The sequence below is a fragment of the Ammospiza nelsoni genome, chromosome 13 (assembly GCF_027579445.1).
Source record: "Ammospiza nelsoni isolate bAmmNel1 chromosome 13, bAmmNel1.pri, whole genome shotgun sequence".
NCBI lineage: Eukaryota > Metazoa > Chordata > Aves > Passeriformes > Passerellidae > Ammospiza > Ammospiza nelsoni.
The window spans coordinates 8,986,292-9,057,689 of record NC_080645.1 but is presented as its reverse complement, the minus strand read 5'-3'; the positions used below and the strand labels follow the sequence as shown (position 1 = coordinate 9,057,689).

General features: G+C 42.1%; 2 protein-coding genes across 6 annotated transcripts; one reads left to right on the top strand and one right to left on the bottom strand.

The window, feature by feature from the left end:
- The first annotated feature begins 12,159 nt into the window (after nucleotides 1–12,159).
- On the top strand, nucleotides 12,160–30,859 carry SIAH1 (siah E3 ubiquitin protein ligase 1). Of its 4 annotated transcripts, none has more exons than XM_059481504.1 (2): nucleotides 12,160–12,351; nucleotides 28,937–30,859. In XM_059481504.1, the coding sequence occupies exon 2, from the start codon at nucleotides 28,939–28,941 to the stop codon at nucleotides 29,785–29,787; it is 849 nt and encodes a 282-aa protein (XP_059337487.1). In that variant the 5' UTR covers nucleotides 12,160–12,351; nucleotides 28,937–28,938; the 3' UTR covers nucleotides 29,788–30,859. The 4 variants fall into 4 exon arrangements, with proteins under 4 accessions (XP_059337487.1, XP_059337485.1, XP_059337484.1 ...); XM_059481502.1 differs by lacking the exon at nucleotides 12,160–12,351 and adding an exon at nucleotides 12,931–13,050; XM_059481501.1 differs by lacking the exon at nucleotides 12,160–12,351 and adding an exon at nucleotides 25,697–25,885.
- A 2,613-nt stretch (nucleotides 30,860–33,472) lies between these two features.
- On the bottom strand, nucleotides 33,473–70,540 carry LONP2 (lon peptidase 2, peroxisomal). Of its 2 annotated transcripts, none has more exons than XM_059481400.1 (15): nucleotides 70,256–70,540; nucleotides 69,171–69,405; nucleotides 68,357–68,488; nucleotides 66,924–67,046; nucleotides 66,042–66,202; nucleotides 65,745–65,839; nucleotides 64,245–64,503; nucleotides 58,545–58,686; nucleotides 52,623–52,773; nucleotides 51,929–52,055; nucleotides 50,778–50,911; nucleotides 42,797–42,939; nucleotides 37,843–38,050; nucleotides 36,607–36,797; nucleotides 33,473–34,962 (listed from the first exon to the last, which is right to left on the bottom strand). In XM_059481400.1, the coding sequence occupies exons 1-15, from the start codon at nucleotides 70,486–70,488 to the stop codon at nucleotides 34,741–34,743; spliced, it is 2,556 nt and encodes an 851-aa protein (XP_059337383.1). In that variant the 5' UTR covers nucleotides 70,489–70,540; the 3' UTR covers nucleotides 33,473–34,740. The 2 variants fall into 2 exon arrangements, with proteins under 2 accessions (XP_059337383.1, XP_059337385.1); XM_059481402.1 differs by lacking the exon at nucleotides 70,256–70,540 and adding an exon at nucleotides 69,951–70,146.
- Nucleotides 70,541–71,398: the final 858 nt, after the last annotated feature.

The following is a 71,398-nucleotide window of genomic DNA, read 5'->3' as shown; positions in this document are numbered from 1 at the left end:
CATTCCTGTAGAGAATTAAGAGTATGTGCACAGTGAATCAATTAAATTACAGGTAGCAATCTCTTTCCAGCTGAGAAATTCGAAGGCTTGAGCAATTAGTCTGCCTGTTAGGCTCAAATCACTCAAGCTAGGGAGACACTAACACAGGCTTTGCTAGAAATTCTCCTGCTAATGGAAAAGGTTTGAAGCAGTCACCTTGCCCATGTTTCTGAAGGAATACAATACAATTCAATTTTTCCTGAAGACTGTCAACAAGTACCAGGGGAGTTCCTTGAAGATCTGAGGCCTGGCAAATTGCACCTGTGTTGATGGAGGACAAACAGGGTCAGTGCCCAAAACTACTGAGGAAAATTGTAAAATAGCTTACCACTTTCAGCCCTCCTCTAGCAACTATTGAAACCTATGGGAGATTTTTCATTAATTATAGCTCAGAATGCTGGCAGATATGTGCAAAATAATTATGGCAGCATTTTCCACTCCCTCCATGAAACTATAAATAGGATGCAGAATATCCATGCAGTTTTTTCTCTACCAATGTACTACCATGGGAGGGACAAAACTATTAAATTTAAATGCATTGTATGCATTAGCCTGGGAGATCCAGCTAGCTATAGCTCAGCTCTTCATGCTCAGTCCCCAAATCTTTCTGCTTATGTGGTGTGTAGACAGTAAAGAGCTGTGCTCCCCCAGCACAAACAGGGTACAAATCTTTCCTGCCATTCACATAATTCTGATAGCATGGGGATTTGGGGCCTGTTATAAGTTTTATAAGCTTTTATAAGTTATATACATTCTTCATGCATTTAACTCTGTTTATAGAGAAGCATGAGGCACATGAAGTTCTGTTTCTTTGGAAGATGGAACTTGGCCTAAGACACTCAGGGAACGGACAAGGCCTCACAGTTTCTCCATGAGACCAGAGATACACCAGAAGAAATGTCCTAATCTTTTCCCAAACCAGACAGAGATCTTCCTGATAAAACAGGCCTTTCTTAAGGAAGATCTTTCAGACATCAAGCATGAAAATTACTCCTTTTCAGCAAAGGAATACAGCAAAGGCAGCAGATACTCTTCTGTGCCTCTGGATAGAAAGTAACAGAGAGGAAGTGGTAGAACCCAGAGGAAACAGAAGCTTTATCTTAGTAAAAAACAGTGAATAAGATCCAGTAGGGTTTCTCTGTAAGAGATGTAATATGGCTGATGTGGGCACCTCATGAAAAATGGAGAGTTTGTAAGTGAATCTGTGTGTAAGCCAGTGGTGATGCCAAGGGATTCTTCTGTTTGAACTTGTAGCTGTCAAATGTGAAATGGTTTCCAAAACCACACTGAGGATTGATTCTTAGTACTGTAATTAGTGCAGACTTCTCAACAAATACACAAAGGAAGAAAAAGAGAAAAAAAAATAAAAGCTGTATTTCTAAGATTCTATATCTATGCTTGATAGTAAATGAACATGTATGCACAGAGTAAATGTTCATATATATAAACATTCTGATACTTCCCTCTGCTGATGCCTGTCTTGCTAAAATTGGGATTTTCTCCCTAGACAGTGACTTGGAGAACATGATCCCTTTCTGAGATCATCTGCTTCTGTTCTGCACAATAAACCATGCTCCTTCTCAGATCCATTCACAGCCCCTCTGCCAATGTCTGTCAACTCTCAATGGTCCTGAATGGTTAAATCTTTTACCCAATAACCTCAACACAGTATGATCAATGCCTTTTAGTTACTTAATTCAAATGTTCATGTTTTTCTTATGCCTCTCCTCATGCTTTGAATGAGTTTTTGCAAATCCAAAAATCTGTTGTTTTCATTCAAACACCAGCAAACATTTTGTCCCTCGTAATTTTTAGTCATACCTACAAACAAAAGATAAATATCAGGATGTCACATACTGTGCTACTTCCTATATTGCTTGCTTTTGTGGTCCTGCCACTTTCTTTTGTCTGTATTCTCTTTTCACTCTCCCATTTTATACAAAAGTATGTGTGGGACAGGAGTGTCCTCCTAACTTTATATTCATTGAACAACTGGCACTGAAGCCCTGGCTTGTGATTAGGATTCATAGGCATGGTACATGTAAAAAAAAAAAAAAAAAACAAAATAAATTTAAAAATATAAAAACCTATATAATTTAGGCTGGTGTGAAACTGGAATTGATACTGTTAAGGCTCTGTAAAGAGATCTATGACTAAAGACATCTGAATATCCAATTGCATATTTTACCTAAAACATTTTTTTGTCTTGTAATTTGAAGAAGTGCCCAGTTGCAGTCTGGATAGTTGAAAGAATAAAATTGAGTCTTTCATCACAAAAACTGAAGGTGGTGTGGGCTTAGCATGTACATCTTAGTCAGGGGGTTTGCTTGTAAGGAACTTCTGTGACATCAGAAGGGTAAGTGTCCATCAGCATTCTAATGTCCTGGTTGTTCAAAAGGGTTACTCCATAAATTATGGTCATGAGGACTTGGATTTTTCATAGTCCTTTTGTAGGAAATGCAAGGAGTGCACATCAAACAAACCAGTCTCTTTTTTTTATGCACACATGAAGGCAAAAATTGCAATTGGGAAGTGCAGTGGCTGTTCCAACATCCCCCAGGCCAACACAGAATCTGCTGATGGAAACAGAGGCACAGGATTTCATGTCCTATTTTGCTTTTCTTGTTAACTGTCTGAATTTGGGCTATCCTAGAATATGGAAGACTGGTAATGTTTTATTAAATATGTGCAAAAGGAGATGTATCAGAGCATTCACAGATTATGTTTGTCTAGGTGAAACTTGGTTTTTCAGACTGCTAAAACAGTGTAATGCATACATTACTCATAGTTTATGTTGTAGATAACATAATCCTTTTGATGTAGGAAATAACATCTGTCAGATCTCCAAAACAGACAATGATATTTTTTTAGATTAGCCTTGTAACTTCTCTGTATGAGTAATAATGTGTATTTCAGCACTTGGTCTAAGCTAGTCTCTGCTGGTGAACCAAAAAAACCCCATCACTCAGGAACTCATTTCAAAGGCACAGAAACAGCATTTCTTTGCCTACTGGCTGAAATTAGTTAGTTGTTTAGTGTTTTAACTGTGTTAAGACAGAACACATCTTTACATCTTGATGTCACTGCAATGGCAGTTCAAAAGTCAAGGCAAAAACGTGAAAAACTGGGAATGGCTTAGCAAAGGGTCTCAGACCAAGAATTGGTTACTTTTTTCTCCATCAGCACAAGAGATGCAATTGATAACCTCTGTCCTTAATTTGTATTGATAACGTGCAGACATTTATCTCCTTCCTAGGATCAGTCCTGCCACCATCCTCTTTGGGGTAAGTGGCTTTTGGGGCAGTATTTTAAATATGGTTATGGGCTTGACACACAAGCTTAGGCTGCTGGGACCATGTATTTAGTGGTACTGACATAAAAAGGTACCTCCCTACCACCCTGTCCCTATTTGTGCTGGTTTTAGTTTATATTGTATAAAATCATGTTGGAAAAGGTTTTGCATAGTAAGAAGGGTTTTGTTATGGTTTCATTAAGCACCATGTTATAACAAAATTACAGAACTAGAAAGCTACAGAGATAAATGAAATTTAAAATACTTTGTGAGGATTTATGTGAGCATGTACACAGTTCAGAAGGCCTCTGGCACTAATAAACCCCAGTGCCTATCCTCTAACTAGATTAAATTCATTTCCATTAGAATTCAGCAGATGCAGCAGCCAGGGGTTGTTTTTCATTCCCAGGGGGTACCTTCTCCTTGATGGAAACTCCCTTTTGCTTTTCAGTGTCTAATTGGTAGACAGCAATCAGGGAGGTGACAATAAAACTGAGCTTATAGTAAACACCAGTTAAAAAAGGAGGAAAGAGTTGAAGTGGACATGGCTTAAAGTAGTTTCTTAATGGACTGCACAACTAAAATGAAAAAGGAAGATTTGAAACTGTGAAAAACACAATGGCCAATTCAAAAATTTGAACCTGGATAGTGGAATAAAACAATTGCAGAGAGAGCAGCCATTGTAAAAGATACTAAATTGTCAAAATGAAATCAGAAAGGAGAGGTGGCAGATTAAGGAGTTGTAATCAAGAAGTTCATTCCTGTTTTCCAGGAATATGCTGAAATTTATCTCTGCCTCAAAAAAAATTTCACAACAAAACCCCAAAACTTTGAATGCAGCTCTGTAGGAACTCTACAGTCAACAATGACAAGAAATTTGATAGGGTAAAATAGTTGGATTTTCTGAATGAACTCTAACTCCTTGCTAAAAGCAGTTTTACAGCTGCTTTGATGTGCAGCTGGAGAAGATTCTGCTGTGGTTAGTTACCAGGATAGGTCACATTCCAGACCTTCCCATTGTAATACTCTTCTAAGGACCATTTATTGGAAGCCCATGGATGAAATTTATTGATTGTGAAAATTATTGTCTGTAATGTGATGACTGAAGGGACATGTTTGCTGAAACTATTGGAGTCACTTTGTTTGAGATTTGTCCCTGAATAGTGTAGTTTAGAATACATACAGAGAGAATGATTTTATTGCCATTTATTTTATGGCAGTAGATTTCCCTACCACACATCCAAACTTTCTGAATGTGTAGGATGGCTAACAGTAAGAACAGCTCTGCAGCAAGAAATTCCCATGTCCTGGAGCTTAAGCTCTTCTAAACAAATCAGGGATTTTTGCATTAGCACTCTATACAGAATTTTTAAGGTAGCATGTGTTACAATAATAAATTAAGAAATGGAAAGATTGAGACTGTGCAAATCTCTGCTTGATATGATACAGCTCCAGTGGCATATTATTCAAAATAAGGAGATGGTGTTACTGCAGGTTCCCAGGTGCTGTGCATCAGGCTGAGCAGGCAGCCAGGGCTGTAGTATTTTATCATGTCTCCAAGTGCCTCCCTGGGGTGGGCCTGCTGGAATGCAATCCTGTCTGCAGGATCCCCGTGGTAACAAATGCACTGAGCAATGCTTCTCCTTATCCCCACTGGGCCAGCCAGCACAGAGTTTGCTCCATAATTATGAAAAAGGATGTGTGTTTCACTGTGCAGATGTTCAAATGATGTACTTGCTTTCTTCCATTTAGAGAGAAAGAAACTTTTTAGCAGTATCACAGTGAGCACAGGCACAGCTTGCAAAGGATTTCTGTTTAATATCTTATTGAATGTTGTTACCATGTCACCCAAAAATACTTTGGAAGATGATATCTTTCTGCAGCTGACAAGCTATAAATTTTCTCTCAGGCAGCTCTGCAAATGTGTGATCTTCCCAAGAGCTTTTCATTTTAAGCAAATGTGCAAAATAATCAAAAGAAGTATGGATTTATTTATAACTACCTAAGAGATTTTACATTCAATTTTGGGCTTACTTTGGTGTAAATGCCTAATTTTAAATGATCAAGTCTAATAATTTTACAAAAGCCTTTCACTTCGGCCAGGGAGCTGTCCTCTCCATAGAACTGAGAGAAAAAACCCACCCTCAAAATCCAAACCAAAAAGCAGTAACAGGAATTAAAAACCCAACATTTAGTAGGGAAGACATTATTGATGGTTAGTGTCACCATTCTAATTAGGATGGTGAACCTTTTCTTGTCATATGACATTTTTTTAATCATTCTGTTGCAAACCAGACTGTTTTAATTATTTTTTCCCTTTTTCTTACAACACTGTTAAAACAGCCCTGTTGAATAAAAAGAAGCCTGTGCCTCAAAATCTTTCATGTGCAGCACCAGCAATCCATGGGGAGGCTGGAAACAGAGGTGCCACAGTGGTAAATGATATGACAGTAGGCAGGAAAAAAGATGTGTGCAGTATGAATTAGGCATTTATATCAAAGAACATTATAACGCCTCGAGCTTCCTCTGTACTCAGGTGTGAAAAACAGAATGTTATCTCTTGTAATTTTCCCCCTTCTCTGGTAAATCAGAAGTGTCAGGGATAATGCATGTAATCAGATTTCTTTGAGGCTGACAGCTTCCTCAGTGCTTCACCCACACTGATTTTATAATCCTCATTACACTCTGTGGTGTCTGCTTGAACTATCTCCCAATAAAATTAACAGGAATGTTGAATGACAAAGGATACCTGGCAATAAATATCCTTACATTGCACTGTTCCCAAATCACCTCATGTAAAGTGTTATATTTATAACACTTATAAATTATAATTTGCTGGTGTATTTCTGGTGATAAGTCTTCATTGACATTGATAATGTTTTTAAAACCTATTTTAAACAGAAATGGGAATGGGAATAAAGTTGACCCTTACTGCACTGTATAATCTTGCTGCATTTGCACCTTGGTGACCATGAGAACTCTGCTGAAAAATTACTAACAAGAGGAAAATTCAGAACTCTCCAGTCACCCATCAATGAAAGCTGAAAGCAAACCTTTCTTCTTTGTCCAGGCTTCCCATGGTAGTGCTCCCATTCTTACTGATTCATGCAGAAAATGAAAACCAGGAGACTTTTTGTTCCTGTCTGTATGGACAGAGGAAGAAAAGAGGGAAAAAGAGTGGAAGCATGACCATTTTCTTTGGAGGTGTTCTGAAAATGCTCCTTTTCTGGCAAATGTTTGTGCCTGTGCTCAGTCACGGGCCTGAGTGCAGTCAATGAGTAAAGGCAGAACAGGAGAACAATGAAACATTTATGTGCACTGAGGGAGCTGGAACCAGCAGGAGCTGGTAGACGTGGCAGGATCTCAGCAAGGTGTTAATCATGTGCCTTGGGAGACTCCTTGCAAGTACAGAAATGGGGATTAGTGCCTGTTTTCTCATCAGCAAACTTGAAGAGAAGCCATTGGCCTCTGTCAGAGGCATTTCACAAAAGCAAAAATGGGATTTGCAAGCAAGGAAAGTGATGCCACTTTCTTTTTCTCTAACATGTTCATTGCATATTTCATAAATAGGCTTATGACAAAGACATACCTAAATCCTATACAGGTCTCTCATTTTAGGAAGGCTCAAAATGTTGGCTTTTTGCCTGAGCAATGAGCAACAGTATAATGAAACAACCTTTATGAATTTAGAGAAAAAGTACCTTTAATGTGCTTGGTATGGGACCATACCTCAGCAAATTAACTTATTTATGCCAGCTACAGGTGTTTCCATACACTATTTGTTGTTTGCTTCTGTATTAAACTAAAGATATGTTGAGTCTGGTGGAGGACTTTTTAAAATATAATGTTTAGCTTTAGCTGGCACCTGATTATTTGCATATAGAGATCATCTGTCAAAGTAATTTACATCTGGTAATAGTCCCAGATTTAAAACAAAACAACAAAAAATATCCACCAAAAAAACAACCTGTTTAATGGATGACATTACTTTCTATTGTTTCTAATTACATATGACTAGCCACTATTGTTGTTCTTCATGTCATGGTGCAATACTAATTTCTTCCATCCAGCCATAACCTCCTAAGAAGCTTACCAAAAGAAAATCCTCAAAAAGCCCTTGTTCAGTCTTACAGACATGGAAATTTCAAAAGTGGAAAAGTTATTATATATGTTTTTCATTATTTTAAAATAAATTTTTTATCCTATAGTTGGCTTAATGAATTGGCCTGTAGTTATGAACCAATTTCTACATAGGATCATGTGACCACAATTTCTCCAATGCTATTTAATGCTTTATAATTACACATCTCATTTTTCACTCAGAAGAATTTAAATGAAGCCTGCATATTTACATAGTACGACCTGCATGATTCAGGAGATTTTAATTGGTTTTAAAGGCTTTTAAATTTAATTATTTGGAATGTAAAATAGGTCAGGGCTGATTGGAATTTTATTTTTTCTAATGACTAGTTATAGATTTTTGCAAAATAACTTGATGGTCCTCAGCCTCTCCTTGGATTCATACTGATCCTCAGGAGGGCTGGCTCTTTGTGTGGCTGAGAGTGTACTCCTGCTGCCTTGAAAATCAGAGCTTGTTTAAAAACATTATTTAGATTAATTATACAGGCACTCAGTCACTTGCTTCCCTCCTAAAACTGGAAGGTAATAATTGCCTAGAAATGAGCTGATCACAGATATTTCTGTGGAGCTCGATGACCTCAGCTGGTACATCAGGACCATCAAATCCAACAGTCTAACATAACATGAGCTTCCAAATGAAACATTTAAGATACTAAGAGTGGGATTCGATTTGCCTTCTGAAACTTTAGGTCTTCTCAAAGTTTCGTTTGTTCCCTTATTTTAGGGGAATCCAAATTTGAGGGAATTGCTTGCATACTGCAAATATTAGAGGCAGCCTTACAGGAAAAAATCCCCAAGACTTCTGTCACATGAGTATTTACCAATAAAATTAATGCATGCCCAAGGCTGTGCAGGTCAAGAGTGGGATATCACTACCTTCTTACAAACTAGGTATTCAATGTATACAAAATTGCTTTTTTGTAGAGTTCTTCTTAGCTCAGAATTTTATTGCTATGCAAAATGTGCAGTTCAAGGACACATATGAAACAGCTATTGATGTCTCTCTGTAAAAATAAGTTTCTTTTTTAATTAGCTGCTTTAAGTAGTCATACCATTCTTTCACTTTCTTGCTGCCAGAAGGTCCTTAAATAAAGTGTTTGGGAATACTGATGTTTAGCAGGCAGGGCAGTGAAGAAAATAAATTAACACTCCCAAACTCATCCCACTGCAGAATGAAGAGATCAGTAGAGATCTTAGATGTCCTTTTGTAATATGTGTAATCACTAATTTTTAATTAGTGTACTGTTGCCTTTGGGTACTTCAATTTGGCAAGCCTCAAAAATAAGTGTGTTTTGTTGGACACTCTGTACTCGGTTGTCTTAATGGCCCAATATTCTCAATTTGATATATAATAAAAAAATACTTAGGATAGGACACTGGGTAAAAATGAATTCATTACTTTTAGAGACTTTGATAAGCTGTCAGTAGAAAATCACTTAAGCATGTGTATATTTCCTTGCTTCAGTGTTGTTACAGACAGGCTTAGAAATGAGTTTATGTTTGGGTGCTTTGTTCAGGGTGGAGGCATTTAGCTCCCAGAACTGTGTTACTCTGACTGATCAGAAACAGTCTTTCTGCCTAAGAAATCAAATCCAGACAAGCATTTGAGTAGCCAGTTTATCCTCTGATAATCATGTTTCATCTCAAGAGAAAGATGCTATATGTTGCTCTTACTTTCTTCATTTGTGAAGCAAAAATGGGTTTTAAAGAAACATAAAGTAATCACCAATGACTTTTCACATAAAAATTCATATATCCTATAATAATTTGTGAACTTAGTAAAATGCTACAGTAACTCATATTAGCAGTGTGAACAAGTTTATCCCTTTTACTCAATGGATGTGAAGTAACAGGGCTTTTCAGAATGAGGACACTATCCAAAGTTTAAAGGAGAGAAAGTGTATTTTATTATATAAAATGAAATTAAGAATTACAGACATTATTGTCAAATAAGAAGACACAGTAAGGCCATTCAACTATGGGACAGCATACCCCTAGAACTTCAAGGACAGTGGTATTATACACTTCCACACTGACAGCAGCTACGTTTCTAGTAAATAATGCACACAAAAGTAATGTCAATAAATTAGTAAAATTTGATGTTAAAACTACTGACTTCAGTTTGAAATTATTGTACTAACAGAAATTATTATATTAACTGCTAATTTAATGGCTTCCCCATAGAGTCAGCCTTTATTACTCAGCATTTAGAAGGGCCTCAGATGGAGTGTCCAGTTGCCAGAACTATGGTCAAAAATAATGAAGGAAGCAGCTACAGAGTATGCAGAGAGCAAAACCAAGAATGATCAGAGGCCTTGCAGTGGTCATCTACAGATGGAAAGGAATTGATGTAATGTACTGGAGAGGAAAGTATTCAAAAACAGGAAAGTGAAAAAAAAGCTTCAGTGTTCACTGAAGTGTTTCAAGAATGAGCTGAAATTATAATGGGAGATTTAGATTATATATCACAGGGAGAACCAAGTAATGGTAAGGACAGGCAAACATCAGAAGAGGTTTAAACATTTCTGCTGTGGGAGGACTTTTATGAGCTGCTTAAACAAACACCTGGTAGGAACAACAAAGGCATGGCTGATCCTACCTGGCAGCAGCAGCACGGAGTGGATGATGCATCTTTGAGCCCTCATTTCCTACAGTGATGAAGGCTGTGCCACCTCGCCATGGGGTCTGTTCCAGCCTTCCCTCACTACTCACTCTGACCCTGTGGGCAACGGCGGCCCAGTTGCAGGGAGGAATGAGTCCCAAACACTCTGAAGTTCCTGTAGCTTCCTCGCTAAATGTGGAGGGAAAGCTGAGCTAAGTGGTGGTGCTGCTGCTGCCTCTGGTGTGCTGGAAGGGCTGGCAGTGAGGGCTGGGTGAGGGAGCAGTGCTGGGACACAGCAGCTGCCTTGGCTGTCCCTCTGAGGCACCTGCAGCCACAGGCACCTGAGCCCCAGTGCCACCTGGGTTAGGGTAGGGGGGCAAGCTGGTAGCACTGCAGGAACATGGGAATGAATTGGGCAAGAAAAGAGAAGAAAATCCCATTAGAAACGGGGTTAATTACTTTCACTGCTCAAGAAACGAGTTTCGCTCAGGGAAAAGCAAGTGTTTGTTTGGATGCTATTGTTTCATAGTGACCAACCAGCAACGCATCGATCTGGTACAGGACTTGTCTTTTTTTAGCAAAAGTGTGTGTTTCCAGGATCGGAGTGTTAACCACAGAGATACTTTGTACAAACCACACAGATTACCGGAACTGATAAGCATTGTGGTTGTCATCTCTAAAAATACCAATTGCTACTATAATAGCTGCTTTTTACCTTGCTCTCTGTAGGATGGTACCTTTTTTAGAAGCTTCCACTGGTGAATAGACCTCCATATGTTTAAAAATACATCAAATGATTAGCCCTACTCTGTACTGAAATTGAAGGTGGGGAAAAAAACTTTGATATTGAAAATATGTTGCTTCAGGATTGTATCCTTTCTATTCAGGACAAAAATAATATTTTACTTCATCATATCTCTTTAAGTATTCAATAAGTCAGCCCAACTATGAGTTGGCAGTCATTGCCATGTGTATCACCCCTCATGAATACTTAAAGCAAAAGGCTTAATAACCACTGCATAGCTACAAGGTGTGCAGGGAGAAATTATGTGCAAAGAAGTTAAACTCTTGTAGTTGGCCATCCTTTGACAATAAAAAATTGATATTATCTATACTTGTGAGGATTCTTAAAGAGTGCATCTGGTACGTACTGCACTGCATCGCTACAGTGATGTATTTCTGAGAATCTGCCTTAAAATTAATCACAAAATTATCTGAATAGGAGCAGACTTGGCAGATTCAACACGGGAATGTTATACAAAAAGAAGTGCTTTACTGGTCATCAAAAGGAATGAGGATGATAGTGAGAACCATCTGGATAATCAATTAAACTGGCCAAGAAAATGCTTCAGTCATTCAGAAAATGGAAATAAGACAGCAAATACATATTTTTAAATATTTTACTGAAAATAAAACAAACAGTGTCTCTCCTCTGGCAAACCTCTGAATAGCTTCAGTAAATGAGCATGGTCCTAATCCAACAAAGCATATGCAAGCACAATGGTAACTACATTTATTTCATCCACCTTACGTGTTGAAAGTTACATTTGTATTTAGGGCACTGCTGCATGGGGACCTAACCTGAATTATGCAGTCTTTGAACAGAGACTGAAGGAGGGGTTTGTTTTTAGCAGTGCATTAAAAGCACCAGAATGCCCCCGTGCCGGACGTTCCCGGCCTCTCTGCGAGAGGCCCCTCTGCGGGCTCTTTCATTTTCTACCACACAATCCCGAGCCCTTGTGACAGTCCCCGCGTGGTCCCGGCGGCGCGGAGCCCGCGGTGCCCGACCCTCGCTGCCCAGGCACGGCGGGGCCGCCACGACCGCGGGGCCGCGGCAGCGCCCGGGGCCCGTGGGGGCTGAGGGGGGCCCGAGCGGCCCCGGGGCGGCGCAGGTGAGGGGCGGCGGTGCCGGGCCGGGGCGGGCGGCGGTGCCGGGGGCGCGGAGGGCAGCGCGGCCTTTGTTCCCGGCCGGGCGCGGGGCAGAGCGCGGCCCGCGCGTGCGCGGGAGGGGGGGCGCCGGCGGGAGCGCGCCCGTGGTGCGCGCGCGCGCGGAGGCGGCGGCGGCAGGATCGCTCGGGCGCAGCCGGCGCGTGCCCGCGGCGCAGGGAGCGAGCGAGCGAGCGAGCGAGGCAGGGAGGGAGGCGGGGAGCGCGCGGTGGGCTCGGGCCGCGCACGGAGCGTCTCGGCCGGAGCGGCGCAGCGCAGTCGGCCCGCACGGAGCCGCCATCGGGGGAGCCAAGGCCGCCTCAGCGGGTCCCGCCCTGCCCGGCGCCCACAGGTGAGCGGCGTGGGGAGAGCGAGGGGCAGCGGGAGCGGCCGGCCCCGCGCGGCCCTCAGCCCCCGCCCGGGCCCCGCCGCCGCCCGCGGGAGGCCCCGGCGCGGCCGCGGGGCTGCCTCGGGACGAGGCCCCTGCGCGGCCTAAGCGCGGCCCGGGCGGGCGGTGCTGTGTGGCGGCCGCGGCTCGGGGGAGCGGGGCGCGGCGGGGCCTGCCGGAGCGGCGGCCCCGAGCCCTTCCGCCGGGCCATTGTGTGCAGGCGGAGGCGGCGGGCCGGGCCGGGCCTGCGCCGCCCGGGCCGGGGCTGCCCCTTTGTGGGCTCGGCCTCGGCCCCGCCGCGCTTTGTGCTCGGGGAGCGCCGCGGGCTCGGCGCGGCCCGGGGAGGCGGCCTGGCCCCTGCGAGCTCCCGGCGGGCCCGGCCGCCGCAGGAACGGGCTGGCTGCCGGGGTAAATGTGCCGCTGGGTGCCCCTCGCCGGCATTACCGACAGGGTTGCTCGCTCTTACCTAATCCCGTGAGGGCAACGAGGGAGGGAGATTTTTGCCCATCCTACGGCTTCCCCTTAAAAGATGAAAAGGCCGGGGACCTTCGTGCCTTCCCCTTCTCCACGGTTTTAAAAGGATGGGAGAAAACAGCGTTTGTAGGGAAAGGCAAAGCATCTCACGTATTTCTTCAGGAGGAGAACCAAGTTTATTTTCCTGTGGTGAGCTGGTGGCACTTTTATTTTATGCTTACATTAATACAATATTTCTCCAGTATTCTCCTTGCGCCCTCCTTTTCAGCCAGTCTGGGTGAATATTGCCTTGTCTTTCTAATGAGCAGCCTACTCATAGTCTAAATAAATAGTTAAAATGATTTGATTTGTTTAAGGTGGCACATGGCTGTCTGTTAGGAAGCTCCTAGGTCGTGAAGGACGCGGGATATTCCACGCTCGGGACATAGTTTCAGTTGTCTGTTTATCTCCCTTCTAAACTGAGACTAGCACGGTGCATTCCAGAGGGGGAGGGAAATGGAAGGGACTCTTCTCAACCCTGATTTAATCAAGCTGGTGTGCAAGAAGATTTGAGTTATTGGAGTGCAGGTACACTAATACAGAGGTTTTTAGGGTAAAGCTTGGATCTCTGGACTGTTTGTTGCACGAAATTACTTTGAAGAGTATACCTGAAGTAAAAATCGAGTGCTAGAAATTAGGTTCTTTTCAATGGAGACTAATGTTCTTAAGTAACCTTTGCCCTCTTCACAGCAGTGAAAAACATAGAGGAAAGCACAAGAATAAGACCTATCCATCAGTGATACAATTTTAGAAATCTGTTGTCACCTAAGAATTCTGAACCTGATGAAATGGTGGCGTTTTTGACCTGAGAGTGCATGTCCAGCTGAAGTAGCTGAACTGTTACTGTGCCATTTCTCTTGATAAGGTTTTAATGCCATAGTCCAGTTAGACTGTAGTAGAGGAGTTAGCTCAGAAATTCAGCAGCTCCAGCTAAGTAGGTGTGAACTAAGGAAAGTGAATACTTTAAATAACAAGAGTACTTTTCATACTTAGGTTTGAGTAGAGTTGCTGCTCTTTGCTTTGTGTGAATTGAGAAAGAAATCCTGCTCAAATGTCAGACACCTGCCTCTAATGTGGAAAAGGGGAGCATGTGCCCATATTCATGTGAGAAGCAACTCTTTGGTCAGAAAATTCAGAGAAATCCAATAGGACAGTTTTATGAACTGTGGTCTTCAGATGAAACATTCTGGAGGGCTGTGCATGCAGCTGCTATCAGAAATAGGATGTTCCTAATTTTAATTTAGAATCACTTTGCTTTATTTTTCATCTGTAGTCGTGCTTTTAGTCTTGTAACTGTCAGCTCTAAAAGCTGGACTGTTTTGCCAAATGGATTTTTAGTGTCTTTTTTGCTTTAATACTTGTCTTATTTTCAGGAGCTAAACTGAAGCAGAATAGTCAAGGTAAATGAGTGATATTTGAAATTCTTGCCACATAAAGAACTCAGTTCTGCCGTTGTGGTGCATGTAGGCAGTCTGCAGCAGGCAGAGTGTGCTGTGTTTGCAGCTGCTGCCTGTGGTCACCTGAATTCCTGCTCAGAGCTGTCGGTGCTACCTGCTGCAGAAAGCACCGGAGCGGGGATGTTGGCAGGCTCGAGTTCATCTCAGCCATCACGTGGTGCCTGAAGCTCAGGATCTCAGCTCCAGAGTTTGCAGTCTTAAATGTCATGAGCATTGTAGATGCAGATTTCTTTTCTTTTCTGTTGCTTTGATTTTTGAATGGAAATCAGCATTTTAAAAAGGGAAAACTAGTTGTGATTTAAAAAAAATAGTAAGAGGTTTTTGTGGGTTTTTGTGGGTTTTTTTGTTTTTTTTTTTTACTTTGACAAAATACACAACAGAGACAAATTGTTGCCTTAATAAAATGCTTTCATTAATAAGAATTTTTCATTAGTAAGAAAAATTTGTTATAAGCAGGTTACTCTTTTTGAAAGTGTACATACTCTTCCTTTCCTAAATGTTCAATGGCATGGTAAAAATGTAATTTTGATGTGTGTTTTCTGTGTACATTATCACATTGTGGGCTAGAAATTGGAAGATATGAATAAGTGCTGAGTTGTTATCATGAGGTGTTACTTCAGGTGTACCTGAGATTTTGCTGTTAGCACTTTATTGCATCTAAGCAAAAATCTTCCTGTGTCAGTGACCTGGGGGTGTTTGACATGCCAGGGTACATTCAGCTGTTAACTTTACAGTGGAGTTAGGGAACACAGAAGCCAGCATTAATGCCCCATTTAATTGAATTTAAGTTCTGTACCACTACAGAGAGAGATATTCTAATTCTGATCAAACTGCATGCCATGTTTCTGTGATGGCCAGGACAACTGTTATACATACATGCCTGTTTGAATGACTGTATAAAATGATGATTCTTTGTGTTATCATAGGAATAATGAGAGATTTGATTACTAATTCCACAATACTTTAATCAGATAAAGTGCTAGATAATTACAGCTAACCAAATGGTCCACTTCTGATTTTCACTTGTTCTTTATAGAAGCTGAGTATGAAAAGTGAGGTTGTCTGTGTGTTCAGGGAGGAAGTAAAATGTTACTTAAATGATAAAATCTGTATTCGTCCTCTTGCACCTGGAAAAAATAAGTATAAAATTAGCATGAATATATTCCAGGACAATTGATATAAGAAGAGCAGTAAATTGCTCTATAGACAGTTGATGACCTTTTCCCCTTTTTGGTCTGCCTTATCCAGAAACACGTTTTTATCTCTTCTTGTGCCAATAGATGACCTTGCTGGACGTGAAGAAAAACAAGGAGAGTGTAGTGATAACTTGGCTGCTTAAAAAATTACTCATCCACCCCTTAAAAGTGAAAGAGAAGTTCTTTGAAGTGTGGTTTGTGTGGCTGGGGTGGTTTAACCCCAGCTGGCAGCTCAGTACCACACTGCCTCTCTCTTCACTTCCCCACCTGCGGGATCAAGGAGAGAATTGCAAGAGTAAGAGCAAAAAAACCTCTTGGATTGAGATAAAGACAGTGTAGTAGGTGAAGGAGGAGCTGCACACCCAAACAAAGCAAATCAAGGAATTCCTTCAGCACTTCCCATGAGCAAGGCAGGTGTTCAGCCATCCCCAGCAGAGCAGGGCTCCATCATGCTGGTGGTTACCTGGGGGGACAAATGCCATCACTGCAGACATCCCCCCTTCCTCTCCTTCCCCCAGCTTTATCTGCTGGCTGTGATGCAGGTGGTGTGGAACATCTCTCTGCTCAGCTGGCTCACCTGTCCTGCCTGTGTCCCCTCCCAGGGTGTTGTGCTCAGCCTCCCCACTGCTGGGCTGGTGTGAGAAGCAGGAAATGCCTTGACTGTGCAGGAGCTGCTCAGCAATAGCAAAACCATCTCTATTTATCAGCTCTGCTTCCAGCACAAACCCAAAACAGCCGTGTCCCAGGCACTGCAAAGAAAGTGAACTCTCCCCAAAGCAAAAGCAGCACAGTGGCATGAAGTCCTTAAATATTCTAAAGTTCTTTTCTAAAATTCTTGCACATAGTATTGAACAGAGGAAAAAGTAATTTAGTCTTTTAAGAAAGACAACAGTCACTTTTCAAGATTTTTTTTTAATGCTGTCAAGGAGGAGCGTTAGAATGCCACTGCTTGTAAGAGTTACTTTCAAATACACGTTCAGATGAAGTATGTTGAAGGAAAATTATTCTTAAAATTTTGCTAATGTATGGATTGTGTGAAGGTTTTAACTGGAGTAGGGGTATTTTAAAGCAATTTGGTGTTAAACTGCAAGAAGGAAAGCTTGAAAATAAATTGCATAAAAATTTCTAGAATTGGTGTCTAGCTTAGAAATGTGCATGTGTTAAAAGGCTTATCTTTGTTGTTTGCTCTGTGTTACAGATCTTTCATGAGGGAAAGTTACATGTCTTATATATTTTACAAGGGGATGACAACTGCAATACAAGGCATCAGTTTTGTAAATCTTGGTACAAGTTGCTTTATGCTGAAGTGTGATGCAGGTATTAGTTTGAAGTGGGGTTTAAAAGATTTTTTTTTCCCTATGATTTTTTTCAAAAGTCTGTTAGTCCTAAAAACTGTGGTTAGTTGTTGTTAGGAGGAGAAATCATGGCAGGTGTAGCACCCACAGGCTGTGGCACAGCCTGGGACAGTTCTGTTCTGCTGGGCTGCCAGCGGTACCTTGCAGTGTGGCTGCTCCCATGGCAGTGTGAAATGGAGCAGTTTCAGTGCCAAGTTCAGCTGAAAAGTGAACCTGTGAGGAGAGGGTGATGTTCCCAGTGCCCTTCCCAGGGCAGCTGGCACCGTGGGACCTGAGTTTGTCCCTGCAGGAGGTGCCACCCTGTGTCACCGCGGCTGCGCTGTCACGGCTCAGAGCTGGGAAAGGATGGCTGGGCCTCCATTGCCTCATGCTTTGGTGCTTCCTGGGCTGCCAGGGGACTGCTCAGGTGCTTGTGCAAGACTGGTCTTGTTCAACACATTACCTTAAAGAGAAAGAAAACCAGAGGGTAAAAAGCAGGCAGCACAACCACTCTGTTTGGTGGCAGCCTGCTTTTGTTTGTTGTGGAAATGGTGGAATTACACTCCAGCATCCCCTGTGTGTGTGCCTGGTGTCATGGAGCCTGCATCTGGTGGGTCATTCTTCATGCTATAGATAAACCATTTTCTTGTAGTGCTGTGTGAAAGCTCTTAAGAAATGTTGTAACTGAGCAGTTTTCTTAGAAGTGCTATTAAAATATTTAAGAACCTTTAAAATATGGCATGTTGCTACTTTGAAAGGTAGTGACTGTAACTCCTTTCTGTAAAAATGGACTCTTGATTTTTTTTTTGAAACCTCATTACCTTCTGTCTTTTTTTTTTACCAACAGGGGTCTGCTACAGTTTTTATATTTTAATCTTCTTAAATTACCTAATGTTGTTTTGAAAATCATGTGGTAAACATGCTTTGATTTGCATTTTTTTGTGATACCTGTATGACCCCAGTTTAAGGTGTAAAAGAGAAACTTCTCAGTTTAAAGCTGATCACTTTTGCCTATATTTGAGCCTTCTCAGTTTAAAGCTGATCACTTTTGCCTATATTTGAGCCTTAAGTCTTGCTCCTTTCTGTCTCACAAGGTGCATGTGCAATTGTCTTCTTGTAAATGTTGTAAAAATGCTCTGCTCAACGAACATTTTGGTTTCTGAATGACTGTTTATTTTGAAATATATATGCACGTGTATTTATATAGAAGTCTTTAGAGTCATAAAACTGCTTTCATTCACAGGAACTTTCCCCCTTTTTGTGCATGAAGGCATCAGCACAGTTGGGAGTTAATTTGTATAGGGTTCATCTCTCCATGGTCGATATCTGTGTGATTGCACAAGTGCCCTAAGGATGTAATTTGGAGACTGGTTGCACAGGTGTGACTAGGGAATCATTTGGCTGGCAGATGTTGATGGTGTACTATGAAATTTTAGTGTGGCTTTGTGCTGGGTCAAGTCAAATTATTTAGAAAGGAAATTTTACAGATAAAAAAATACGCATTCTATAATAGAAGCTAAGATGGACATTCTTCCAAAGCAGCACCTGTAAAACAGTAATTTTAAGAGCACTTTTGCTCGTATTGAAAACAGCTGCTGACCTAAACAGTTTTGTTTAAAAGTAATGTGTTCTGCTTAAACAAAAGTTGTTGTTCCTTGTACAGTCATAGTTCTCCCATGCATGCAAAGGTGCTCATGTAGTTATGGAATTGAGTGTAGGGAAAAAGAGGATTTCATTGAAAGCTGTTCTATAATGTGCATATGGGGAAGTAGATGTAAGGTTGTCTATGAAACTTTAATTTTTTTATTTCTCATTTTTTTGAATGCTTGATCTTCCAGCCTGTTCTGGTTTTAGACAGAATTTTCTATTCTGCTTTAGACAGTGATTCTTGGCTAAGAGTTGATGTTAGAGATTCAGCACTGCAACAGACTCAAGTTTTGGTTTTGAATACATAACAGAAGAGAGGACAGTTTTTTGCAGAGAAAGACAGTGATAGGTCTTGAATTTAGAAAGTGCAGATAAAGAGAACATGAAGTAGCAGAAAAATATGTCTACTCCTGTCATTTCCAAACCATTTATAATATCTTGTGTTTAACTTCTGGTGCAGACTCAGGCCTGACTTCAGAGTGATTATGACAGAATTTTAATTTTGTATGCTATGAAGCAATTCCCAAGCAATACAAATAAGTGAGATAGTGTGTACATTTTACTTGACATTTGAGATGTACCTGATCAGAATTTAATGGCAATAAAAGAACATATAATTCTCTTGCCCAAGAGCTTTTTTTTCTTCTGAATTTAAATAACTTGCTTGACAATCTGGGTACTTGGAGCTTCACAAAAGACACTGAGGGAATTTTTTTTGATAATTCAAGGATCCCTCCAAAGAAAGGTTATTTAACTTTTCATTAAATCAGGAGGGCCTTCAGATTAGATACAATAGAGGTGGTGAGAAGGGTGTTGCCAATGTTTTCATCATTTGTGTCTTTGATGTACAAAATACTGGAATGAGTAGAGAGCAGTTATCCATATGTGAGCAGGAGTTTGAAAGTAAACTGTGATTGAAGTCTGATGATGGTGGACTACAAAAACTGAGATGTTAAATAATTTAACAGTGTCTTTTAGTGTGTAATGGTATTCAGTTATTACTGAAGTAAATTTGAATAGGGTCTAACAGGGTTAACTTGGTATCCTTATCAAGTAATTTCATTCCTTTTTGCATTAATGTGTCAGACTCACAGCTACTTGTGGTAGTTTAAAACCTGTAAAAGGCAGGGAAGTACTTGTTGTGGTGACTCAGAAACTCGTGACAAAACAGGAACTAGCCCCAGGTCTGCCTTGCCACAGACTTGTGCTCTGCACCACTAATCGTGGGTTTGGGTGGTTTTTGTTTAAAGGTTTCAAGGAATGCTCAATGTTTTCATGCACCATGGTGGGCTGTGCCATCAGCTGCTGCACCCAGCTCTGCTCCGTGCTCAGGTTGGACATTTCCTGGGACTGCTCTTACTCGGAGTTAAAGCTGCATTTCAGAGCTGAGGGTTTGATGAGAGAGAAGCTGTAGAGCTGTTGCTCTCTGCAGCAGTGTAACCAGCCTTGGCTGCAGAGCTGTCAGTAGCCGAGTGTGAGAATTTGATTAACATTTTAATAATGATTTTAAAAATATTAATTACTGCGGCAATTGAATTTTCATGCAATAATATTATAGGAAAAGTTGATTCAGAATTGATGAGTGGGGAAAAGCTAAGTCACTGCAATAAAACAGAATTGGTTCTAATGGAGGCACATGGGCTTCAAAGAATAGGTTCCAGAAACACAAGGCAGGCAGAAAATGGGAGGTTAAAGAAATGAGGTACTGAAAAGTGTGGAACCATCAGAAATGCAAAAGTCCCACTGTAGTTTTGTACTACCTTTACTAAAGTCTTACATAGTCTAAGCTCAGTCCTTTCTGTTTTCTACCTGTGGTGCATCAACAAAGTACAAAAACCTGTGGCCCACCTTACATTGCCACAGCTTTCATTTTGAATTAATATGCATAGTGGGAAAATTTTAGTTCCAAAATTTGGAAAAGTCTGTTTTAAAAATACAGACTTGTTCCTTTACTTTTAAAAGTTGTGTGTTTTATTCTCCTTGTGGTGTGTGTCTCTGATAAAATGAATGCATTATCTTTATCAGACATTCTTCTAATAGTTCTTACTTTTGAAGATTATTTTAAAAAAACAGATTTGTAAAAAGTGTCACTCAGACTAGGGATTCTGTAGTTTAGTACCAGAGATTCTGAAAAATGAGTAATTTCTGAGGTGTTAAAAGTTAGGCTTCCAGTGCCACTAGAGTGTGTTCTGTGGTGCTGGATGTATTTGTGTAGGATCCATAGCTGACACACCTTGTGGCGCCATGCTCTGTACTCTGCAGTATCTTCATTCTCCAAGCCCTCCCCTACACATTTGCCCTCCTGGGTTTAGATTGCCATACTTTACACAGGCTCCACTGTCACCAGGGCTGCATACAGGAATACAGAACAAGTGAAGGATCCCAAGAAGAAGTGATTATTTAAAGTGGAAGTATGTACAAACCTAAGGAATGAACAAGATGGAGGCATCTTTATAAAAGCAGTCAATGTATGTCATCCTGTCCTGGCTTCCTACAGAGGGGCTTTCTGTGTCATGGGTCAGTCTCCTGTAGGGCAGCCTTTATTTGTAGCTCTCTTTGATTAGGTCTAGTTATTTTGATGGTCTGCTCCCTACTACTGTTGAGTTATGCAGGAAAAATATTGAGCATAAAATAGGTCTTGAATTTGAGTTGGAATAGTTATCACAGAAGGCCTTGGTAAGTGAAGGCACATCAGAGTCCAGGTACTTCTTTTAGCTGAGCCTTACTGAATTCAGGTGAGAGCTCCCATGCCACACCCTCCTCCCTGTGTGTGCCACAGACACAGCAATGGTGATGCAATATTGCATGGCAATTACAGCATGCACTGAGGAGTGCAGGGTTTGCAAAATCAGACTGAGGGAAGAAACACAGCCCCCAAATTGTCACACATGGTAGGATTTGCTGTTACTGTTTATAGAGGGGGTTGGTTATTTTTTTTTTCTTTCCTTTTTAAAAAAATTCTAACAGAGTGTAATTGTATACAGAGCCCATCTATGATGCCTTGTAGAACAATTGAGTGCTTCCTGTTTAGAGACTTCTGAATGGCAGTATGTGTCAGAGCATGAAAAATACCTGGCTTTCCTCTTTTCTGTTGCTCTTACTAGTTCACTCTGTAGCTGATCCTTCTGTGTGCCTGCCTTACTTTCTATTGCAGCATTGTATGTCCAGAACTTTTAAAAAAGTAGCTGTCTCCCTGTGTTTATAGATAGTACTGGACTGAACTGTTGAAGGATGATTCTGACACAGCTCAATTCAGTGTGTTCTGTGCACAGTGAACAGAAACTAGATACTACTAAAAATAAAATAAAAATCTTTTCCCTGTTACTTAGTTTGCATAGAGTTATCTGTATTTTTCATATGAAGTTTTCTTTAGTTTCTTAGATTCTCTGGTTTCTGCCATCCTTATTTTGAGACAGCAGGCTGCAGGCAGACACGCCCTGTTGGGTTTCTGAGAGGGCTCCGGGGGCACAGGTGCCAGGTTGGGTCCATCCCATGGTTATGGAGCTATGGGGTCCCTGGGAGCAGCTCTGGCTGTCCTGTGACAAGGAGAGCTCTGGCCACTGGCTGCACTGGGGATACAGAGCTGGGGAAGCAGGGAAGAGAGGGCTCTTGTCAGACAGCACCACCAGGTGCAGTGCAGGACACAGCCTGGAGCAGTGTTTCTCTATCACCGGCTTCATACCTCTCTGCTCGGTGGGATTTGGCAGTGTCACAGCAAGACAAGTTATTTGCCTGTTTTTAAAAAGAAAAAATATGGTCAAGTCCAATATGGAAGTGGTCCATGATCTTTTTAATGCAGGGGTTTGGTTTTGATTTGTATTTAAAGAGTGGTTTTTCCCTGTATTTTTGTTTAGCTGTATATAGTTTTAGAATGAAATTTGGGGATTCATCAGGTTTTTTGGCAGAGTGTTGTTCCTCAGCTTTCCTTCCCTCACAAGATTGAGGTACCATAGCAGCGTGGGCTCCAGTGTTCTGTGCAAAGGTGGATGTTGAAGCTCTGTTTGAATGGAGAAGGTTATTCACTTGTTGGAATTGAAGTTCTTTGTTGCATTTAAAATTGAACACTTCAGTCATAGTAGTTAGTTACTGTGATTTTGATGTGGTCATTCTATGTCTTCTACAGCATACAGTTCCTTCCTAATTTTACCTTATAAAGTTGTTGGAAAGAAAATGTTTAAGAGCTAGGGAAAAACCTCTCCTGGGCTGATGCTGAATATTGCAGCATGTCTTCACAGGAGAAATGGTGAGCAACAGCAGTGAGGCAGAAGTCAAACAGCACTGACCTAAGTCAGGTGTTTGCACTGAGTTAGAAATAGGTCCCAGATTTGGAGGGTGTCACAATGCTGTTGGTGTTTCCATGGCTGTGTTTGTGTCTGCATCTGCCAGTGGGGTGTGCTGAGCTCGGAGAGGGGCAGGACAGGCACTGCCATGGCTCCACTGGGGATCGTGAGGGAACGCGTGTGGGACACTCCAGAAACGGGGGTGTCAGGGACTGGGGACTCACTGCAGTGCTGGCCACAAAGACAATTCCATGGTTCTATAAATCTGTTGGGATTTCCCTTCCTGGTGGTTGGAAAATGGGGTTGGTAGGGAATGTCTTGAGGTGCAAGGAAAAAGCTGCCTGCAGTTTCAGGCAGACTGGGTCACTGCAAGGTAGAGGGAAATGGTCTAATTGTGTATGAAAGAGAGATGAACTGGACAGATGATATTTTGGCAAAGGAAATCATCAAGTCTTGACTCAATTTTGTTTATTTTGGTCTCATTTTATAATTGTCAGTTACATTAGATTGATCTAGCTTTTGCTTGTTATGCAGGAAAAGAGAAGCCCTGAGGTGTCTGAAATAACAAATAACATAGTTAAGGGCACCAAAGAGGAGAGTGTCTGCAAGGGTTGAAAAAAATCCTAATTCATTAGTCAAAACCAGAATGTATAGAGACTAAATTGTATTATATAGTTGATTAATAATTTATGTCATGAACTGTCTTCTAAAAATTCTGAAGTAGGGCAGCAGGTCCAGAGGCTGGGTCTGAGCAGGGGTGCACGTCTGTCCAGCCTGCATTTGATCCTGACCATCCCAGGCCCTTGGGATCCAACATCTCCCAAGAGCTGGGAAAGAGAAACTGATACATTGCAAAAGGCAAAGCCCTGGGCCCTAAAATGTCTTTGAAATTAAATAAATTTAAAAATACTAGTTTCTTCAAAAATATTGCCAATGTTTTCTGTGATATGTTTTATGTTTAATGATTATTTTCAACCTTTCATTTAGCTTTTGGGTTTTGACATTCTTTGGCTTGTGTTATGTCTTGAAAAAAGTAACTTGTGTTTTTCACAACTTCATCCTATTCTCATATCCAGTGCTCTCTAGCAGTATTGTGTGTAAAAAAGTCTTATTCTCAAATATGAATGTACTGTTGAAAAAGATGAAAGATTTTCTATCACTTTGTTGGTGGCTGTAATGCATTAAGGGTGCACTTTGAATGGGAGTTCCTGAATGGAGTTAGTTTTGAAATGTTGTAGAAAAAATTATGTTGTTGCATCACATACAGACAATTGTAATTAATTTTTTCTGTCCTTTTATTACTCTTATATGAGACTTTTTCCCTTCCAGCCATTAAGATGACTACACAGAACTTTAGTTTGTGTTTTTTTCCCCAAACTAATATTCAGTTACGCTTTCAAAAGCTAGCCAAAATGCTAAACTCAAGTCTAATCTAAGTGATGTGGGTGAGGATATGAGAGAAGATGTGCTATTTGATGTGAGAGAAGTGGATGATGCTAAGTTGAATTTGTCAGAGGTGCCCTGCATTCCAGTGAAGCACAGATGTGATTTTTAAAATGTGTCTGGAGCTAGCACCTTGATAAGGTGAGAAGGTGGAAGAGTATCAGTCTGGTCCTGTTTATCATTGATAACTCCCTGGCACATGAGGCACACGATCTTTTTCAGCTTTTTCAAACTACTTTCTGTGCACCTATGTCTCAGCAGAGCTTTTTAACCAGTGGTTTGGTTGCGCTTCCCATTCCCCCGGGATTTTGGTTCTGTGTCCGGGTCCCAATGGCTTTGTCCCCAGGCACTGTGCAGCCGGTGGCTGTGCTCTGGGGACGCTGCCACACGAGGGGTGGCTCCTGGCCACATGCTCTTAGTTCCTCAGAAGCTGTTTCTGTGCAGTTTTACTTCAGCTTTTCTGTTCTGCTTGTAAACTCTCTTGACTCTTACCCAGTGGGATGCTGTATATTGCAGGTTTGCGGGTGAGACTGAAGGAAGCCTTGTATCGAGTGGGCAGGTTTTCTTTGTAGCAATTGGCATTATTTGCAGTGCTGATAAAAGTCTTCTGGAAAAGGACTTGGATTTCAAATAGTAGGAAAGCATTTTAAAAGATAATTATCTTTACTCAGATTTAGTGGCCTTACTTTTTATGTGACCACAACAGTTTATCTCTGTGTTTTTGTTCTGTTGCCTCCACTGAAATTTGTTACTTCTGTGACCTTACCATCCTTACATCAGCGTTCCATAATGTCTAAGCTTTTCTGAGCAAAGTGTGTGTATCACAAGTGTGTTGACTTGGCTTCCAACGGCTTTATCCTTGTACCTGCTCTAGTTTTTTTAATAGTCCAAGCTGATAATCAAATACACCACATTGTTTTAGTTCTATTGGTCATCTTTTCCTTGAGATTATGCTTTTGCTTAATTGAGTAATATTTATACAGGTGGAGAAAATTCCTGTTGAACAGGACTTTACAGATCCATAGTGAAAGATGCTCATCTCAGGAATGTCCTTGAAATAGTAGGAAGTGATTTTCATGTCTTAGCAGAGTTTTGAATGGAAGCTGTAGCTTTTCCTAGCAGTTATTTCGGGGGAGGCGGCGGGCTTTCTCCGTGCGCACGTGTGAGGCTGGGCCGGGCCGCGGGCATGCGGGGTGCGTGGGGCGGCTGGGCCGGGCCGGATCTCGGTGCCACGGCGGGGCGGGGCCGGCTGCCGGTTCAGCGGGCGGGGCCGGGCCGCGTCCTCCCCGGAGGCGGTGGCGGGCGGGGCGGGGCCGTCCCGGCCGACAGTGCCGGGGGAAGCTCGGGGAACCATTTTGGGGCGCGGGGCCGGAGCGCGGCGGCGCATGGGGGCGCTGGGCCCCGCCCGGGGCGGTGACATCCGGGCGCCGCGCGGGGCCCCCCGGCTGCCGCGGGGGCTGCGGGCGCCGTCACCGCCCGGCCCGCGGCCCCAGCCCGCCTGTGCTGCGCGGACGCGCCATGAGCTCCTCCGCGCCCCATGACGGGCAGATCCGCCTCCAGCGGGCCGTACTCCTGGAAGGGCGTCTGGTCTGCGTGCTTGCCGGGGAGTAAAGCCTGCAAGGGGAAAGGTAGCGCCGTTTGCATTGCCTTGTGCGCAGTATTTAACGCTGGGCTTGTAGGAGATGTGGAGTTATGTCCCGCGGGAGGTCTCGGTAGCCTGTGCATGTCACCTTTCCCAGAACAGTGTTGAGAATGCTTTTAGCAACAGGTCGGTGCTTTCTAGATGTTACCAGGAGCAGCTTTCCTTGATTTAGAGCTAGGAGATCTTCAGATGCGTTTTTCCCTTTTCACTCTTACTGTTGTGTAAATCTTTTTGAATACGTGTAGTCCCTTTTGATAACTGGAGTTAAAGGACCTAATACTCTTGAAAATGACACCTTAGTGTTCCTTAGTTTGTCCCTGTTGCTTAGAAGCTTGTTCCTAACGTGTGCAAATAAAGATAATGAAATAGCAAATATTGCATATAAGTGTTTTTACCTGTACTAAGGGGTTTGTAACTAAAAATATATTTAAACTTTATCTCCGGTTCTGTAGTTGTTTTTCCTGGGTTTGTAATTGTATTGTTTTCATAGTTTGGTGCGTTAAATGTATTCCACTGTTAAAACTTCTGCTTGTGATTAACTTGTAACTTTTGAGATAGCCATAAAAGATGTATTATTCATCTTGTGTGTTAACAAGAGTGATGAAAATGTAGGCTTTGGGCAGGTTTAGGCTTGGTAAATTACAGTTTATAGCATTATGCAGTGTCTTTCCTGCATGCTAATCCCAGTGGTCTGGTTCAGAGATTGCTCCTCGCTTCCAGTGCCACTCCTGTGAGTGCTGTGGAAGGTGTGTGTGAAGGCTGCTCACACAGGAGCACTGCTGACACAGTTCTGTTCTCCAGTGCCTCTGTACCTTAGAAAGCTCAGGTGGGAAGTGCATCTGTGCACAAGGTCTTTCACAAAGTTTTAGGTTGCTTCATTTAACTGTTGCATGGGCTCAGCGAGGTGTAATTAAAGGCAGCAGAGCTCACCCAGCTTGTCAGGCTGCCCAGGGAACTGGTCTGACACAGTGGCTTTCACCAGCGTTATCTGCAGGTTATGGAGGATCCCCGCATCAGGATGTGCAGGGTCAGGCAAGAGGAAGCGCACACAGCTTTTCTGAAATGTGTGTGTTTGCAGTATTTGAAGGGAAGCTTCTCCCAGAATTTTGCATCTGAATATGCTTGTTATTTCTGAGCTCTTCCCGAGCGATCAGTGTGATCAGCACTGGTTGTCCCGTGTCCATGGCTTGTTCTGGAGCACAGAACTGCAGGGTGCCCCCACCTGCAGCTGCTGGGACACAGAGCAGGGCAGCTGGCAGGGGCCTTGCTGCTCCAGTCCCCCGGCTGCTGCAGCATCACTGCCCCAGGACACATGCTGGATTTGTCACAGACATCCTAAACTTCTCATCTAAGCTGGAATGCCTCATGGTGGGAAGACACAGCCCAAAGACACAAACATCCTTGTCATGTCTCTACAGGATCAGCTATGGCCCAGCACTGAAAACTGCTGCATGGGTGTTTTTCCTAAGTATTTCTAGACCACCAAGACTGAGATGGAGGAAGAGTTTGGTGGGTTAGGAAGATGCTGTCAGTGGGACTTGTGAGACTCATAAAATCAGTGTCTGAGAATTGTATCTTAGACACTCATACTTCTCCAGCTCGGGGGAGAGGTACTTCTGTAGAGGAATTTGGACTTGTCTGTCTCTTGTTACTTTTTAAATGTCAAGGACTAAGTCATTTTGCAAGGAGGAATCTCTTAGTTCCTCTGCTTTGTGCCCTGAACAGTGCATGTCTTGCAAAAGCATGCACAGTATGCTGCTCTGAGCTGTCTGGTCCAAGTATGAGTAAGTTTGTGGGTGAAATGATGCTAAATATGGGAAGCTTGCCTATTGCCTAATATTCCCATGTCAAATAGCAAGGAGATTAAAGATGAGGTTTATTTTGAGAGCTTTATACGTACGTGACAGATCCAGAGCTGGTTGTACTCACAGAGAGGCACTTAGGGTGGCTGAGAATTGTACTGTGTAACAGAAGCCAATTTTGGATAGCATTTTATTTAACTGCCCTTTACCTACAAAGGTATGGTTTGTTTTTTCAAAACTGTGTTTATTTTTTCAGATAGTGCTAGTAATTTCTTTTCCACAATTAGGAGGAGAGTTTGGAGTGCAGGAAAACGTAACATGTTAAGAAATGTGATTGGTACTTGTTCCACATCTGTGGAATGCTTGAGCAAGCTGTTTGGTCAGACAGCTGTCACCTTTGTCTGGGGACATTGGAGAGGGCAGAAGTTCAGTAGGAGCTCCACTGAACATAGAACTTCATCAAGAGGGACTGAAAATGTCTGAGTATTTACATGGTACAATGAATTCTCAAATTTAGCAAGTTTGAATTTTTAATCTTATTTGGGAAATTAGATAAAGTAATTGCTTTGGGTTTTTTTTTTTCTGGTATCCTCCCGAATGGTTTAGTAAAGGAAGCTGAAGCAGTGGCTGTGCTTTACAAGCTGTGGGCCTCTGTAGCAAAGTAATGAAAATGAAGAGTCACTGTCCTATCCTGGGGAAAAAAGTAGGGTAGTAATTGTCTGAGCTGTGTTTTTCAACTTTTTAAAAATAAATTACACTGTAAGCATGGTTACATCCATGTAAGAAGGTCACATCCAGAAGATGGGTTTTTTCCATTAAAAATGCCTCATTTCTCATACACAACAGCTTAGAATTGTTCCATACACAGAGTTGATACGTACAAGTGATCTGGGTGAAGCATTTCATAAATGCAATATTAAAAAAACAAACCAACAATAACAAGCATTTTATTTTTAGCATGTTTTTACTCCCCTCCCTTGCAGCTTCCAGTAGGTAAATGCCACTTTAGAGCAATGAGCAGAACTTCTTCACTTGTTGTTTAGATGTCACGCGAGTGTCTGTGCCGTATGTGCACAGCTGATCTACACATACCAAGTGCAGTTTGTAGTACCTGCGAGGGGGTTGCTTTCATTGCTGTCTTACTGTCTCTTGAAGCTTTGTGAGTCAGGAAACGCTGTGTGCATGGCAGTGAAGTGTGGTGAGATCTGAACTGTGTGTTGTGTGCTCTGTTGCAGAAATGAGCCGTCAGACCGCTACAGCCCTACCCACAGGTACCTCCAAGTGCACGCCATCGCAGAGGGTGCCCGCGCTGACGGGCACCACCGCCTCCAACAATGACTTGGCCAGTCTCTTTGAGTGTCCCGTGTGCTTTGACTATGTGCTGCCACCCATCCTGCAGTGTCAGAGTGGCCACCTGGTCTGTAGCAACTGTCGGCCCAAGCTCACGTGCTGCCCCACCTGCCGCGGCCCGCTGGGCTCCATCCGGAACCTGGCCATGGAGAAAGTTGCCAATTCCGTACTATTCCCGTGTAAATACGCCTCTTCCGGCTGCGAGATAACTTTGCCACACACAGAGAAAGCAGACCACGAGGAGCTGTGTGAGTTTAGGCCTTACTCCTGTCCCTGTCCCGGTGCTTCGTGTAAATGGCAAGGCTCTCTGGATGCTGTCATGCCGCACCTGATGCATCAGCACAAGTCAATTACGACGCTGCAGGGAGAAGATATAGTGTTCCTGGCCACGGACATTAATCTTCCTGGTGCTGTTGACTGGGTTATGATGCAGTCTTGTTTTGGCTTTCATTTCATGCTAGTGTTGGAGAAACAGGAAAAGTATGATGGTCACCAGCAGTTCTTTGCAATTGTACAGCTGATAGGAACGCGCAAGCAAGCGGAAAACTTTGCTTATCGACTCGAGCTAAACGGGCATAGGCGGCGATTGACTTGGGAAGCAACTCCTCGATCCATTCATGAGGGCATTGCAACAGCCATTATGAATAGTGACTGTCTAGTCTTTGACACCAGCATTGCACAGCTCTTTGCAGAAAATGGCAATTTAGGCATCAACGTAACTATATCCATGTGTTGAAATGGCAATCGAACCTCTTCAGGCCAGTGTTTAAAACCGTTGCATTTAATTTAGCAGAAATAGGGTAACCATCTTTGACTGTCAGACAAATTATTTGGTAGATGGAGGGTAGACATAAATGAAGGTAAATAAAAGGAAAGGCTGTTAAATTACAGGAAGCAGTTGCATGTAGTAACTAATATATTTAAAATAAGTCAACAGTAAACCACTGAAAATATATATACACCCAAAATGGGCATCTTTTGTATTAAGAATTGATTCTACAGGAAATGTTGTAAAATAATTCTAAAACTTGTTTGTAGATTGATTGTACTGTTGAAAAGGATACTGTTTCGTGTTTTTGTTTGTGTTTTTTCCTCCCCCTTTGACTGACAAGCCATGTTGAGCGGTCTGGTCCTGGCCACTGCTTCCCCTCCTCCTCCCCACCCCCCCTTTGTAAGTCACTACATAGTATTGCTGCTGTTTGTGTATATTTTTTGTGTATTTGCTAATTTTTATTAACTTCTAGTTTTTCATTAAATAAATATGACTTTCTTTTCTGTAATTCAGGTTTTTCTCTTTTTTGTATCTTTTTAAGATTAATTACAGGTGTCATCTTTTGATATGCATAATTGCTATGGTAAAACTTATATTTCTGTATGTTTGGTAAATTTTGTCTCTTTCCAGTAGTCAATTCATTGGTGATACTGTTCTTAATTGAGCTATTTGTGAATGTACTGAACTCGAAAGGAGTGCTTATGTTCAAAGATGTGTCAGGAAAGACAGCTCCTTTAAAAACAGGTCTAGATGTTGTTGTACTTTGAGTTATCTTCTAACAAAAATGAAACAATTATTAAGAACTTTCCGAATTTGGAAAAAAAAAAGCAATTCACGTTTCAAATTTAGAGATGCTTAGAAAATTGATTGCATCCTCGTATTTGTTGGTTTGCAGTACAAAGGAAGTACTGTATTACACACTATTGTAATTATAAAAGCAGACCATTTGTCTAAAAAAAAAAGGCAGTCAGAGTGAGATGTTTTCAGTCTTTTTATATTTGTCATTAAAAGATTACCTGGCAAATGAAAAAAAAAACCACAGCCAACTTCTGCTTTTTGCTTTAGCTCAAAGTTTGACACATTGATGCTCTTGCTCAGTTTCTTGTCTTCATGTCTTTTGGTTGTTACTAAAGCAACTGTCTGGAACTGACTTTTGTATCTCATTTTGGTGACATGATCCACATGACAATGCAGATAAATCTCTTCCAGGTGTGACTGACCAGCCCTAAAGGCTTTGGAAGGATACTGGGCTTTATGCAGACTGCCTGTATGTGCAAACCTGAACCACGAATGTAAATGGGATTTGTGTTACAAAGCAGACCCAGACGGGAGCAGGGAAAGCTGTTCCACCTCAGCAGGAAGGAAACCTTTGTCAGAGTGAGAGGTGGCAGCCGTGTCGGGGAGCTGGTCTGGCTGTTGGCTACTTTTGTAACACATTAAAATACAGTTTATTTACTGTGCACTGTCTTAACTTTCTTATCAGAAGTTGATCTGTTAGGACAACTCTTGTTGTTACTGTTTTTGATGCATGATGAGGTAAGTAGTTCTACAGGTAAGGAACATAAAATCCATTGGGTTGGATTAAAAATACTACAGAAATAGTTGGCTTCATGTAGTAAGGTTTCACTCTGAAAATTTGATACTTAAGACTGTTTGAACTGTGCACAGATGTAATTTAAAAGATGTACTGGTACCTTGTGACAGTAGATAAATGCTTCCAAAACTCCTGCAATTTAGCATTTTTTTTCTTTTTGAATATACAGCCAACTGTTTGCAGTTTTCTAAATTCAGTCATTATTCTCACCTAAGTAAGCTTGTCTATATTTACCTCCAGTGTGTCTTCAGCAGAAAGTTGGCTAAATACTCTTTAGAGGAGCCCCCATCTATCTCCCTTGCCTCCCTGGTGCCTGCCTGGCTGTGCTGAGGGAACGTGGTGGGGAATGCGTGTGGGCCCTGAGAGGCCAGGGCTGTGCAGGGCTGGTCACTGCTGAGCTGGGGAGGCTTCAGCTGGGGCTGTGGCACCCCTGAGCCCTTGTGCTGAGCTGCAGGGGTTTCACTGAGCCACAGTGGGCTGAAGGTCAGGGCTGTGCCCTGGAAGGGGCCTTCAGGAATGGCCTTTGCAGTGAGCTTTAGAAGCTGTGCTCAGACAGGTTTGTTCATGTTTCACAGAGGACAAGAGCTATAGCATAACTACTGTATGCTGACTTACTGTAATGTAAATTAGTATTGCTCCATTTGGTGTTAAATAATTGTGTAAAACCTTTAATATCCATCATCAGATGGAATTATGAAATCACCCTTGGGCCCAGATCCTCAACAGTATTAAAAGCCTAAAGAGTGAGGATCTGGTAAGTCAACTACACTGTTATATATGAAAAAAAGAAACCATACTAGAAGTCTGTACAGTTTACTACCTTATCTAAAATAAATGGTGTATTAAAGCCTGGCATTGTCTTAACATTAGCTGTTTATTTTAGAAAGTGCTGTTTTTCTTTGCTGTATTGGGAGGAGTATTCAAATTTGTCTCTAAAAGATGAAACACAGTAAATCTTGCATTTGTCTGCTAGCACTACCTCCATGGTTTTTCATTGCCCTTTTGGAAAAAAAAGGCCTTAAAATGTTTGACAAATGTGGATGTAAATGTTTTGATTCTGTTGTGACAGTTCCTGCTAGTTCTTGTTTGCAGTAGTGGTTTAAAATTAAAGCAGGTGAATGGTTTTGTATTGCTGCCTGTCCTGTTGTTTTACCCAGAATCTTTTCCAAGCTGCTGTGATTAAAGCAGGAAGTGTTGCAGTGGGATTGTTACTGTCTGTAGCAGTTTACAGTGTGGATAGAGGGAAGGACTTTGATAAGCTTCAGCTGTTTTGGGGTATTTTTCTGAGGGACACAAGTTGAATCTCTGCTCCATCTAACTGTTCCTAAGCAGATACTCCCCAGAGTATTGGCATCCCTTCACTCTGCACTGCTGTGGCTCACTGCTGCACGGAATTACTGTGCTCAGTGGAAGCAAAACAAAAGGCACCAAAGTGTGGCTGTAGTGGCTGCTGTAATGGGTCATGCTTATGTTGGCTCAAAGGAATCTCAGCTCAGTAACAGAACCTCCCCAGCTCTGGCAGCAGGGACAGGAAGAGCTGGCACTGAATGCCTGGCATTGTCCTCAGGGTGCCATTACACCCCTCACCTTCAGGTGGAGTCCATGGGGATGAGGCTTAGGAATTGGGGTGATGTGTCAGACTGAAAGTCATCCTTTAACTTTCTGGGGAGCAGCTCCCTGTTGACCATGCTGGAAACTTTTTTTTTTGTTGTCCTTATTCTCTTCTAAAAAAATGCAGATTTGTTTTGTCCATGTGTAAACAGACTGTGTTGGAATTCCAAGCATGTCATTGCTCTCACAGTGCAGAGCAGTGCAGGATTGTTTCTCCATCTGTTTGGTAAAGGATTTTTCCCTCCTGGTTTGATCAAAAACAAAGCAGCAGCACAGAGTTACCAGGCTGGGGTTTTACCCAGGGGAAAATGTCTTTGCACTTCTTCCCTGCACATTTCTCATGAGGCAGAACATGTTCTGAGGCTGGGGCTGTTGGCTGTAGTCTCAGAACTTACTTGTGAGTGACTAAGAGTGCAGCTCTTAAAATACTGACACAGAAGCAGGTTTTATTTTTATCATTTTATTAGATTAGGTCTTTTGTCAAAGTTGTAAAATCTTGTAAAATAGGTGTTGAAATTCCCACTGAATTGATTTCAATCAGTGCTGTTCTATTCCAGGTAAATCAGCTTTGTTATCTACAAAAATGAAAGCAAAGCAAACTCTTTACTTTTGATTTTTAGGCAGCTTCTAGAATAGGCTGTTGTGACTGGTACAGCTTGTGTTTCATAAGCACTTTGGGGGTTGTTTCAGAACCAGTGAGCAAGAGAAGGATGTAACAACACCCAGGATTTGCTTGTGGGGCTGCCCTTGGAATAAAGAATCACTCACTGAAGCACATTCCTCACTGAGGTTCAAGGGGAGATAAGAGACAAAGCTATCACAGGACAGGGAGGCTGCCAGACTTCTTGAACCTTAATTACACTGAATAAAGATTCAGAATTTTCTTGGCATTGTTCAAATGGATTTAATTTCCATAGGTGAACCTCCAAGCATGGGGATCCCAGAACCAAGTGGCTTTGTGGTGGGTAGGAATGAAGGACATGCACTGTGCCCCTCCAACATTCCTGGGTTTTCATTAAGGCCTCATGCACACTCCACCCCCCGCTGCTGCTGCTGCTGCTGCAGGGCCAGCTGTGCAGATGGAACTGATGTGTTCTCTCCCTTTCTACACAACAATTCCTACACTTCAGTTCCGGCATTGCTTCCTGGATTTGAAAAATAGAACAAACTAGAACCAAGTGCTAAAAGAACTTCCTAGCTTCATTTATTAGGCCACAGTGCTTCTCTTCAGATGCGTCAAGCATATTTTTTTTAGATTTCAAAAACCTTATTTTCCCCAGATACTGCTGCTCCTTAGCACATCATTATTCATTATTATTACAGATATTTTGTAGATAAGTAAACCTGCACTAAATCAGTTTGCTTTTTGTAACAACCCCACCTATGACCCCCCTCCTGCTGCACATTATTCCCTCTTTAAGGATGTGACCAGCTGCTGCCATGTACACACCTAGGTGCCAGACAGGCTAAGGAATTCTTTCTCACGCTCAAATCCATCAGGAAATGAGATTCAAGATTCTTTGCTGATAAAAAGCAGCAAATGCCCCTAAAGTGCAATTCCAGGTTCATAACTGCAGCAGCATCTCCCTTTTGATGGCACCGACACCCCCATTCAAAGCCATTTAGCTCATAGTTGTACCTGATACCTAAATGTAGCTGAAAGAGATCAAGGACTGTGGAACTGGAGAGAGCAGTGCCCCCAGCCTGGCTGCCTAGAGTTTGGAGTTGAGGTGCTCCAGGCTGGCCTTGACCGCGAAGCCGCCGTCGAAGGCGGCGTTGAGCACCTGGTCCAGGCAGGAGGCCAGCACGAAGCTCAGCTCCTGCCGCACGGGCGCCGCGATCTCCTCCAGGTCCTTCTCGTTCCTCTGCGGGAGGATAATTCTCTTCAGGCCAGCGCGGTGCGCTGCCAGCACTTTGTCTTTGATGCCCCCCACCTAAGGAGGAGAAGAGACAGATGTGTAAAAACTGAACTAATTGAATAAAATAATTATTGTAGCAGCACATCAGGAGTTAAATTTTGAGGAAAGGTTCTGCCTCCCTCAGTCATTTAGGAAAGCAATTAAAATGCAGTCAGAGTTGTAGCTCGTCATGTGCTTAATGAGGGAAGTATGTTAATATGCTACAGTATTCTTTCTGTATCAGCTAATAACCAGAGAAAAATATATTTAGGAGTGAGGTATGAGAGAATCAATATTGCTTTTCAGGAATTTCTATAACAAAAGTGGGGTTCACTCTGTTTTTTTTAATATCACGTGCTGAAATCCAGCACCTTCATTAGAACAGAAGGTTTTTCAGATAAAGGCAGTGTTAGATTTAGAGGGAAAAGAGTCCTAAGGCAGCAATGTCCCATGAAAAATAACTTGAGCTGTACAACAAAATATGCACAGCAAAGCAAACCTGTGTTCAGGAGTGGAGAGGCTCCACTGAGCCTCCTGGTTGAGTTGCTAATGAGATGCAAACAGGGGTTAAATTACATTTTTCTTACAGCTGTGGCTTCTTCCCCCAAACTCCTTCCTATTCCTAAAGACCATCTTAGAGCAGAAACTTGTAATTTTACAAGGCTTTAGAGAGAGGAAGGGCCTGTATTGCAGTACAAAGGGCAAAGCCTGGCGGCTGTGACAGGGGCAGAGGTGACCCAGGATCCTCACGTGACCCCAGAGCTCCAGGCAGCCCCTGGCACAGCCCTGGCACCTCAGTCACTGGGAACAGCAAGATTGCAGACTGCCTTGGGGAAGGAGGAGAATGTGGGTTAATATTTACAGGTCCCTTATCTCTGCACACAGCTTTAGCAGCAGGCACAGTCAGGACAGGGTGGCTGCAGGGCTAAGCTGGCTCCCACCTGTCACTGCAGCGTGCTCCAGACCCCTGGACAATGGCCTGTCCTGTCACTCTGTCCCCACAGCCTCCCAGGCCTGCCATGGCACCTCTGCTTCTGTCTCCTCTGCAGGAAACAAAAGCCTGCCCCTGATTTCCAGCTTCATCCTCCTCCTCTCCATCATTTGGAGAGATGGTAACTCCCATATTGGCTTCAGCCCCCATGCCAGGCCCCACTGACACTTTGAACTGAACTCTGTTTGTCTGAATGCCTTCTCTGCCTTCATGCTTTGACAAAGCTTTATGGAAACCCCATCTGGCTCAGCTACACCCAAGGATCAACATTCAAGAGAAACCTAAAAGCAGCTCCATGGATTCAGGAGTAACCTGTATGCAGTCACTGTGAGAGCTCTAAGTCACAACTTTTCAAAGACACCAGAACCAACAGTCTGAGGAAGCACATTTAGAAACTGCAGAGCCACCTTGCATTTTAAGACTTTGAGGTTTCCTTTCTAAGTAGACATTTAATATATGTTCCCAAAAAGCCAGACCAAGGCTGGCTTTAGCTTGAAAGGCAAAGCAGGAGTGGGGCAGTCCTGCAGCAGCCTGGCCTCCTCCAACTGCACCAGCAGAGACCACATTGCTGCAAAGGAATGATCCAGCAAGGCTCTGGATCCACGCTTTTCTGAGTGGCTATAAACAGATTTTATACCCAAAATAGGGAGCATGAATAGAACTTAGCTCTTTTCTCCAATGATGCTTACTGGAAGAACGAGGCCTCTCAGTGTAATTTCTCCTGTCATGGCTACATCTGAGCACACCAGCCGCCCACTGAAGAGTGAAGCAAGGCAGGTTACTATGGTAACACCAGCAGATGGTCCATCTTTTGTGACAGCTCCAGCTGGGAAGTGCAGATGGATGTCAGTGTTGTCAAGGAGATCAAAACTTCCAGAAGCTTAAGGAAAAAAAGAATGGTTTGAATGTTAAAAATCTAAACCCATTTTGTTCCTGGTCTTTATTCTAAAAGCCCACCAAGAACTAAAAGCCTTGGCACTATTTACTAACAGTAGGCTGAAAAAAACAACACAATATTGCAGGAAAAAACAACAAAGAAATCCCAATGAGCTTTCCTACATCCAGATTCCTAGAAAAAACTGTAACATGATAACCAATAAGCTTGGCATTTGCATGCATTTGGAAATTGAGAATAGGGATTAATGTGGAAACCAAGGAATTTCCACATAGAATTTTTATGTCCCAAACCATCAATGTCAATGTTCAGAGAACACTTCACAGAAACTCACATTTATAATCAAGTGGAACTCTTATTTATGTCCTTTCACCTGTGATGGAGTACATGGAGTGTAAACAATAAAGGTAAACATGCACACAGGTAATCCCTGCAGCATTTCATACATTAATTACATTTTGGTTTTTAATCTATCTAACTTACACAAATAGTGGAAGATACTGGTCAATTATTTGCCTGATCAGCAGATGATCAATCTAGAAAGCACTTTTCTACAAGTTCTGGGAAGTTCAGACAAAAAATAGTTAAAATGTTCTTGTCCTATTGCACTGCAGTTCCACAGCTGCCATACAAACCCAACACTCTCAAAATACTAAAACTTAGACTAAAAAACCTTTTAACAGAACCTGTCAGAGAAAAGCTACAGACTTCCATATCTGTCTCCATCATGATAATCCTGCTGGAAAGCTTCAGTGTAAAAATGAGTCACAGGCAGTGTCTGCCACAAGCAAGGAGAAGCACCGTGGCACTGCGGCTGCCCACAGCATTCCAGGCTGGGCAGGGAGACACAGCTCATGTTCTGCCAGGGCACAGCCACCTTGGCTTGGCAGCAGCTGGGAAAGAACAACACAAAGGCCCTGTGGGGCTGATGTCATCTGCAGGGCAGCACTGCTGGCTGGAACCCTTTCTCTGTCCCTGTGCCCAGCCCAGGGTGACAGGGCAGGTGGCACAGCAGGTCCCTGTCCCTCACCGTTGGTGAGCTGGTATCTCTTGGCGTTGCTGCGCAGCCAGCTGATGGCCAGGTGAGCCGACTCCTTCATGACGTCCCCCAGCTGCCCGGTGAGCGTCAGCTGCCCCTCCCCTTCCATCCTGCTGGCCTCCACAAACATGATCTCCCCTCCCAGGGGCGTCCAGGCCAGCCCTATGGCCACCCCGGGCTGGTTCAGGCGCTCAGACACCTGAAGGGAAACACGGGAAGCAGTTTAGGAAACGGCCATAAAAAAATTGCAAAAACAATTCAATAGTTGGCTTTGAAACAACTGTGCCCATCAAAACACTGAAGTTAAGCCAAGTGTCTGGTCTGTTATATTTTAATTTATTATTTAATGCAGCAGTAGTTCTGGATATGTGTAAACAGTAATTACACAAGAGGAGCTGTATGTGGCAGCTTAGCTTAAGGTCATGGCAAACATCTAGGTGTGTCATTCTTGAAACTTTCCCTGCCCCCCCAAAACACCCTAAGAATCTTTTTCCTCAAAGGACTTCAAGTATTCAGTCAATCCTGACAATGTTTATGTGACTTAACCCATCTGCTGGAGTGTGTTTGCCCTGTTACTCCTGTGACAAAGCCACTTTTGCTCCCCTGTGTTCCCCACAAGCCCTTTTGAAGGTGGTGGCACTGACTGAGCTGTGGCCAGCCAAGCCCCTGATTTGTTCCCTGCAGACTTTTACAAACACTTTGGAACAGGAGAACTGTGACTGTGTTCCCAGGCCAGGTGAGGGGACACCTGACAGAGCCCTTTAGGGGTTACAGCAGCCAAGCAATCAATCAGCAGCTCCACTGGCAGCCACAGGCAAGGAACCCACACAGCCCCTCCTCCTCCTCCCCTGGGCTCTCCTTACCTGAGCACTGGCAGCAGCACCCTGCCCTTTGCTTCCATTAGCATCATTTGACTAAGAAGGCTCTTTCTTTTCCTAGCATTAGAACTGTGTGTTTCACTGCTATGGTATCAAAATACCTCACCAAGCTTTTTCATCCCTGCTAACATCAGTACCTTTATCCATTCCCTGTGTGTTATTAGTTACAGTGATTAACTCTGATTATTGCAGTCACTGCTCAGTAGCTCAGGTTAACAAAGTCAGCTCATCCTGGTCACACTGCAGTCCAACAAGGCTGGAACATTCCCCTTTGCACTGCACACTGCTATTCTGGCAAACCATTCAAGGTGAGATGAACACAATCAACTGTCCACAGCCTCTCTCAGCCCAAAGCAGCCAGCAACAAGGTTTATTGATCTGGGGGTTTTGTTTCAGTTCTTTTAGACTGTGCTCTGCATCAACTGGCAACAGTTTAGAGACTTTGAGAGCTCAGGGGCAGAACACAGCAAATGGAAGAACAAATTAAACCCAAATGGTTCTAACAGACTCAGCACAGGCTCCCTCCTCTATCCTCAGACTAGGCAGGTCCCTCCTCCTCCTTTCACAGGTCAGTTGAGATCTGCTAAGAGAAACTGCCTGTGCAGTAGGTGTTGATCACCTTTGGACCATTGTTCCGTGCATTACCGGTGCCTCCAAAGCCAAGCAACCCCTCCTGCTGTCCTGGAGAGAGACTGGAGCACCCCTGCTGCAAGCTGAGCCTTTCTGAGCCTGCTGACAGGCACACGTGGCAAATGCCCTGGCAGCCTGGAGATGTGGCTGCAGAAAAGCCCCCTGGAAACCCCCACACACAGCCAGAGCCACAGAACCCCAACACTCAGGGGAAAGCACCCTGGACCACATGAGAGACCCACAAGACTGAATCACTCCTGGCACCTCTGAATAATTTCTTCTCACCCTAAGTCAGATGAATTTAAATTAGAATAAACCCTTTCTTACACTTTCTAATCAGCTAAATTAAAAATGACCATTTGAATCAGCTGATGGCTGCTGATGTCTGTCAGGTGATGAAGATGCCACTGAGCAATGGAGTCTTGAGATCTGAAAATGTTTGTAGATGAGACCAACCCAGCTGTACCCTGAGTACATGAACATACTGTCAGATGCATTTTAGCTGCCTGGATACTGCAAAATTTAAGTCTTAACATTCAGCACAGTGATTTATTTTGGAGTATTTCAGGCTATCAGCTGCAGTTTTGGAGCTACACCAAGTCAGGGCAATGGACAGAAGCTGGGAAGTCCCTGATTCCCAATGGGAGATGAGAACCAGTTCAGTCACTTGCTGGCCTTGAGCACATTTGTTCTCCTTCCACAGGTTCTCCCAGCCCGACTGTACCAACGTTTTTTCTTCTCCTCTGATTCATTCCCTGGCAAATCACTGCTGGCAAAGCACATTAACAGTGGCTTCCCTCTGAGGGAGGAGGATTTCCCAGAAATATCACCACAAGACTGACAGTTCTAAGACAAATATGCCAATCTAAACCTGTACTTTGGACAGGTTTTGCTCCTGAAAGACATCCTGCTGTTTTTCCCTGATTAGATTGTGCATGGCCCTTGAAACAGAGCCATTCTTTTATGGCATCTGCACTTCCATTTCCTAGAACAGGCCACCTCCCTGACCTGCAGCTTCTGTCCCTTCAACTTCACTCAAGTTATGGGGATATAAACCAATCCTGATGGGCCTTCCTGTGGTGCCAACAACCTTTGTTACTCAAGCAGAATTAAGGCTTGAAAGAAAAAAAAAAAAAAAAGCTAAAAAATTTCCTCATACATCAACTAAAATCCAAGCCAAAAATACAAATAGTTTGTTATAAACCCACTGGATATTTCAGAAACCCTTTCCCCCCAAAGTGTGCTGTGCTGAAACATTTCATTAAATCTTCTGCACTTTAAACTGATGACATTATTCTTTCAAAGCCTCACTATGTGATTAATTCCAACATTTGTTCTGTAGGGAGACACATAAGATTATTTATTTGTGATAAATGAATTAATCCAGCAAGCAGGAGCTGAATATTCTGTCCCATCTTCCTGCTGGGAGAGCTGTGCAGACAAGAGCCAAGCAATGCCCTGGAAAGGTGAAAGATGAATCCCTGGCTCAGGAATTCCCTGGAGGACAACAGATCAATGAAGTCATGTCATGTTTTCAGTTCCATTTGCTCAGCCTCATGCAGGTACTGACACAGTGGCTGCCTCATTGTGTCTTTGTTTCAGCTGCTGAGAAATGGCAAAATGCAGGCCCAGGGTGAAGCTCTCAGGCCAGACCCAGAGAGGAGACCCAGCCTGACCCTACAGAGCAGCCAAGCTCAGAGCAGAAACTCTGCTCCTCCAAAGATCCTTGGGGGGACTTGAGAAAATTCTAAGGAGTAACACATTAGCTGGGAAAATTCCTTAAAATAGGAGTTATGTTGTTATTGAGCAATTTACATGGAAAAAACCAAAGTGTGTACTGAAAAATATTCACTCAGTCAACACAGCAAATAGTACATGAAAAGAAGTCCTGGGCTTGGGGAACTGATCTGTGTGGATTCTCTTCTTCTTCTATTTATGCACTAAATTTGCCTTCTGAATATGGAAATGTTAAAAAAACCTTTTGAAACAGAAGTCACAAGCTTCAACCAATCTTATTTCAGTTTAGAGGCCAGCAGATCCATGAAATGCTTATCTGCAAATTTATGGCATCTATTGTGGATCCCACAAGAAATAAACAAAAACCCACCAAAGATAACTCCCAGCTAGCACTCCTGTGTTTGTACACTTGAAATTAAGAACCACACTTTAATTACTTAATCCTACAGAAAAGACAAAATAGCAGAAATTCTTTTCCAACACAACCACACTACCAAATTTAAATGAATGATCAACTCCAGAAACAAAAGTGACACCAGGTGGGACACCTAAGAAAAGTCCCATATTAGCACTGAATTCCTACATTTGTGTCATCTTCCTGCAGGGTACAGAGGCTTCTGAGAGTTGGAAAGAACAAATGTAAGCTGCTGACCATTCAGTCATTTGCCTAAAGAGTAAATTCTTCTAATTTCTGAAAGTAAAAAACCAGATCACCAAAGAACCCCTGGGAATGCCCTCAGCCCAGAGGCACCAGGCCCCTTGGTCATTTATCCTCCCTGCCACTGTCCCATGCTGCCACCACATCTGGCACACCCAGTGGCACTGCCTCCTGCCAGTCTGCCTCCTCATTTCTGCCTCTTCCTTAACAATCTCTGCCATGATAAAATCTTCATATCCAAAAGAATCAGTTCAGGTCTAAAAGCTGATCCATTCCTTAACCATCATTCACTTTCTCCTGCTATCCCAATCACCTTGCCCCCTTTTTGTTCTTTAAGTCCCACTGGAAGTCTGGTCCTCTGATTTAGGAGAAAATACTTGTAAGAGGAAAGTTCTCAGGAACAGAGAATAACTGTCAGTGTCACTGTCACTGAAATGAGAATCCCAAACTAACAAACTACTTTAACTGATGGCATTTCCAGAGAAAGGAGCAAAATACAGATGGGGGAAAGCAAAAAATGTGAAATATGCCTATTGAGGAGCAGAGCTGGGTGCCTGACTGATCATAAAACATTTTAATAGCTAAAAGTCACATTAACCTAAAGAATGTCTGAGAACTTCTGGTGCAAACTGAAGTGGTTTTAATACCCAAAAATGCTGCCTGGCTTTAAGGAGGTATGAGGAACAGTCCTTAGCACAGCTGCTGCAGAGACAGGATTCCTGGGCTCTACTTTTGGCTTCTTTCCCAAGACCACAAAACATCCCCCACACAAAAGCAAAATTGTTTCAAACTGAAACAACACTACCACATTCTTCAGCACTGCTGCAGGAACCTTTGCTAACAGAAAAGTCAGGGCATTATGTCATTTATGTACCCTGAATTAAAAGAAAAGCTTTAGGTGAAAACACACTTTGTGCAACATAAAGAAACACAGTGCTGTTATTGACATATTTTGAAGTTATTACCATTGTACAGACTCAGTCAGCAGCAATAATCCTATCAGCCACAAACAGCATCAAACAGAAACAAATGAGCATGTTACCTCCATGTCATACATGGGGGGCCCCAGGATATCCTTCAGAGCATGGAAATCAATTAAAATTGGCATTTCAGGTGGCAGAGCCAGGTCAGCTGTGTCACTGATGGATTCTGGTTTGGCATCTTCTGTGACATGTTCTTTGCAATCTAAGGGAAGAAAATCTAATTTAGCATTTGTAATAGTCTTTCCTAGACAGAGGAATTTTTTAAAAATGGTGACAGAGAAAAATAAAACACGCAATGAAATGCTCAGTAAGTTCAGGAAAATGTGCTCAAACCATCTCTCACAAAACCTTGTCAAATTAAAGATAATATAGCATGAAATGTAATTATTAAGCCTAAATATGTTCTAAGTGTTCATCAAAGATAAAATTAAATCTAGAGCACTGACAGAGATGCAACTCATCAGCTTAAGTGCATTTTAAACTAATTCAAATAGCAAAACACATTAGGCTCATTTAAGACCTTACATTTTTCAGTAGATTTGTGCAGAAAAGCAGTATTTCACAGAATCACAACAGTTTGGGCTGTAAAGGACCTTAAAGCTGATCTTGCTTTAGGGTCTTGCAGGGCACCTTCCACCATGCCAGGATGCTCAGAGCCCTGTCCAAGCTGGCCTTGGACACTTCCAAGGGATGGGGCAGCCTCAGCCTCTCTGGGAGCCTGGGCAGGGCCTGCCCACCCTCACAGGGAAGGGTTAATTCCTGCAGGAGGGATCAGGTGCAGGGTGGTGTAACAGAGAATGTGCAGCTGAACAGTTCTGGGGGCAGCTCTGACAGGGCAGGAACTCCTGCCCTTTCCTGAGTGTTTCCAGCTGTGCCCCAGCACAGAGCCCCTGCAGGGCAGCCCCTGCAGCACAGGCTCTGATGTGACATTTCCCACATTGGTTTTTGTCTCCTAGGACTTTTAAGGCTTTCTCAGTCATAGAAGGGTTTGGGTTGGAAGGGACCCCTAGAGATCATCAGCCCAAGTCCCCACCACACACAGGGACACCTTCCACCTGCTTAACTCACAAAACTGACATCTCCTGTCTGTTCAACACCAGCTCAGAACACAACACCTACAGGCCTTGTGCAGTGAAAAATCTCCATTTTGGTGTAACAGCCTGTGGCTTTTGTCTTGAAATACTGCACACACAGAGGGCTCTGTTCTTTCCTTTGTTGAAGGAGATATTGCTAAGGTGCCATGCTCAATAACCAGCAGCAGCAAAAAATTCCTCCAAGGTCCAATTACCAGACATTTTCAGCAACACCTCCAGGCATGATATACTCTTGAGGAAGGGCTATAAACCCCCAGCAGCCTGACACTTCTGAATGCAATATACTCAAGTGTCACCCAGGAGGGACCAACAATTACAGCAACGGTTATGGGTTCAGCAAGGGGCTCTTCCCTTCCTTCACTCACAGCAGGAGTGGATCTCTTACCTGTACAGTGGCTTCCTTAGCAGAATTGCCTTCAAATCTCTGTCTTCTCTTTTTATACAGAAGTGAACTATAGTGTTCACAGGGAATGCCCCATGGAAGGGAGGAATGATGAGGAGGACTCCATTGGTATCAGAAGGCTAATTAATTATTTTATTATACTATATTATTCTATACTATATTACATTACATCTAAACTGAATCTGCCAAGCACTCAACTCTGCACACACTGCACAGCATCTTGTGACTGTCAGCCCACAGTCCTCACACACACACACACCTGGCCCTGACAGGCCAAGGAAACAAAACACCATCACTGTGGGTAAACAATCTCCATATTGCATTCTACTTTGGCACAAACACAGGCACAGCAAATGAGATAAGAATTGTGTTTTCTTTCTCTGAGGTTCAGAGAATGTGAAATCCAGAAATATTCTTGGGAAGAACTGTGCCTTGCTTTTCTCTGTGAAGAGAAATGTGGTGCCAGTGAACTGCAATGGGAAGGAACCATGTGAGTGCCAGAGCCTCACCCAGCCTGCAGAGGAGCTGCTTGCAAGGCTGAGCTCCAGAACTGGCAGCCCCTGGCAGGGCCTGACACTGCACAGTCCCCAGGAACTGGGAGCAGAGGCACAATGCAAGCAGGGAATCATCTCCCCACAGATCTGATCCAGGTGCAAGAGGCTTATCCGCATTTCTCAAGAGCCCTGAGCAGTATTTTAGTGAAACATCTCAGAGAAATGAAGAATGCTTGGACAATGCAGCTGTTGCTGAGGCTCTGTGGCTCTCTCAGGGCAGTGCTCCCTGCCTGGGGCTGTCCTGCACACACAGAGTGAGGACTTTTGTTCCCAACCCAACACACAGCTGAAGTCTGCATTACACAGCAGTGTACACTGAGCTTCAGGACTCCTGCACCAGATTCTGGATCCAAATATGGGTTGTTTACTTTCTTTGACTCTTTCTAATTTTAGTTTGAAAAGGAGCTTTCTGGTTCTTCCTCTGCACATCAATGCATGCACAGTAACTGAAGATCCAAGAGTCCAAACAAGTAGAGAAAACCACAAATCACTGATCTGATCTATTTACCATAACATGAAGAGGTGGTCAGTGGTGCAGCAGCAATTCTCAGAACAGATGAATGAGGATGTCTCCTTTCACAAGATCCAAACTTTCCTGTTATTAATCCTGTACATAAAGACCTTTTCACAGATAATTTTGTGACTGTGCAATTCTCACTAATGCCTTAACAGAGCATCAAGGGAAACACTGCACATCACCATTAACATGACAGCACCTCAGCTTTCATTCAGGACTCCCATCTAACAGTTCTTACTCAACAGCCAACTCACTGCTCCATGGCTGAATCCCATTCCTCTGCTGCAAACACTGCCCCAGTCAGATGCCTCCTGTGGTTCCAGCATGTCTCTCTGCTTTTGTTAAACTGATATTTTTGTACATAATAAATTCAAAGACATAAATACTGGCAAGCCTAGGAAGCTTGACCCTGCATGCTATTCTTGCAATTCAGACTGCAATTTCAACTCTATTTGATAATCTGAGATGCAATCCATATTTCAAACCAAAACTGAGTTTAAAACCAGCTGCTTTTGTTTTACACCAAGATTTTACTGCCTAACAAACACAAATGTATTTATTTCACCTAGCTCTGTATTACAGCAGAAGAGTCAAACTCCTCATAAACAAATCAGGGAAGTTGAGGCCACCTGATTAAAGGAATCAAACTCTTTTCTTTATCTGATCTAATGAGTAGATCCCATTTTATGATCTGTAACAGTAACAAACTCCAGACTTTTTAGAAAAATGTTAAACTAAATTCTGTCACTATCTAATTTTCTGTAAAAGCAGTGATGTCTAAAATGTAATTACAAACTCTAACTTTTTCTTTGAAGGAAAAAGCCATCTCCCTTTATCATCTTTACACAGGTGCTGACTATGAGGAATCTATGCAGACAAAGTAATTAAGATTTCCACTAACAATGACAAATTGTGTTCCTTACCTTCCCCAGACTAACAGCCATAAACCACAGCACAAGCTAAATGGCATATTTATCTAAAACAAGACACTTAAATTCAGGTTTACAGAAACAGAACTTCTCATTAGGACAGCAGCTTAATCATCTTACAGTTTGAGACAAGTTGGCAAAATAAACTGAAAGGTCAAAAAGTGCCCTCAGCAGAGCTCCAAAGTGCACTGGAGGAACCACTTGCTGCTCTGCTGTTACATGTCTGCTTACACAAAAGCAGCATGGTATTGAGTTGTTTTACCATTTAAAATTGTAATACTAAAAATAAACAACACATAACCCTCCCCAAGTAACCAAAAATAAGTTCAAAAAACAACCAACCAAAAAAAAGATTGTTTGTAAAATTTTCCAAGCAGAATCTGCAGCTACTCAAAGATCACAATGTTCTTCAGGAATCTGTCTTTGCAAGTTCCCAAAATAAACAAAGTCTCACATGTAAATAACGGATTTGTAAGAAAATGGACTCCTAAAAAAACATACTGACAATGAACTACTAAATGTAATTAAAGATTTAATGTTAATAGACATTTCATGGCACAAAGATTTAAAAAAAATAAGACTGCTACCTTCTACAGATGTAATGAAAATGAGAGAATACACAAGTCTAAAACCTCCTCAACATGTAGGAATTTCTCATCTCCTCACAGAACAGATTTAAATTAAGCACTGGCAACACAAGTCTTAAACCCAAAGATTTCTAGCCACACTTACTGACCAAGATAGAAAAAGAGAAGCCTAACATTTTAAAGTAGTTTTTAACACAACACTGATTTGCTGAATTGCTACAGAGATATAAAAAAAGAGCATCACCATGATGGACAAGGTTTCAAGTCTGTGGGCAATTAAAAGGATAACAACATTCTTTCTTTCTCATCTGAATTAGCAGCAGATGCTTCAGCACACAACAGACAGACTCAGAATTCTTTTAGCCCCTCCAAAGTAAAAACCCCCCAAAACTGCATTTAGGTAGAGAAGGATGGGATTGCTTCTGCTGACAACAGTTCACATTCAAAGCCAGCCATAACATGAAACTGCTCCCTAAAAGCAACATCCCACTGTCAAACTTAAATCTTATGCACCAAACTTTTAGGAAGTGTTTCTTTAGGAAGGGAACATTTTCCTGGGACCCTAATCCTGTTTGCAGTTACTTACATGCTTAAATTTAATGCTATGTGCATTTCTCCCCACAGCACCAGAAAAGTTCTCTTTCCACAAAATAATTGCATTCCATCATTAGTGACCTACAATAACAATGTGTACGTGAAACACTTGAAGGTGAGGTGCTCATGCAGGAATATTTAGATAAATTAACATGGAAAAAATAACACTTTAAAAACTAATTTGTACTGAAGCCAAACTTCTCAGAACACTTTTTGACTTCCTACAGAGAAGTCATTCCAAGCCATTTTCAGAAAAAGGCCCTCACTGCAGAGCTGGAAGCTCTGTAAGGTCAGCAGAGCTCAGACCTGAGTACCTGCAGTCACTCCACCCTGGACTGATGCTCAGCAGATTTCATGTGGCAGTTCACATTGACCACTACAGTAAAACTTGCATTTAATTTCAAACCAAGTGTTTCATCCACAAGGAGTGTAACAAACTGCTCTGTATTGCTGGGTTATGGAAATATTTGAGTACGTTTAAAGCCTTGGATTCAACATAAATACAATCCTCATTTCATCTCTTTTAGTTATGAAATATTACCTGTCCTAAATCTCCCTCTGGGTCTGAATTAGACAAATTGTTTTTTACTCTGGGTTTCAAATGCTGTATCATGATCTGATGCCTTAGTGCACAGTTGCTGCATTGTATTCTCAAGGCAGTTGCACTAAAATAGGAAAGAGAGTTTCACATATTTTTGTGACTTCTAGAATTTCTAGTAGTGTCAAAAGACTCAAGGAGTGTCCCATAAATCTGAGCCAGTGTTTCAGTGAAATTTCAGCCAGCACTGCTGTGCACAGGGACAACTCCCCAGAGAGCTCTGAAAAACGCTGCAGTTCCCTGTGCACACTCAACAACTGACACAGACCAACATCCCTGCACTCACCAACCTCTCCAGAAAGCTCAGGAGTCACAGGAGCAAGGGAGGCACTCCAAGCTGCCCCTGCATTTCAGGGGGGCATTTCTGGAAGTGCAGAACCCAGGCTGAGAGAGCCCCCAGCTGTGCAGGGCAGTGCCCTCCCTTCCCAGAGCCCACTGCCACACAGGGGCAAAACCCTCACCTTCACACAGCCCTGACAACAGCTGCTCTCCCTGCAGGGAACACCCTGACTGAATCCATGCAATGGTGCAAAGCCTGTGATTCTACCACCTAGTGTCCTGAACTCTAACTACAACCCCAGGCAGAGGCACTCAGCTGAACAAACACAACACCATGGGAGGATTTGGCCATGCTCTGGCTCAGGAATAAATTCTGTTTCAGCAGGCAAAGCAAGCCTGCATCTGCCCTCTTCTAGTCACAGCTCAAGGCACACCAATGCACTAACTGCAGAGTGTCAGTCTCACATCAGCAACACACAAATGCAGGAAGCAAAAATGACTTCTAGGAATTTTTAGAGAGATAAAGAAAAAAAATTCCAGAAATTATTCTAAATGAAACTATTAAGGGATGAGAACTTGATTAACTAATCTTCCAGAGACATTCATTATATGAAATAAAAATTCATCATCATGATGCAGAACTGCACAAATGTCCACTAATCAACAGGAGGAAAAAAGGCCAAAGAAATCAATTTAGACTTCCAGTCCCATTATTTGCATCAACTTGCAAGTATCTGGAGATATTTACAAGCTTTGTTTTGAACACTTAGTTGTTTCCAACCTACGGAATGAAAATAAAAATATTTTTTAAAAGGCTCCTATTCTCATATACTCCCAGCAAATGACACACTGCAAAAACACACCAGGGTGTAAGCACAGTGTGAGTACAAAATAAAACCACTCTGCAGATTGCACCATTCTGTACAAAGTTTCACTGCAGAGATACCTGTCCCTCAGACTGCCTTTTATTAATACAGCTTTTTCTTATGGACAGTTTTCACTTCAGAAGTACAAGGCAACTCTTCACAGCTCATTTCTTTCTTAACTCCAAACTGGGTCAACCGAAAATGCCAGCATTTTGCTCCCTTCTGAAGCACTGGGGCTGCTATTTTCACTTAGCTTTGGTAAGTTGCAAGTCCAGAACTAATTTTAACAGTGTATAATTTTAACAGTGTAAATACCTCAGTTGCAAGCACAGTGCTAATTTTAACATGGTAAATAACTCTCTCACTGGATTGAGATGTCTAATACAGTTCCTTTTTGTTACTTGCCCTAATAATAAAGTGTTTCTCCTTACAGTACCATGAGTTGTGCTCTGAACTTACCTCTTGTCTATTTTACCAGAATGCCTGAAGAGCAGAACATCTCTTTTTATTCAGCAGCTGCATTAGACTCTGAAGCACATTTCAGACACAGCTACCTAGTTTGCAAATATGACTTGTCAAAGTTACCAGCCAGAAGGTGCAGCAGCCAGGACACCTGGCACTGCCTGGTGCTGCTGAGCTGGGCCAGCACAGCCCAAGGCTCAGCACTCACAATCACAGAAACATCAACAAATCAGTGTTTGACTTCAAAGTCCATCAGAGCACAGAAGGTACAGAATACACACACAATACTGAAAGGAAAGCATTGGTAGATGTCTTAAAAGCTCTGCCTTTTAGTGTAGATGGGATGATTTAAACTGCAGGATGGCTCATGGATTCAGTGCTGCTGCTGTGAGAGCTCACTGCCTTCAAGCCAAACACTCAGAGATAACCAAGCTGAACCTGCTTCAGCAAACACTGCCAAACTCAATGTTCTTATATTACAGTTGTCACAGACATTACAGTGATCTTAGAACACTCAACTCACTTCATCCTTCCCTCTCCTATTTCCAGACTAGAAAGAGACCTGCCTTTACTGGTGAAGCAGTTACCTGGGTATTTTTGCTGTTTGAGAGTTTTGTGCTTAGTTTTCTTTCAGTCTGTTTGATGACTGGAAATGATAAAACACTGTCTGTACACATGGGAAACAAGAGCAGACTAACTGTGGCTGAGAAGTTACCAAAGCTTTGAGAGACTTTGAATAAGCATGGTCTTAATTGGCACATAAAACAATCCTAATTTCACAACCCTTCATGTAGACAATTTTTTTAGTGTACAACCAAATAACCAGATTGAGTTCTGAGCTAGCAGGAACTACAGCCATGCTTAGAGAAGAAGTGAAAGATTTGCATTAAAAAACCTAGGAAGACATACACAAATCATAGCTGCATCCCTAAGACATAAACCAGATGCACTGAACTCGTCAATCACCTAACTCAGCAGGCTGAAACTACTCAAATTATGTCCTAAGTCATAATTCAGCACTAAAACTGTACATAATAATATTGTCACACTATCTGCCAGGCTTTTGAAAACAAGAGTCCTTAAAGAAGAATAAAACAGGAGAAAAAGTTGCTACATTAGAAGTTCCCTTTTTAACAAAACATGCCAAAGATACACACCTTCTCCTTCCCCCAGCTCAGCACGATCTGGCTTTGCCTCTTTGTGCTGCCCTTCTGCCACCTTCACAGCCACTGCCCTGCAGATGGCTCCCAGCTTCCGATCCAGGGCGCGCACTCCTGCCTCGCGCGTGTACCTGCGGGAGAGAACAGCTGGGCTGGGCTCTGCAGGACACAGCTCTGCAAGGAACACACTCCTCACCAAACACACAGCCACACAAATGGATGGCAAATGGATCAAAACCTTGGGCTACTCCAGTACATAGGTAAAAAAGAATTTGTTTTTATCAAAATAATTGTGGTTGCTGATAAAGTTGTAAATAAATTACTGAGCGGGAAGACATGACTAACAGCTGGTGCCAAACATTCATGAAATGCTAACCAATGAGCTCTTCCTGATGCACAAAAATTGAAAGGAAGAATTATTTTAAAACTTAAAATATACAGCTCACTGGAAGTTGAGGAGCTGGCCATGAAAAAACATTTTGTTTTAGTCTATGAACTAAAAGGAAGCACCAGGCAGTAACACTACACAAAATAGCCAAAATACTGCTCATAAAATACTTCAATTCATTGAATCAGTACACTTTTTCCATTGGAAATGAGCTGGTTTCAAGTTCCAAAGATGTTTTGATCAATACATTTGCTGTCATGTCTAACAAAAACCCCAGTTCTAATGAATAGAAGCTATTTAAAAACCCTGTATTTTAGTTTTTTAAACCTAATTCAAAATCTAAACAAATGTACCCATCAAGTCACAAGGGAAAAAAGGAAGCCTAATTTCCATTTTTTGTATGAAAATGATAGAAATATAACATGGTTCTTTAAACTACATGTTATCTGCTGCCAGGGCCATGGCTTCACACAGTGCAGCCACACCAGCCTCAGGTGTCCCTGTTTATTCAGGGCCTTGGCAATTGTGTCAGCACAAGTGACTGCGAGCCACACCTGGAGAGCAGGAGCAAGGAATTGTCTACAGAAAGGATGTTCTCTAGAGGAGGCAAGAGCTGGGGAAAGAGCAATTCCATAAGCTACCAACTCTTGAACTGCTGAAGCTATTAAGGACAATACATATTAAGATATATTTGTATTACCACTTTATAAACTGATTTATAAAAGAAGGTATTTACACTGAAAGCAATAAACAGATTTACCTGGTAATTATGCCCAAAGTGGTTACTTGGGGAATCTGTATTTGCTGTGGAGTCAGCCCATGTAGTTCAAGCTGTTTAGGAATTAAGTGTCTATGTGCAATTTCAATTTTTTCTTCTTGTGTGTATCCTTCAAAAAAAAAAAAGGCATTTATTTATTTATGATCTTTTTGCTTACATACTACAATATAATCAAATCTCTTATCTTTTACAAATCTTTTACAATGATTGAATTTAAGAAAAAACCTCCCCCAGCTATAATTTACAAGGCTGTTGGTATGATCTTTTGTGGCTATTCATAACTTCATGCAAACAAGAAGAGAATTTTAGCTTTTCAAAGACGTTTTTCTCCACTGGAATCTTAAAAAGATGCATCAGCCAAGTGACCATCAGAATACAAACTAATCAATGAAGGAAAACATCATTACAGAATGTATCCATGTATCACCACAGACCTGGAACTGAATTTTCCTGAGTGCTAAATGCTTTAAAATCATTTTCTTGAGTGCTAATGCAATGGTAAATACTATTCTTGTGACAGAGAGGCATCCTGCCTTGTCCCTTTTAATGACCCCAGCCATGCACTCCAGATTCCTGGCAGGCTTTCCTTAAGGAGCTGCCTTTCATTTCAGCAAGAACACCCCAAACTTGTTTAAGGACCTGCAGCAGCCATGCAGTGGAGGCACTGCAGTGTTACCTGGCACCTGGATAACTTCCATTCTGTCCAGCAGGGCAGGTGGGATTGTGGCTGTGGTGTTGGCTGTGGCTATGAAAAGCACTTGGGACAGGTCAAAGGCTACATTTAGGTAGTGATCAGTGAAACTGTGATTTTGTTCTGGATCCAAGACCTTAACAAGAGTGAACACAAAAAAGTTACACAATTGTTTATTCAGAAGTAAATAAAATATGCACATTTTTATTATATTCCATTTGAATCTGTCCCATCTGACTTTACAGTAATGAAATACATTATGGATATCACTAAACCCTGGCCTTGCCTGGATTACTCTCTGACTACATGTCACATCACAGGTACAGCTCAAAAAGCCACTTCCCTGAGTTGTGGCTGCCCTTTTCTAGAGGTGCTGCAGCGTTTCCCCAGCCATCAAGCACCTCCCCTAAGCTGCATCTCCATGACCCTTCACACATGGCAGTGTCCCTTGAAGGACTCACAGCAACCTTGGAAAAGCAGCCCACGTGGTCCCACAGAACAAGGAGAATTCTCCCAAGTAATCCCTGACTCCAGCCCTCACCTGCTGCTGGCAGCTCTTACTCTAAGCTTACCTCTTACTCCTACACCAGCCCATGAGATCTCCCTTGTGAGACCATGGGGGAGAACACAATCCCAGCCTTAGCTGCTGTCACAAAATCACCTGCCCCACTCTTTCTGCTTTGTCCAGGTTTATTACTAAAGGAGCAGTACAAGTTCTTACTGCCCACAACATGCCAGGCAAGCTCTGACCCTTGGTGAGCCTTGGCCTTCACAACACAATTGTTTTTCTTTTTGTTCCAAAACAACTGAGACAAAACTGAACAAGCACTGCAGACCAAAAGCACAGTCTGACCAAGCTCAAAAATCTACTGATTACAAGTAGAGCTTCAATAACTGTGTTGTCTTCCTATTGGTTTTAGTAGAACTTATGTGTGCTAATGCAACACCTGCCTAAATTTAAGATTAGGTGATAAATATTCAATCCATATGTGGAGCACAAGGGTGTTAAGATGCTGTCTTGTAGATTTTTTAACAGTGCCACAAATGGGAAGTTCATTGTACACAGCAATGTACTCCTGGCTCCTGTATCACCTGAGAACCACCTTTGCCTCACATCCCCTTGAAGTGCAGCCACACTCTTCCTTCCCACATGATCAATGCTACACCCACACAAATAATTCTCATGTCACAAATAATGGGACCCATGCATCTCCTGAGAAACAGCACTCCACTGTCAAAATAACTTATCTGCCTACACTCAAATGAATGCACACAACCTGAATTATAGCCAAGAACAGTGGTAATAATTAAAAAAAAACAACTGAATTTGGGGACTTGTTTGATAGTTATAAAATAAACAATTCTGAATCTTCATTACTCTTCAATTCTCCTCAGGCTTTGAAAAATGAAAAATCTTTTCAAAAAATTAATGATCAGAACAAACTTAAAAAATTCTTCTATTACAGAATGCCAGATTCACAGCTGACTTTCCTAAAAAAGAGAATAAATTTGGATTCTATTTTGAAGTGCTGCACAGATTTAAGAGCAGTTACACATTCCCCTTAATAGTGAAATCTTAAAACATACTGAAGCATATGCTCCAATTCTGAACCTAGGGCTGAACTCAGTGAATGCCATTGTGCACTGGCTCTAAGCTACTCAAAAGCTTCTCTTCAGCAAGAAGCTGCTGTCATTTACTCCCTTCTTTACAAACCAAGGCAAAGGCCTTGAAGAATCCTGACAAGCCAAGTCCACTGATACATAATTCAGAGCTGTGCCTTACCTCAGCCAGCCCCCAGCCCAGCCCTGAACCACAGGGAGACACAACAACAGGCAGGGAATGCAAGCACAGCAGCCACAAACTGGCTTCAAAACAAGCAGGTCTATACCAAATATTAGCTTCCCACACAAAGTCTACTCTTGCAAATTTTTCTAAACTGTTTTAAATAGCTAATCCTAATTCAACTTACTTCTTTTTTTTTAATACCAATATCTCCACAGAATTCTAGTCTATCTGCTGAAGTGTTTGCAATTCCAAAGCTGCTGAAAAACAATGTATTCTAACAGACCAAATTGGCATTTTGACACATTTATTTACATGCATGTTTCTCTCTCCTTCTAGTCTGCAACTAGAAATCCATACAAACCTGCTAAGTGCCAAGCTGGTGATGAGAATGTTATTTATGAAGATATATAAAATATTGATGAAAAAAATACCATCCAATAAAGATAATGGAAACGGTAATCCAAACCAACTCGGATTATATCTAAAAATGTGAATTATCTGAGAGTTTTTTACAGGAGCTGGAGATCCTCTGGACTCATAATTCCTTGTCATGGTAACTGTTTTTTAGAATAAGATACAAAGCAATGTCCTGCCTCTGTATTTCAAACAGACTTTCCAAAGCAAACAGAACTGTTCTTCAGTGAGGTATCTGTGCTGAAGTTCAAGCTCAAAAGTTTTCCAAGATACTCAACTAATACAGAAATATGAAGTACAAAAAGAACATTCAGTGCACAAAATATCTTGGCTAATTTATGACAGATAGCTCACATGCATACAAAGGCTTCTCTGTAACAGTCTTTTATTACCACAAAATCCAGAATAAATTCCACGAACATTTAATTGCCTGGCTATGCTCCTGGTCTAATTTCCCTGCATACAAATAGTCAGTATCAGGCACTTGGATCCATTTCTGTTTTCTTCTGGTTTTAACAGAGGTCATCTAAATTTAGACTAAAATATTCCTTTGTTAATGAACAGTAACTGGAAATGAAGACATTCTGTCTTGCTGAAGCAACAGCTCTGCAGAAGCATTAGAACTAAGCACATATGCAGCAATTAGAAAGCACCAAGCTTTGCTCCCAAGCTCACAGGGATGGCAATTTTCTTCCTGAATGTGCCTGTTGTGGACAGCAAGAATTTAACACACCTACACATTAAGGAATAAAGGATGTGCCTTTCACACTTAATGGTGGCACTTAGCAGACAGGCAGCAGTGTGAACAGCAGATGCAGCAGTTAGGTGACCACTGACTACTGTTTGCTCTCCAGCATAACCCCACTTCTGCTCCCTCCAGATGGACCTTCCAACCACACAAACCACGAGAAGCAGAAGAAAATGAAGCTATTATGTCCAGCCATGAGACATCTGTCCATTAGAAGAGGTAAAGCACCTGCTTCGGGATGTTTAGCCAGCAGTATTGAGATACAAAGATCTCACAGGGGAGCAGCCCAGCCATGGTTAATAGAGCAATTACTTCTCCAGATGCAACTAATGGGCAATTAGCAGGGCTTACATAAACCCTGCAGCCCAGGCAGGCAGTGGGAAGTGAACCTTATGAGGTTTAGCTGGAAAAATCCATGACAGGAGCAGAGCTGAATATCCCTGAGAATATGGTTTTAAAAGATGGAAAACAGAAACATCTCAAAGCAGTAACAAAGTACCAGAATTCCAACACAACCAATTAAACAGGTATTAATTAAATTTGTTTGCCTTCAAAAATGACACAAGAGAAAACCATAATTGTTCTCTAGTGAAGGGCAGGGAATGAAAAAAAAATTATAAACCCAGCAAAGGTTGAATAAAATTACCAATATTAATATACAGATCTAGATTCATGATTGGAACACTCCAAGAAATCCCAAATCATTGTGTCTGCATAGCAAACAACAGCCAGCTAAATAGAAAAATTTGATTTTCAGGTATTTTTATCCATTCATTGACTAGAATTAGGACAGCTTAGTTCAAGTATCTAAAAGACAAATGACAGGAGCAGTATCAGCAAACTCAGAAACAGAAAGCATTACACTTTCAACAAAGTGTAAATAAAATCCCTCAGAGGAACAGCACAAGGAACAATGTATTTATTACACTTCTCTGCTTGTTTTCTTTGCACTTTGAGGCCCTTCATGCACCCTAAAAAAGTGTACTACACTCTTGGTAAATGCACAGGTAAAAGACCATAACTGTCATTTTTAAAAGAAGTGAAGCCACGCTATTTTCTAGTACATTTAAATTACTACTAGTTCGTGTTAACATGCAAAGATCAAAACAGAGCTCTCAAACCACAGCCTGTTCATACACTGATTTTCAAAGAACTCCTTGGCCCTGTCAAAACAGTAATTTTCCACTATCTAGCAGGAAGAAAATAATGACGTTTGTAGGAAGTCAATTGACACTTCATTTGCAGAATGTCATACAGCATCCAGATGAGCTCATGACACCTTAATTTAAGTAGCATTTTTCATATTTAAATCACTGCATTAAGCACTGTCAGTCAAGAGAGTCATTAGAATGACTCTGTAGGCAAATACTATCAGAACCACTTTCACCCCCACCTACTAAAGCTACCACACCTCAGGTCTGACAAGTGAGATGCTGCTGGGATTATGCCCTCAGTCACTTCTGTGACAGCAAGCCAGGCTAGCTCAAATAACGTGGGTATTCTTTATTAATGCCTCTCCTTTAGGCTGAAACAGGTACAGAGCCATGCCAGAAGCAGTGCAGCTGCAACAGAGGGAACATGGCAGCCCCTGGGGCAGAGAGAACACAAAAGAGAAGGCAGAGTGTAAAACTACAGCAGTACAAGGAATCTCTAAGCATGCACAATACTAAAACCATCACATGCACCAGTGCTGCATCTGCCCTGGCAGCCTCAACAATTCAGCCTGGCCCAGCCCCTCTGTGCCAGCACCTCCCTCATTCTCTCCTCTGCCATCCCTGCTGGCACAGGAAGATGGACACAGCCTTCTTCTGCCCAGGGAAGGGCAATGCTTTGTCTCTTCCCCACACCTGAGGACATGCTCCTTCCTCTCTCCTGCAAACTGCCAGAATAAAAGCACTGAACGTGCACGAATCAGTGGAAAAGGGAATTGTAATGGGATATCACGTCACACTCCAGAAAATGGAAACTGGGATGAAGGTTCTGACAACTCCTTACTGCTGTCTGCTACATGATGAATGAAGCTTGCAAGGCACAGGTCTCAATTTATCTTCCTCATGATCACTCCAGTTTTGGCCTCCTGAAAGCCCAACTAACCTAATTAATAATATCTCAACACTTGATGAGATTTACAAAATATTCCAACAGTATCTCATTCATGAAAGTCATCAATTGAATCTCTGGAATGTTCTGTCTTTAGGCAATCAACTTTGACAACTCTAAAACCTTAGTGATAAAATAACTGTAATATGTGCTTCAAAATCAGGAGAATTCATATCTGAGTGCCAGAAGTTCAGAAAAAATGCACTCATGGAAAACCTGACTCTCATGGAAAGCTAACACTCACCACACCATAATCAGCCAAACACTCATCACACTATAATCAGTCAAGGAGTGGGAATCTGTGACTTACATGAAAAATCCAAGTTCAGAAAGTTAATTGCAACACTAATTAAAGAAATGCTCCTAAAAGAACATGCATCTAGTCCATATTATGCACTGGGTAAACTGCTTAACTCCAATATAAGCTGGTACCATCAAAAGCTTCGAAAATATATTAAAGTTGTTCCAATAAAGAAAGGGAAAACTTGAAGAAGTCTAGTCTAGGTCCTCTACAGGTCTTTCTTAGCTAACAATATAGATTATTAAAAATCAATGTCTTGAAGTCCCCAAATAGTGATGTTCAGGGCTTGAACGCTATTTAAATACAGAAACCACCCCAAAATCTATCCTTGTGTTCCAGTACAGCTCACTGAGATTTCTGTTAATTAGCCACTGTGTAACAGCATCTGCACTGTGCCCAAGGAACTGACAGAAACCCACCCATGTCAGAACTCAGCAGCTGATATTGGAATAACAGAGCTGGCACACTTAGACCTTCTTTTGTCCAGTGAATCTTCTGAGTCCAGTTTAATTCTTTTAAAATCAAATGAAACAATGCTTGCAGTTTAACACCTCTTACCTCAAGCAAGGCTGCTGCAGGATCCCCCTGCAAGCTCTTTGCCAGCTTATCCACCTCATCCAAGAGGAAAACAGGATTGTTCACCCCCACGGTCTTCAGCCCATTGATGATCCTGCCAGGCATGCTGCCCACGTAGGTGCGCCTGGAAAGAAAAGGGGATGGGGAACAGGGGTGACACAGGGAACAGGAGCAGCAACATCAAAGATATCACAAATAAAACTCCAGGCAAAATAGAAGAACAAGGAGCACTTCAACAATTCTTGCTTTTTTTGCAAAAATTTGCAGAATACTTGATAAAAACATGGGATATACAACAGTGCTATACAAGCAATTGTAATAGCAGATGAAAATTTGAGTTCCATGGTGAATGAGCTGGTTTGCAAAGATTATAATTTGCATTAAAGTGTATTCAATCTTTATAGATTGTGGACATCTTAACAAGTTCCAGGACCAGCATCATTGTACTGTAAGAACAAGCAGAAGCAGATTTGGGAACCTTATTAATAAAAACATTTTCATAATTACAATGCTGGGATTTTGTTATCACAACAAGTTCACACAGCATGTTACAAAAGAGAGCAAAATTCCAATTATTCTGAACTGTCAATGTCCCCTTGACAGTTTATGGTTTAATAAACACCCACCAAAAAGAACAGTATTTACTGTCATTTCAATATGAAATGAAAAGCTGAACACTGCAATGGAACAAAAAATGATGAGTTTGAATTTATTTAGCAAATCGGTAACTTTTTTTTTCCATAGCACACACAGAGCACAACTACATTTTACAGATGTATATAACCCCTGTTTGCTGCATTTATACACTCATTTCTGCCTGTGCCATAACTACTCAAAGCACTATAATTAAGAGCATGTAATTCTGAGAAGAAAGAGATACACTAAGTGCTGAATTACAGATCTGGCTCATGACCCTCCCAAAGCAGACAAGCAGAACAGGCCTGCTTTGCCATACGATCTGGTTCACTACTGTCCAAAATAAACAGGATGACATTTACAAACATTAAACCAAAAATACCACAGGACTAATTTCAAAAAATACTAGAGATGACTTTAGATATATAAAAAACCCCAAAACCCAACAAAAACAGAATCCAAACCACACAGCAATGATGTCAGTTCCATGTAATATTTAACCACTGAGGAAACAAACTGCAGTAAATAAAATTTAATTTTAATTTAATTCTAGATCTGACAAAAAATAAAAGGTTTTAAGATCTTCTAAACAGCCAGCAGTGCAGGAGAAATTCAGTTTGCCTGTTACCCCTTCCTGAGGCAGCTGCTAAAGACTGAAGCAGGCAGCAGGCAAGAGTTCCTCCCCTCAGTGCTTTTGTGCAGTCTCAGCGTGCAGAAAGGAGGGGATTCTGTCAGGAGGCTGAGCTGTGGAACGTTCATTACAGATCAGCACTCTGCATGGGCAGCTCTCACACAGCCAGCCTCCTCCTCCTCCTCCATGTGCACACCCACAGCCCTGCCAGGACAGGGAAAGCATCCCACAGAGTGCATTCTGAATGAGGAGACTCAGTCACAGCTGCAGGTCACACAAGTGAATCACCTACCAGTGTAAATAAATGTGTCACTGTAGCAGTTTGGGAATTCCTTTGGTTTTGGGGGGATTTGGGTTTTTTTCAGTTATGGGTTTGGGTTCTTTTCTTTTTGTGGTTTTGGGTTTTGTTTGATGGTGGTAATTTTGTTCTCCTCTGGATTGTTTTTACCACAAGAAACTCCCTGCACTTGAGAATAATTTTATATGCTTCAGAGACAATGCAGCCCAACTGTTTCAGTATTTTGCTTATGGTAGTAATAGGGTAACATAATTAGGTAAACATCAAACATTCTTTGTTCTTGCTTGCTAAATTATTCTCAAGTGCATGCTTTAAAACATTACACTTTTTAAATGCATGTTTGTGTTTTTAGATACACAGTTTTACTTGGTCCTTTGAATCCCATAAAGATTTGAGCTATCCATGTTCCATTGAGTTTTATGGAAGAGGCTGGTTTGTAAACTAAATGAAGGCAAACAGATGCAATAGTCTAAATCTGTAGTACCTCTTCATTTACTAGACATGGACCAATAGCTATTTTATTATACTAATAATCAAATGCTTGAGCTCTCCAAAGTTATTAGGGGAACACACCTCAACAAAAGAATCCTTGGTAAGGCAGGCCCTGCAGGTATTTACATATAAAACCAGCCAGAATATATTATAAGCAGATATGGTCATTTATCTGTCTGGCTGTTAACCTTTGCCTTCTAAGATGTGAAACTAAATGCTAATGTTTAGGAACACTATCACTGAATGTGATGCTGATTTCATTATTTTTGCTGGGGTTGAAAGGAGGTTAAACAACATCCTACATTGCTTTGTTCATTTTTTGATGCAGTTTCTTTCCCTGCATTAAACCCAGATGACAGTCAGCTTTCCTCACTCAAAACAGGAAGCACAGAGCAGATTTCCTACTTACCTCACTTGTGTAGCAACACTTAAAAAACCCAACCCCTTGAGAGCTCCAGGCAGAGGTCTGCAACTTAGTATCTTTTATATACAGTGAAAAAGTGCCTTTAAACAAAACACTGCAGTGGTATAGTATATCATCAGGCACTGTGTATCCTAGCAAATGTAAAAAAACAGGTGGGAAATCCAACCTTCTTGGTTCTCCCAAAGAAAACTGGGAAAGCCTAGGAAATAGAAGCCTTAAAGCAGTGGTAGATTTATTCAAAGAAAGAAACAAGACTCACTTTCTTCATAGTGATCTCAAGACAAGTAGTTTTAAATAATTTTTAACTGCAGGGCTAGAAAAGGATAACAAAGGTAACATCACTGTTTCTGAAAGTCCTTGCACAAGGTCACAGCCTTTTTGGTTTTTTTTGTGCAAGGCCAGAGATTGCATCCACTCAAGGGTTTTACAAATCTATCTCTGATTGTACTTGTCTAACAAAGCCCATTCCTCTCCTGGGTGAAGCTGTTTGAAGTTTGTTTCTCTCTGGTGCAAGAAGGGCTGTGAGGGAAGTTCTGCCAGCACAGCTGTCCTGGTGAGGAATCCATCTGTGCTCAAACAGCTGCACCTGAACAAGGCTTCAGCAAAGGCAGAAGTGAACTGTCCAAGCTTCTGAAACTGCAAAGCAGTGGTAAAACAGGAAGGAGTGCTCCACATGAAGGTGAGAAACAGAGCTTCACACTTACCTCACCAGCACCACTATAAATAAATGGCAAAATTACATCTTCCCTTTTCAGAAATAGAAAAAACACACAACAGAGAAGATCATACATTTCCTGTGTGATACAAAATATCAATACCCAGGAGATTTTAAAAGCAATGAGCTTCTTGGAAGAAAGTTCTCTGTCATTCTTCAGAGGAGAGTGGTTTGTGGGTTTTTTTTCTTTTTTTTTTAATACAAGTAAATGACAAATGTAAACCAACATACTTTAACACATGATATAGATGAGGGGTAAATACAGACAACAGCTGAAAGATGTCTGATCAAGGAGTTCTGGTTTGGTACCAAGAGGATGATTTCATTCTGGGAATGCGGAGCAATGCCTGCCCACTCTTCACTCAACCACTGAAGGATTCCCAAGCTGGATCCCACAGGATCCCCAGTGAAATGGCCAAACCTGGGCAGCTCCAATTGCCACACTGCCACATCAGGTGGGACAGCACAGTTACTGGCACAGCACAGCCCAGCCTGCTGCTCTCCCACAGCCTGGTCTGCTCAATCTCTCACTCTGCACCTTTCCCCAACATGAACAAGTGAAAGCTATTTCAGGCACTGTTTGCTTGCAAGTCAAGCTGCAGCAGTTCCTTTTGAATGTTCCAGTACATTGGGTACATTTTTCTACACGTTCAGTACATCAGTAGGCACATACAGTACTGTTCTCCTGCAATGTTAATGGAATCCTTAACTTAAGCCCCAAAGCCTAATAAGGAGCTTTTAGAAGAAAAAAAACTTAAGTCTTTAAGGTGTAATATTAGAAAATCAGCCTGCTCAACAGTGAAACTCAGAAAACAGCAGTCTGTGTCTGCTGCACCTCCAGACCACCTCCCTCTGACTGCCACCAGACTGCCAACGTGGATTCACCTGACTGCGAGTAACTTGAAGGATTTATTCACACAAAAGGACACTACAGAGCTCTACAGAAAAGCTGTAGTTCTAATCTGATTATTTCTTATTCTGAGAAAGAGGAAAACTAACCAAAGGAGAATTTAAAATCCAGTATGCAACAGGTGGGCTTGATTTTAGTTATAAAAAAACTGGAAAAAGCAGTTGGCTACAAAGGACTCTTGCTACCAACTGCTCTGAAGTTCATCTTTAAACTATACACTTGCTTGTTGAACAGTAACCACACAGTATTCTTGCTAATTCTAGATTACATTTTCCTTTGCTGGTGAAAAATAAAATCTCTTAGCAAATATTTCGCACTGGCTAATTTAATACATTTTTAAATATGAAATTTATAAGTTAGCCTCTAAGATGAATTAATAACTTAATCATGCCCTCAAAAATGTGTGACAGCCACAAACACCAGAATTAAAAAGTTTTTTAGAGGCTCTCTCATATGACTCTCCCAGTCTTTACTCTTTATGAGGTCTAAGCACAAGACAGGAAATTTGACTTCAAGCTCAAGATGTGGTTTCCCTGTTACAAAGGATTGAGTCCTGCTCTGCTCTGGAAAAGTTACTTTCCATAATGCTGAGTATTCCACAGCCTCTAGTGGCTTCACTTCAAATAGCACATGTTGTTGAGTCACATTTTAAGTTGTTTTTAGGACATTCTATTTTAGGTGTATCCTACTGAGAGTAGCTGCATAGCCATGGGCAAAATTAACTGTTAGACGGCATCAAAAAAATAACTGATAGCTTTTAATTTACAGTATTCACCTACTGCTGTAAGGAGAAATTTTATTCAATAACATGACTTAAAGAAAACGTGACTAAAATTCATTATTCCAGATTTTCTACACTGAATGCAATAAGCATAAAATATGTGTAATGGAAACAAAAATGCTGCAGTGATGTTTGGCAGTTACTTGTCTACTACCCATTCATTATGCCTCCAGGTGCAAGGATGGAGGAATGGACTAATACAAATTTAAAAGACTAAACAGTAGATACATAAAGAGCCCAATATCAAAAACAGTCCTAAGGAATGTCATCCAAAAAATCTCCTTTGAAACCTGCCAGCTTAGGTGTTCTTGCATAAATATACTTTTGATATAGGAAAACAGTGCAAAAACAAGTCCATTGCTATCCTCTAGTAACTTGCATGTATCACTCCAAGTTTCCTCTTGACTTTTAGCAGCAAACATGGTTATGAAGGAACGTATTGCTACCACAGGTAACACTGGATAATTAAATCTTTACATCTGTCTTAAAAAGCAAAAAAATCAAGACTTTGCATTAAACTTCCTACAGAATTTTACTTCAAAGTGCTAAAATAACTGGAGATGAAATCCATTCCCTACGAAAATAGAAAGCAGCAGCGAAAGGAAAGAATAAAGGCTGTACAACAGCACTAAACATCCATTCTCTCCTAAGTAACACCACTGAATACCAAGGAAAATCAATAAATACCTACCATTGTTTCATAGAAGCAAAAATTCTCTGTATTGGCTGAACAGTGAAAACAATCAATACATTCTGCAAAGAAAAAATGCAATTAGGAAAAGAAGAAGTAATTACCTGTGGCCTCGAATATCAGACTGATCACAGACTCCTCCTAAAGCAATCCTGTGGAATTCTCGACCCAGAGTCTTTGCAATTGATCTTCCAACACTGGTTTTACCAACTCCTGGGGGCCCCACAAAACAAAGAATGGGTCCCTTGAGGTTGTTTTTCAGCTGTCGCACAGCCAAGTACTCCAACACTCTCTTCTTCAGTTTCTCCATGGCGTAATGGTCGTTGTCCAGGACGATGCGAGCGGCGCGGATCTCCAGGCGGTCTGGGACGGACACAGCACAGGGATCAATCAGCACGTCTGCCTTGGAAATGGGGACAACTGATCCTACAGAGGAACAGATCCCCTCAGCAGGGCAACCCCCCAGCTCACACACGGTGCTTCTCTAAAACAAGGTACTAAAGTCTTCTTTAATCTCCTTTTTAGCTAGATTATAGTACTGAAAATGACACAGTACTGATAATTATTTTAGCCTTGGATGTCATTATCATGATTTTCTATTTCTGTATTCATGTGTGTTTTTATTCACTGTTGCTACAGAGTTCAAAGTAGCAATCACATGGGTCACACTCACCAACATTGCTTAAAGTAAAAACACCAATCTTCACATGACACAGCATAATTTTAAAAGATCAAAGAGCAACTTCCACCAAAAAAACATTCTGCTAGGACATGGCTGTCAAGAAACATTTTACTTGTTTGGGGATTCTTTGAATAATACTGCAAAGTACATGTAGGCAGATCTTTTTATAATTTCATGATTAAAGAAAATATTTACAAAATTTGTAAACACTCAGGGCTCTATTTCAAACCAGCAACAATTCATCACTACAAGTACCACCAGAAGGGTAGAGATGGACATGCAGATGTGCTAAGTCCACCTTGTGCAAAGTAATTTTGCCCATTTAATCTACTTGTGCTGGTCAGATGTCTGTTGGTCATGTTTGGTTTCCTACTCTTCCTTCACTCTCCATTCTTGCACACTGTATCTGTATTAACAGTATCACCCTCTACTCACAACTCCAAAAATTATGGTATGAAGCAGACACTGTTTTTTACTACTCCCCAAGCTGTAATTATTAAAATTAACTACAGTTGTGCTTTTTTATCCTTTGGTTTCTTACCACACTTGCTTAAGATAAACCAGAATCTTCTTCAGAAAGACCAACGTTACAGAAATTCCCAAAGGGGCTTTTTGTCTGACATATAAAAAATAATTAGATGCTCATTTCTTTGATACATACTGGCACAAACTGTAATTAGTAACACCTTCATTTTTTAATGAAACTATTCTTAACACTGTTTAAATCAACATTCTTAGATATACAACTGAACTACACAGGCTACTCAGTGTACAGCCCTCAGTGAAGTCTAATGGTTTACCTGGCTTACAGTAACTTACCAACAATGTTTTCACAAGACTGAACTAATTCACGGTGTTTACACGATATTTACTTGTCCTAAAACGTTAGTGCACAAGAATCACCACCAAGAGAAGGGTTTACCTTTTGTACTCTTGTTCCATGGCAATTCTACCATCAGTTCCAAGTAATTTCTTGTCAAAGCATATTCTGGCATTGACTGAGGCATCTTCTTTAATCTGGAAATGTAAGTACAGAATTCAAAAGGCCAACCAGAAATTAAATGCAAAGGAAGCCTATACTGCACTGCAAGGCAGCAATTGCCGCCTGAGGTTTAAAATCACTTCAAGAACACAACCAACACAAACATATACCAAACAGGAAAAAGTCTGCAGGATTTGTTCTAAATTTTAAAGAAACCACCATTTAAAAGCCTCCTACCTTTTGATTTCTTTAAGACAAACTTTAAGAGCTTGTTCTGACATACTGGATGTTCTAATCTTTTTTTCTAGCATGACAACATCATCATGATCTTCTTCTTCCTCCTCATCTTCTGTAATGCTTCCATGACTGATTCTTCTATTAGGACGAATAGCTACAACCTGTGCAATGGAAACAGAGCCACAGAATTGCACCAGTCTTGGGTTTTAAATAAGCTATGGACTTTGGCTCTGAATGAAAATCATGGCAAAAACAGGTAAGGTGCACAGAAGAATTCAGAAATCCAGAAAGTTTTAACTCCAGAAATTAACTTCAAAAAGTGTTATTGGTGCTACTTTAAAAAGTTACAGTTCTTTATAAATTTTCTAAGTAAATTTATTGTAGAGCCTAAACTCTCAAACAGCACAAAACAAGAACAAAACTGAAAGGAGCTATTTTGATATTTCAAGCACTGCAGCCCATCATATTAAGCAGAAAAATGGGTAAATCTCTCTTGCTCCATTTTATAACACCCATTCTTTATCTGTAGTTCAAAAGCTGCCACTCATCTGCAATGCCCTCAGTAAACAATACACCTTTCACTGCACAGGCCAGAACTCACTGGCTGCATACCATGCACATGAACTGAGGAATCTGAGCATTGATTTAATGTCACAAAGTGCTCAGATTAAAATGAAAATTAAATTAAAAAAACATTAAAATAAAGCCTAGGCAGTTTTAAACAAATATTCTGTATTTTGTGTATCAACATAGCCAAAGTTGCCAGCTGTGGCTACACATTAAAAATACACAGATTAAAATCATGCATTCATTAGCCTGTTTAAAAGTGCATCTTAGTACTTATTTAGAATGTTTAAGTATTCCACATTTAAAGCTCCATACCCTTTTATCATCATCCTGTTTGGACTTTCTTGTTTTCTGAAGCAGCTTCAGGCCTTCAATCTGTCTAACAAGCAATGGTATGGTCATCTTGAACCGCTCTTCCAGCCTAACAGCATCTAAAATCTGAGAGCAGGGAATTGTAAGCAGCCAACAAGTTCACAGTGATGGATCCTCACTCTGGGGAAAGGGAGGTACTGCTACTGTCTTTTGGCCAGAGGTACAGAAAAGATGGATGGAGGAAAACAGGTAGCAAGAAAAGCAAGGAGAATACAGCACACAAAATCTAGCCCTCGAGGGTATGGATGCCTGAACTACAAAGTACTTCAAACTAGAGAAAATTCTCTTACGCTGCCTAGTTTTAAAACATCTTAATATTTCAGTTGCATTTTCTGTGGCAAACATCTATCAATGTTCTATTTTTCAATTACTGGCCCTCAGCAAAGAGATGGCCCTGTTAAAAAAGTTACAGCATCATCTCCTTGGGTAACCCAGGGGAAAAAAATCACCTTGTGCCTTAAGGTTTTCATTCAGAGATTTTTTTGTTTATTTTGTCTTTTTAATATTTTGTACACAATTTCATTTTCATATTAAATGAAGTTAATGCGTGGAAATGGGTAGAATTCTGCTCCTCTGTATTTCCACAGCTTCCACCAGCTGCTCTTTTCTTTAGAACTTCTAAAAATTAAAAAGTGACACACCAATACCTAACATACCTTCCTCCAGCAGGATATTCAGCTATAGTACACACCTTCCCTTCACATTATACTGCATTAATTTCTACTTGTGGTGCTTTGAAAAAACCTAAAACACTTTCAATTCCCGGTCCAGCATAAGTAGTTATAGAAGAAAAGGAACAACTTCGAAAACACAGCAAGCAAATACAGAAATCAGATGAATAAGCACCAAGCCATAAAGATAATTTTTGCACAGATTTATTTTGATATATTATATAAATTTAACCACTGTCTCAGTGTTTAAAGAAACCCAGACTTCAAGATGTTTTTAAAAATATTTAAATCTAATACTAAAAGTATTTTAATTCTGAAGTTATTAGTATTAAGATACGTATACTGATCAGTCAGCTGGGATAAATAAGAAAAGTTTCAACACAACCTGAAGAAAGATTTATCACCTTTACTATGAGAACTTCATGCTCTACTTAATTAAGTTTAATAAAGTGAACAATTTCCAAGATTTCCCAACTAGATCTATTTACCTTAAGAGAGCTCTCCCACATGCATATAAACACTTTAACAACACCATCCAACCATTTTGCAAGCACTCATGCTCAGCTGTAACACAAAACCCCGCTGGCATAATGTTATCACTGTACAGTCACAAGTGTAAGCAATTCCAAAATTACCTAAAAGTGAGTGACTCTAAAAGGCAGCACACCTAACTAGCAGTGAAAGTGCTGAAGCAGAAGACAATACCTGCAGCTTCTCCTGGTTGGTAGTTCGGATGATGGAGGTCAGGATATCTGGCAGAGCTTCCCTGGGCAGATTGTCCAGGAGGCGCCGGAGCTTTGCCACTGCAGGCACGGACATGTCCAGCATCTCAACCAGCTACAACACACAAGGAACAACACTGATGGCTGCTGGGCTCCTTCTGGGACGATCTCAGTGCCTCTCTGACCTAAACACAACTGCGTCTTTCAGCGTGAAGCATGTCCAGGTAGTTTGCCAAAAAGCTACTGAAAGAAGTTCACCAAAGGTTCACAGATGAGGCACTAACTCAGCATAGAGTGCCAAGACTTTGAGCTTTCTGCTTGTTTCAGAAGTTCAAAAGTATCATTGTTGTTTGCAGCATTTTTTTCAATATATAGATCTCCTATTTCCCCCACATACCCAGATTAAAAACTTCCCCGTCACTCTTTTTCAATACATCCTTTAAATTCTGATTCACTATACTTCTATCATATATATTTTCTTATCTCTCTGTAAAAATTGATCAAATCTTTTACTAGAATGTATCTATAGTGTTGCTATATATGAAACACCAACTTATCATAGCACCAACACAAGCAGTTGCACAAGATTCAGCTGCAATGAGCTGGGCAGACACCCTGGAACTTGGCACAGAAACCTCAACCTGTAACAGCAGCATTTATTTTGTAGCAGAAATACTGAAACTCTACTAGTTGTTGAAAAATATAGGAACTGGAGAAACAGAAGGGCAGATAGGAAAGAAATAAAGAGCCCAAGTACACCCACAGGTTATGTGACACATAAGAATAAAACAAATTACCTGTACTGCATACTTGTAGAATTGCTCTGACAGCTCTCCAAGCTCCTCCTCAGATTTATGGCCATTAGTGAACTGCTCCAGTCGATCCAACTGCTGCACCTCAGCAACGGGATAGGGCTTCTCCTTCAGCAGCTGCAGGACCTGGAACCGGCACAGGCCTGTCACCAGCAACGTGTAATGGGGCTTGGGCCAGTTGCTACCAACCACCTGAACTGCCAGGGCAGCAGTGCCAATCCTAGAAACAGATCAGATCTTGTATTATCTGCCACCTTCCATAGAACATTTTGAGTGCTCCCTATCAGAAGCAACCAAGCTGTAGTTTGCAAGACCCTGATGGGTCATAGTTCCTATTGTGAAATAAAATCAAATTATCCAATTCCCTTTGTAACACAGACTACAAAACCAAACCCTAAAACCTGAACTCAAATGAGTTAAAAACAAAATAAGGTACTGTATCAGTTACACAATTTAGAAACATATGTAAGTTTTTCATGACGGATCTGGCTGTGGACAGGCACACTGACATTTCTGCTGAAGCAATATACACTGGGAAATGGGAGCGTCTGTAAATGACAGCTCTTCCCAGCCTTGAACTGAATCAATATTTTAGATCATCGGACCTATTGAAGCAGATTTACAACAGAAGTTATCTTCTTGCAACATCTGCCTAAGTCCATGATACGATAAAGTTCGGAGAGTAAGGGTTACATCATGTTAGTTTCACCAGACAGAAATATAATTGTTTTTATTTTATGTGAACTAAGCCAACAGCTGTGTTACCTATTAGGTGAAAAATCCTATGGTTAACAACTGCGACAGCCCTAGAGCTGCGTTCTTTCGTCTTATTTTGCCCGGCCACCTCAGCCTCTTTTCAAAGTTCCCCTCCGGCCAGCCCGTCCCCGGCACCTCGCCCGCTGGGTCGGTTTGTGACCGGGTTTCGGGGAGGGCAGAGGCGTCTCCCGGGGCCGGCGGAGCGGGGCGGCCCCGCGGGAGGACCCCACGGCGAGCCCCGGCCGGGGAGGCCGGGCCGGGCTCCGGGGTCCCGCAGGCCGCGAGGGCGGCAGGAGAGCCGGATCGAGGCGCACCTGTGCAGGTTGGGCAGGTCGTCGCAGTCGGACGTGGGGTCGCTGGTGTTGGGGATGACGCCGATGATGGTGCTCCGGAGAGAGGTGCCCTTCAGCAGCCGGCTGCGCACCAGCTGCATGTTGCGCGGCGAGTCCACGCTGGTGCGCATGGTGGAGCCGGGCAGCAGCACGCTCTCGTGCGTGAGCAGCAGCGGCAGCCGGCTGGGGATCTGGATAGCGCTGCCCGCCGCCATGGCTGCTCGCCACTCTCACCCTGCCTGCGCCCCTCACGCCGGCCCCGCCGCCATGGCAGTCCGGCCCCTCACGCGCCGCGGCCCCGCCCCCTACGGGCGCCGGCAGGGACCGGCCGCTCCCGCCCCGCCCGCTGCGCCCTCTGGTGGCGGCGGCCGTGCTGCCCCCGGCCCGGGCCTGGCCTCGAATCGCCCCCATCGCTCCAGAATCGGTCCGGCCGCTCCCGAGGCGCTCCCGCCGCTCCTACTGCCGCTCTCGGGGCCTCTCGGGTCCGGTGTCCTTGCAAACAGCGAACCGAACAGGTGCCCTTCAGTCCCGCCGAGGCCGCTGGGCCGCCGGCAGGTGTCAGGCTGGCACTGGCAATGGCTGTGGGCTGAGCGCTCTGAGGAGTGCTAAGGGCTCCGACACTGGAGAGGGAGCGTGTGACAAATCGGTTTTTAAGTGGGACGGCTACGAGGTGAAATCCCCCTTTTTGTCGGTTTTTACACACATCTGCTCTCCTGCATCCGCGCTCCGGGTCGAAGGGCTCAGCATCCTGGATCGGGCTGGAAGGAGCTCTGGAGATCACCCAGTCCCAGCCCCTGCCAAGGCAGGCTCACCTGGCGCAGCTGGCACAGGAACGCCCCCGGTGGGTTTGAGGTGCGCAGGTGAAAGGGCTCCAAGCACTGAGGCCCTATGGAGAGTTCAGACAAAAATGTAGGGTTTAGAAACTTTCCTTTTTGATTTTCCCCCCGTTGGTAAATGAGGTGCAATATCAAAATTGCATAACGCAGTGAACTAGGTTAGCCAATCTCTTGTTAATCACTGCCTTGCATGACTCCTGCTGAACAAAGGTAATCCTGTACAGAGGGGAAATCACAGCAGCAGCAAACTGACAATTTGAAATGCAAAAGGATAGCTGCAGTTAAAACC

What these genes read in the sequence shown, in the direction of transcription:
- LONP2 (XM_059481400.1), bottom strand. Translation starts at nt 70,488, where the DNA reads ATGGCGGCGGGCAGCGCTATCCAGATCCCCAGCCGGCTGCCGCTGCTG. An exon ending in GAGATACCAGCTCACCAACG is followed by an intron (nt 36,798 to 37,842) that starts GTGAGGGACAGG and finishes TTTTTCCTTAAG; the next exon opens with CTTCTGGAAGTTTTGATCTC. An exon ending in TGAGAGGCCTCGTTCTTCCA is followed by an intron (nt 34,963 to 36,606) that starts GTAAGCATCATT and finishes TCTCCTCCTTAG; the next exon opens with GTGGGGGGCATCAAAGACAA.
- SIAH1 (XM_059481501.1), top strand. Translation starts at nt 25,795, where the DNA reads ATGACGGGCAGATCCGCCTCCAGCGGGCCGTACTCCTGGAAGGGCGTC. An exon ending in TAAAGCCTGCAAGGGGAAAG is followed by an intron (nt 25,886 to 28,936) that starts GTAGCGCCGTTT and finishes GCTCTGTTGCAG; the next exon opens with AAATGAGCCGTCAGACCGCT.